General features: G+C 37.2%; 1 protein-coding gene across 1 annotated transcript; it reads right to left on the reverse strand.

The window, feature by feature from the left end:
• Window positions 1–1,558: 1,558 nt before the first annotated feature.
• On the reverse strand, window positions 1,559–36,027 carry LOC116738221 (potassium voltage-gated channel subfamily H member 7-like). Its single transcript, XM_032594111.1, has 5 exons — window positions 35,976–36,027; window positions 34,477–34,632; window positions 13,524–13,952; window positions 12,235–12,361; window positions 1,559–1,811 (listed from the first exon to the last, which is right to left on the reverse strand). Exons 1-5 carry the CDS (start codon window positions 36,025–36,027, stop codon window positions 1,559–1,561), a joined length of 1,017 nt encoding a protein of 338 aa, XP_032450002.1.
• Window positions 36,028–72,089: the final 36,062 nt, after the last annotated feature.

The raw sequence follows: 72,089 nt of genomic DNA on the forward strand, positions 1-72,089 counted from the left end.
GAGAACAACAGTATCAAGCTAGCCCATTTTTGCTTAGTCTTGTAAGAGATACAATCACAGTCTATAGTTTTATTTTAAATCTGTCACATTAGGGGCGCCTGGGTGGCGCAGTCGGTTAAGCGTCCGACTTCAGCCAGGTCACGATCTCGCGGTCCGTGAGTTCGAGCCCCGCGTCGGGCTCTGGGCTGATGGCTCGGAGCCTGGAGCCTGTTTCCGATTCTGTGTTTCCCTCTCTCTCTGCCCCTCCCCCGTTCATGCTCTGTCTCTCTCTGTCCCAAAAATAAATAAACGTTGAAAAAAAAAAATCTGTCACATTAGAGGGTTACCCAACATTTCAAGATATATTAGGGTGCAATAAATAGCTTACCTTTTTTGATAGTCGTTTACGGGAAAAATAATGTGCTTTATGGTGCAGAGAAGAACCTTAAACATGGTCAATATTGAGAATAAAATCATATCCCACCTGGGTGACTTTCTCTGTCACGTTGTGTGTTCGATCTTTAACCTTGGGTGCAATAATGGTTTTATCTGAAGAAGGAGGGGATGCATTCTTTTTTTCAGTTTTGACATCTGAAAAATTCAGAGTGAGCTGTGGAATCTTGTTAATGGTGCTGTATTTGTTGAGATTTGAATCTGACGTGGATCCCAGGAGGCTTGACTTGATATGATTAAAAGGCCCTAAAAAAATTGGAAAATATTTGTAAAAGCAGGATCAGGAGAAACAGAAGAAGAAAGAGACGGTTCTGAATGACCCGCTAATGATCCACAGCCAGTGTGACCCTGTTTCGGGAGGGACTAAATGCAGCCAGCTGGTACCTGACCACAGGTTTAGGATCACGGTCTGACACATGGAGCAGCCAGCACATGGGTATCGAGGGTAAGATGGGGTCCAAGGCGTGTACCCAGGGGGCAGATGACATCTTTGGCTGTTACTTAACTTCTTTCATTAAGGGCTGGAATAAAAGGAAAATAAAACAAAACAAAACACAAAACCCAAAAACCTCTACTCCCTATTATTGGCCAAACTGGTTTTTCAAGAATGTCTTTTTATAATCCAGGAATTATTCAAGGAAGAGACTTGCCTGTGGATAAAATCATGTCGGCCAGGAAATTTCTGAACAGGCTGTGTCCCCAGCTCCAATGTGTATTACTTTCTTCTCTGGGCCAATGACAAATGACAAGTGACGAACCAGCTGTCATGTGCTTCTACTACCTATGTGAGGTGTTTTACAGAGCTTCTAGGAATTTCAGGTAAGAGGGAGAAGGGCAAATGTCTGTGTGTACGTGCGTGCATTCTATTGAAAACTCCAGGATCCTGTGTGAAATTTTTAAAATCTTTCCTTCTTTTCCCCTTTCATTTACATTTAAGACTTTTTTTTTTTTTTTGAGAGAGAGAGAAAGAAAAGCCTCCATAAAAAAACCATACCAGAAGAATACTTTGGTAAACATAACTTAACATTGAAGTGACCATAGCTAGGTAATGGCTGGGGTTAGTGGTACCTGGTTATTTATTTATTTATTTATTTATCCATTCATTTATTTTCAAACATGCTATATGTTAGATCCCCAGAACTGATTCATCTTGCAGCTGGAAGTTAGTACCCATTTTCCGACCCTGGTCAATTCCCACATTTCTTTCCCGTGTAGACAATTTAGCAAGGTTCCAGGGCTCCTGGTTCCCTTGTCGAGGATAAATACACTGACTAGGTACACCTTGAGGTGAACTTACTGTGTGTTGCTTTTGAAGAGTCAGGAAATGCTCCAGAGTTTCTTGTATAATGGGTAATGCAACTTTTACTGATATAGAGCTCCTAAAAATTGGCATCAGGAAGAATTTTACAGAAAGCCTGAGCCCATGACTGTTACTCAGCCATTATTTTGCTGCCTCAGAGAGTGCTTCAAACACACAGACTGCATGACTGAGCTTGTTAGTCAGCACATTTTGCCTTATGCTACTTTTTTTCCTGTTCAGAATGAAACAAATACATTTTAGGGATCAAAAAGTACTTTATGCAGGGCTGAACACTTGAAAATTAAATTTATAGGTGGTGTATTTTGAACCACAATAACAAATCAACTCAGCTAAACTATAATGCTAGTAAAAATAATTGCCATCACCTGGCTGATAGTTAATTTGGAGAGAATTCACATATATTCCTTTATAAAATTTTATTTTTGGTTATTTAAAAATTTGAAATTGTTTTAAGATCATTTTCATCCATACTGCAGACACTGTGCTTCTTGAGGTGCAATTTTATTCACTCCCTGAGTTTTATCCATGATGATGATAAATCCATCTAGGTGAAAAATGTCATTGAGCAATTTGGGCATTTATTGCCCAGTATGCTCTCATTTGCATATAGACACTCACTCTCTTTTCTATTTATAAGATAACGAGAGAAATAGGAGCCAAAAGTGGCACCAAATTAATCTTGCCTTCAGACAGGTGTCTGATAGAAACCCCATTCTCTAGATCTCTCTATAAGTCTCCATCACAAACCATTGATTTAGTATTGCAACATATCCTAGATAGTGTTCTCTTTTTTGTATCATTGTATAATATTATGGCTATATTCCAGGCCTATATCTTAAAATTTGTAATTTGCGAAATATTCCAGGACTTCCAACATTTTAGATAATGTCTTTTTCTCAACTCTATTGTCATATTTTCACTCATTAGGTACTTTTACTGCACACAGGGGTACAGAGAAGAGATTAGAGAAAGTTGAGCTCTGATATATAGTTAAGTTGTGTTTTAAACCCTTAATGTCTATCTTTCAACTCTATTTCTGTCATCCTTCTATGTGGTGAATGTCTATAGCTGACTCTCTATGGAGTTGTTTAAAAAAAATCAGGCAAAAACATGGATGATCTATCACATTAGAGGAGACAAACACTGTTAAATATGCTTTGATTGTCCTTGTAACCAGTTTCTATAAACTCCACTGAACTGGCTACACCAATAAGCACGAGGTCTCAACCATGACAGTACTTCATCCTAGGGGCATTTGTTGGGGACATTTTTGTCTGTCACAATGATGAGAGGTGGCTCAATTGAAAAATTGTCCCATATGTCCAGTGGGCATTCCTGTAGGTGAAAGCCTGTTTATAACGATCTGAGCCTTGAACCTGTTTCACATATAAAGAGTACAATGTACTTTTAACATGATTTTAATATGTGTTGAACTTTGTAGAGCTACAACTACCATGTAAAGGAAAGAGTTTTACATTGTTTGGTTCAGAACTTTACCAAAAGTTTTTCACCATTTTGAAAAATTGTATCACTCGGAGTTACTCTACTTGTGGCATTTGAATTGCCAATACAAAATTTCAGACTTCACGCTATAAGGTTATAGTCTGTGTTTGCAGGTCACGAACAAATATGTAAACAAAGAGATTTGAGTATTTTTTTTGACAGTGTTGGAACTGGATATTAAATTTGCAGAGAATTACAGGAATCACACTGAAGATCATTAATAAAATTTCTTTCAAAAATATTTCATATGATTGTTCTCTATGTATGTAAAATGATACATGATGTAATGAAAAGAAACTATGTAGTAAGAACTAAACACTAACTGATTTGTCTTGAGATTGCCTGTTGGTTTCCAATCTCACGTTAGTAACTCTTTAGAGATCTGCCACAACTTCATCATAATGTCTCGATTGCCATTTCTTGTTCCAATCCATTTTTTAGTCCCATTGTTTAGGAAAGCATATGGTCTGCAAGGCCTTTTTACAATATTGGATAAAGAATATATGTTCTGACATTTGGTGGGATTTCTTTCTTAAACAGTGCAATTCATTAATATTGATGTTATCACATATGAAATCATGTTGACATTACACTGAGCTGTTAAGGGCCAGCTTACTGGTGAGAACATCATCCTTTTTCATTTTCTCCCCAGTTTATCTTGGGATATTTTTCATAATTCAATTTTGGTTATTTCCTGTTTCTAAAATTCATATATAAATAATTCTGGTCTGTTGTTGTTTATTCCAATACTGCTTTTTATTTTGTTATCCACTCATACTCCTGCTCTATCATTTTCTCTAGTACTTATCTGGATGATTTTCTCATGTCTTTAATGCTCTTAAAGCCATTTTCTAAAAATGTCTGCTCATTGCATTATGTCTTCTAGTGTAGTTAGTGATATTTGAGCATTAATACATTGAGAAATGTATCATTTTATTATAAACTGCTTTCCTTGTATTCCTCCTTTACATTACAGTTAAAGAATCATGTTGATCTTTTAGAAATAGGTTAACTTATTTCTAAATGTTGTTACAGGATAGTAAAATGAGTATAAAAAATATTGTTGCAAAACAAGGGGACATTGGGTCTGACAGGGCTGAGAAACCACTGGTCAATATATGTCATATGCAGATTTGCTCTCAGAATATTATAACTTCACTGAGTCCATATTTTAGCTTCTCGTATTTACTGGTGGATAACCCTTCAAACTGTTATTCTATTCTGCTTTTTTTTTTTTTTTGGTAACTTCTTAATAATAGAGATTTAATCTAGGCTTTCTTTTAAATCTATATATTTAAAGAATTCAGCAGAACCTAAAATGTTACTTAAAATACTTCATGCATGCTACTTAGATAAGACATTTACAATCTATTTCATCCCATAAACAAAGATCATTATGCTTTTTCCGCTGATTTTGAAGCAGATATTTATTTGCAGAAGTCTGAGTCTGCAAGCCAATGTGCATTAGCTTAGGTTCCTCTAAAACCTATCTAAATTCTAGTGAAAAAATTTCCCAAGATTTTAATTATGGTAAATATTCACAGTATTCTCGTTTTCACTAATCGTCAACCTAAGCAGATAGAATATGAGGCCAAAAGGGAATAAGCATCAAGGACTAGAAATCAGAACACAGGGTTTCCTACCTCCTAGGTCTATATTCAGAGAGGCCTTGGTTGAGGATTTAAAGGTGAAAGGCAGCCTCCCTGAGAGTGATCATGAACAGATGGGATTTAGGATTCTAATGAAAGAAAGGAGGATAACCTGAAAAACAAAGTAAATGAATTTAAATAAAATAAATGGGCAGAAATAAGGGGAAATAATAGCTTCAATAGAAAGGAATGTAAAACTCAAAGGTGTATAAGGAGGAATTGATGTTCTTTAGAGAAACATTTGCAAAATGGATGACCATTCATTTAAACGTTTCTGTATTCTAGAAGGAGACGAAAAACAGGTGACCAAGTAGACTAAACCAACATCTGGATAAAGCTCTAATATATTACAACTGTCTGATTAAATATAAAGTAGGCCATGTTCCAGCTACAAAGAAATATCCTGAATTTAGAGATCAAGCCAGAGGCTAAAGCAACAACTGGGAAGAATTTTAGATTAAAGATGTTTAAAATTTTTATGATAAGGTTATTTGAATTTATCATGAGTTACAAGATGCTAAAAGAGAATATATTCTCTTTTAGAAGTGCTGGAAATATAGCCAAGGACATCTGATAATTTTTTAAAAATGCTGTTTTCTTTTTTAAAGATCATTGCTCTTGAGGATAAAATGGGACACAAGAAAAGGAGAGAAAAAAAAAAAACTTAAGGTTATCACATCATCAGGTCTTTACACAATATTTCTTAGGGCACTGAGTTTATTTGGCTAAAGTTTAATAAAATGTAAATTGCTGAAGTGACTTAACGTTAGAAAAAAAGCAAATGCAGTGTTTAGTAATTGGATTTTGTAAAAGAACACTGGCAGCCAGTTTAAAACTTAGATAGACAAGAAGTAATCATATTATTTGTAGTCCATAATCATATTACTTCTTTGGGTGTGTAATATATAATTTTCAGAAGAAAACTATCACCACTGAAAATCAGTATGCAAATTCTTATAAGATCACAAAAACTTGGCCAGTGTAGCTTATAAGAAACAAGCTGTATCAGATCAGTTGATTTCCTTTGTGAGTCTGATAGGTTTTGTGGCTTGGGGAGGTGAAAGCTGTGATCAGTCTTGCAGATAGTTTTGTTTCTGACTCATATGCCAGATTCACACACAAGATGGAGACTGAACACACTATTGTCAGTGGGATGCAGAGTTCCTTGGAATAATAAGCAGGTGGAAGCAATAAAGGGGTAAAGCTATATTAAGGACCTATTTACTAAGTGGGGTAGGGGTGGGTTAATTTTTATGGATGACTTGGAGAGCAGTATAGGCAGAGAAACCACCACTAAATTTGAGGTGAAGATCAGTTGATGAGTGATTGAGACAGGATTAGGTTCACCTCTCACAACATTAAAGAGATTGTTAACAGCATTTAACGTACATGCACACATAGAAGCAGCAAATGCAATTTATTTGAATTAACTTTTCCAATCCTTGATAATGGGTTACACTTAGATCTCTGAAGTCTTATTTCAAAGATTCATAAATTTCGAGGAAATGTATTAAAGGGAAACAAATTTAATTCTAAGTAAGAAGGTTAAATGGAAATGATTCTGTTTTAGAAGAAAAGACTGAGTACCAATTGCTGTTCTTATAGTATGATATTATATCAAGATTAGATGTAACCAGCTGGAATCTCTGGCCACTCAGGATAGATAAAGGAGGGAAGAAAATTGCATTTCAGCAAGAAGGATTTAGGTTAGCTCTTGGCGTAACAGGCAGTAAAATAGATTTCCCAAAAAAGTTAGAGAATGGGATCCTCCCAAGATAAAGATTCCTCTACCATTTGTGTCAGAAATTTTGCCAACCACCTCGCCTGAGGGGAATAACCAGATGCTCTTGAGGTCCTTCCAAATGCCTGCCGAAATGATTTATTTTATTTGGTCAAGAAATTATTTTTGGGTGACTTTGATATTTAAGAACTGTAATTATGCATTTGTACACAAAGAAGTATAGAAATTTGTCTTTTATTTTTTTAAGTTTTATTTAAATGTGGTTTAGAAACAAAACCAAAAAATTTTAAAAGCGCACTTAATGTATTATTCTATATCTACTTAGCATGATAATTTTTCAGCGAAAATCTTAAAGAGCCAGATACTTAAGTATTTTTTGATAGTTTCAAAACCAGAGTCCGAACAAATAATGAAGACTTTGGAGGGTACATTTACATTAATTTTTAAATTAAATTTGCGCATTTTTAAATCTAATTTGGGAGTTTGACTTCATAAATATTAATGTGGGAAAACTTCCTACAATGGTTTAGAGTTTCCTAATCCCAAATTCTGACTTTGATGATTCATTTTTATTTAAAGACTACTGCTATTAAAAAATTGAGGGTCAAGGAAAAAGGGTTGGAGATTAAATGGATTTATGAGAGAAAAATAAAAAAAATGTGGTTTGAATGACAGCTGTGTGAACTACTAGTTTTAAGATAAGCAAGCTCAATTTTCTATTTATTGAGACAAATCAGATTCATTTTTCACTGCATTTAAAAGATCATTGGAAAATTAGTGTCTAATAATTAATTGCTAATTATTAAATGCTAAAGCCAATCATATTTCATACAAGCAAGTTAGCAAGGGGTGTCTGTATTCTGTTTCTTGACATTATATCCTGAATTATACTCAAATCACCATCACAACTGACACTAATTTGTTCCCTTTTAGAAACCACAGTAGACAGGCCGAGGATAGAATAATCATGTGGATGAAATACCATCCCGGTATTGGAGGTCACCTGCATAGACCCTTTTTGAAGTGCTCGCAAAATAAAATTGGGATGGGAGAAGCTGCCACAATTTCCCTTATTTTCAAATCACCGTGGATTGATGACCAGAAAACAGCTTTAGTGTCTAGTGCTATTAATTCATAAGCATCACCAGCTCTGACTTAATTAGGGAAGCAATTGAGAAATCAATATACAGAACTTCATAGTGATCAGAGTAGCAGTGACATACAGAAGAGGCCAAAACAGTGAATTTTAAATAATGATGGTTACCGGTGGAGACGTGTCCATGCAACATACATGCATCAAATGAGTCATTGTCACCATATGCACACTCACAGCGGCATGCATGGCCTATGTTAAAAGGCTAAGTCCAAATGTTTTCAATTTGATGAGAATAATATGATTACTATATTTTGTGATTCCTCGTACCTACTATGATATAGTAGAAAAAACAGAGGTGAATTTCAAATTTGTAGTCAAATCCAGACTTTTCCAGAGGTACTGCCCACTTAAACATTAACCTACAGTACCTATAGGTCATGCCAGTGATTTCAGACTAATATAGGACACAATTAAAAATGACTGAAATGTAATATAGAAAAATAGAAAATGACCATCATGCATGTACAGTTTACTACTACAGTAAGCTTAAAACCATACCCCCTGCCATCCAGGAACGTGAAACTAGTTTTAAGGAAACAAAAGAGGAACAAGTGAAGAGATACTGTCATGTAGCACTTTGATTACTTTATTTAATCTTGCACTCAAAACCTTTTTGGGGCTGAAACAGGCTGATGTGCCTCTTTCATACCGGAATGTATTTAGCTTAATATTTGTTTCTTTCCAAATGGTTTAAATATTTAGAAGCGTTCATTGTCAACCTAGGCTCATACTTGCAAGAAAAAGGAGTTCAGAATCACTTTGGTGCCACAGCTGAGAAAGTAACAATGTCTCCAACAAAATCAAGCCACGGTATCTCCACCAGGCACCTGGACCAGCTAAGGGCAGCATGATGTTGCATTGAACAGGGCATACAGCAGGCAAGTGAACATGCCAAGTAAAGGGGCTCTTTGAGCATCAGGTGATGAAATTTGAGTTCGTACATTACCTTTGACATTGCGACCATTGTCTGTTTTGAGCACATAAGGGTAAAAAAAAGAAAGAAATATAAAAAGAAGACTAAAATTATGTTATATACACTGAATTACAATCAGAGTAAACAGGATGTGATGATTGAAAATTGTATCTTTGAAATTAGCATTTTGTATTATTCAACCAAGTAAAATGCATATACCAAAAATAATATCTGCCATCATAAGCATGCACGTTCAAGTATGTGAATCATTTATCTCATTTATTTTAACTGGATTCCAAGATGGGTATCTTTTATAATTTACGACACTTTGGAGAAGGCATCTCCAGCTGTCTGCAGTTGTGATAAAAACTTTCAGTCTTGTCAGAAGCCAATTTTAGTGTCCCTTCAACCGTCATTTACAAGAAAGACTGCACAACATTTGGTATGTTAAGTAATTGTTTTTTTCATATGGTTTAACCTAGAAAATTAAGACAACAGCTTACCTTAATAAACCAACTTGTCACTAATCAGAATTCTATTAACTGCCACTCCCACAAATGTTCTTCGATGCATATTTTGAAAACACCAAATAGTGCTCAAAGAATCATTCTTAGGCAAAAATAATTGTAAGAAATCAGTGAAAGATTTGACTTTTAAAAGTAATGTGAGATTTTTAAGTCTATGTTGTCACAATGCACTCAGTATAATACCTAAAATATTTAAGAAATTCATTTATATTAAGATGGGCTGTTTTCAAATCTCAGAACAAAGTGTTTTCAGATTTATTTTGAGATTAGCAACCTGACCCTTTGATGCATATTTGCTAGTAACAAAATCTGCATTACTAGTTTTGAAACAAACAAGCTTAAAAGAAATGAAGTCATGTCAAAACCATACAAATATATCCAAGATTTGAAAAATCTGTTCAACATTTGTTGACATGTACAGTAATGCTGTGCATATTTAAAATCTTGGGATATATCATAATTGTTTCAAAGTCTACAAGTGAAGCAATTTCAATAATGTGGTATATTGAACTGCTAGTGTAGACACTGGCTCACATAGAAATATGCAAAACTGTGACCTTACATGACAACTCTGCCTTCTTTGAGGGACCATAAAAAAGCAAATATGGATAGTGAAGAGACCTTGATTGATTACATAGAATTAACTATCTCCATCAGAAGCGGGGCCCCCAAATCATTAGTAAAGTAACAACTACTTATAAGTAGTTAAAAATTATAACAAACCTCGAAATTATAAAGATTTGCAAATTCCCAAAAAACTGACTAGAAGTTATATTATATGGTTAATGCTGCTTTGACATTCTAAGACAGAGCACGCAGTCTGTGCATTGGTGCTAGCTGAGACCTTGTTATTTGTCCGTGACAATGTAACTGCAGGAATTAGAGTAAGCATCTAGAATCTTCTAGCAACTTGTCAGAGTAATTCTATGTCAGGTCAATCTAATAATAAAACAGTTAGGGCTTATATTTTCTATGTATTTTTTTTGGAAATTTCATTTTTCTAATAGTGCATTTTTCTTACATATACAAATGTATTGGTCTGTGATGGATTAGAAAAAATCCTGGTCCTTCACCATAAATGGTTTGAGAAGTAGAATTCTAAGGTACTTGGTAATATAGATTAAATAAAAGGATAATGTAAAACATTAAGCACTATTATATTTGCAAATTATTTAAAGTTCTATAAAGATAGCCTATAAAGAAGGAAATTTCTCTTCTTGAATGAAGAAGCAATAATCTGAATTCAGAATCTGGTGCATATGGGACTTAACCTGTTAACCAGTCACATGAATTCATAAAATTAATATCAGTTTAAAAGAATTTTCATCATCATGTAGCATTGTGCATCAATTATACCCAAAGAAAAAATAAAAACTTTTAAAGTTTTCCATCTTCTTTTGTCAGCAGCTCAGTTTCTGAAATATATCAAATTATGTAGCCATAGGAAGTGTGGTTTCTTCTAGGCTAATCAGTGATTTTGTGGCTAAAAAAACTGTTCTAAAGCTGAAGTATAAAATACCCTCTGAATTTATTCACCGATAACCAGACAACTGTAGCATCTGTAAGCAAGTGATACTTTTCTGGAAAATAACATAGCTTTGGTGTGGGAAGAAAGTCCAGGATGTCCCCACTACTGAGTGTCCATGTATAGAACCTGAATTGAGAAATCCAGAAATGTGAAATCATCCTTTCCCATAATTGTATCAGCAACAATGTACGAAATGAAGACTACATAAAATGGAAGCAAATAAGGTGAAATCATGAAATCTGATCTAACCTCCTCAGCACCACTGTCAAATCACAGGCGACGTCTATGCCACCCACTGATCATGTGCCATCTAATATGGAAGAATGGTATTAATACTGTAACTCAGGTTCTAGGCAATAAGGCCAATTTCTGAAAAGCCAGTATGATTTCTAAAGATGCTTACACTAACGGGACGAACTAAGCAAAATGTATGTCGGTCATTTGAATCACCCTATTGGATTTATTGCATTTCAGCTATATGATTCATTGCTCAAAGATCAAATTTCAGCAATTTCATTCAGTCAGGAGATATTGAGCATGCAATCACTCCATGGTATGGGGACCTTAGATGACTATTCAGTTTGGAAATTGTCCTTGATTTTATTTTCCTTTTGACCTTCTTTAGACCACAGATTAAAATGGATGTGCTACTGGCTTTTGTACCATATATAGTTTCTCAAACCTATCTGTGGAAAACCCTTCTGTTTTTGTGATACTGATTTATCTCTTTTTGAATTCTTCCTGGCAATTCTGCCTTCTGAATTCTCTTCTGCCTTCTCACTTTCACTGTGGCCTTTAAAGAAAGATCCCCACATGATTCAAGTATTATGGAATATAATCATTTTCTGTTGTGCGTGGTTTTGAAACACAGTTCGGGAGCATGGTCCTCTCAATGTGTCACCAACACTTATTGAATTCCTGCCATGAGACAGGCGATTGTGTTGGATACTAAGGCTGCTAAGCACACTATGCCCCAGCTCCTGCGATGGGGGAGCTCACAGAAGCATACTTACGGCTTTGTGTATCCCGCAGAAATGACAGACTTCTAATATGGAATAAAGGTAGAATGTAATAAATGCTATCATAATGTGCAAATGCTGCTTTGCATATTAGGGTGTAAAATCATTGAGTTCCTTTGGTTTGGGAAGGGGAAATGGGCCCTGAGGACTGTGAGTGGCAGGATGAGGAGGAACAAAGTAGAGAACAGATATTCCTGGCAGAACAAACTAATGAAGCAAAACAATGTGTGATGCATGTTTGGGAAAAAGCAATTACCTTTGTGCAGGTTTATACATAGTAGGGGAAGGAGTCCTGCAGAAGCTGGAAGGAAGGCTTGAAAAAGAACTGTGGCCAGCTGGCAAAGTGCCTAGTACCCTACACTAAGAGCCCAGTGATCAGATGCATGTTTTAAGAAGAAAACTCACAAAAGCAGCAGTGATGATGGGAACGCACAGACATGGATACCACAGAACAATGGGGCGCTCAGGAACCTGAACTGCGGGATTTAGAAAAGTGGGACTGATATATCCATTCAACAGGTACTCTGAATCTCCGAGCCTCGGGGAAAGCTCGTTGAGTCCGCAGACCCGTCCTACCACAGGAAAACACTGAGTGGTGGATTGTGGGCTCTGGACAAAGGTGGTCCTGGGTATGCAAGCCGGCTCTGGAACTCTTTAACCTTGGACGAGTCATATATTTAGCATATCTAAGCCTCAGTTACCTCATCTTTAAAATGGGGCTTAGCAATAATTCCTAACTCACAGAGTTGTTGTTAAGAATTAAATCACTTCATGTGTGTCAAACATTTTCAATGCCTCAACACATAGAAAATACTCAGTAAAAGTTGGCCATCATCATGTTAATGATGATTTTTTTTGTCGCTGTCTTTTAAAAAAAATATTTATTTATCTTTTTGGGGGGAGAAAGCACAAGTGGGGGAGGGGTAGAGAAAGGGGGGCAGAGGATCCGAAGCAGGCTCTAAGCTGACAGGCTGACAGCAGTGAGCCCGGTGTGGGGCTCAAACTCACAAACAGTGAGATCATGACCTGAGCGGAGGTCCTAAGCTCAACTGACTGAGCCACCCACGTGCCCCTGTCATGGTCTTTTGAGCATTGCTGCTTTCACTACCGGCTAATGTGAGAATGTGAACACAAAAGAGGCCAGGGAAAAAGAAACGAATTCTAACTTGTTCTGACTTTGGTTTTCAAGTTTGGTCTTCCAATACTTTCAGGGATTACTTTTTCTCTCTAAACCTTTCCCCTTCTTCCTTCCCACCCCATCCCTACCCAATCAGTTTATAGCTTTCTTGATTAGTCGCTACACCACATTTTACACACCTCTTTCTTTGGAAAGATTTGGTTAATAAAAGAGTCCTGTGAAGGCACATCACTCCTGCTCAGAGCTTGACTATTTACTAAATGCAGCAAAATTAATTATGCTTGAGATGATAGTGTCATCACCTAAGCACATCTTATATTAAGTATTAATTAACACTCCATAAAGTTGGCAGATAATGGTTATCATACCATTTCAGAAACACAGAAAAGAAGCCAGAAGAAACCAAATTATTCACTAAGGTTCAAAGAGGAAAATCAGTAACACTTCCGGATATAAAATTCATAATTTGTAATTGCTGTAATTTACTCACATTTCTTCCCCCAAGTCATAGGCATTAATGTCAAAATTAAAAACTATGGAAATTACCTTTCATTACCCATTAATATATGTTTCCATATTAAAAAAAAAAAACATACCTTCACTGGCATGTCGGTCTCTAAATATGTTCTTGGGGTGGACACTGAATCCTTCTATATCATGAACCGAAGAAGCCCTCCGTATACTACAAATGCTTTCCTTCGATCTGGAATGAGTCAGCTGGGAACTTGACTGCAGCATGTCAGGGTACAGTCGGTCCCATTGCCTTTTGGGAGAGGAATGGTCAAGAGGTCCCGATATATTCACCAAAGGGGAACATTTGCTGGGCTGTATCAAGGCTTTTGTATCATCTGCTTCAGAAGGGCTGCAGCTCTCTTTTGTAGGAGACTTGAAGTGCTTCATGGCTACTGAATCATCGCTGTGTTTAGATGAGTCAATTACTACCACATCCGGGTCTTCTTGTGGTAAGGACTGCTTTCTGTAAGTGAGAACTCTCAGACCAGGGAATTTGAACCCAAAAAGTTTCCCTACAAGTGGAGACAGGAAAAAAGAAACACATTGTAAGACAAATATATAGATATATACAATCCATATACACATCCATATATACATATATATACTATATATGTACAAGACATATCCCTTAAGAAAAACAAATGAACATCGTTGACTCATATTTAATACCATGTAATAAGATTTATTAATCAATACTGAATTAAGTCATTCACAGTTGGAATGAGAGATATTGTAGGAAATTTCTGAGACTAATTACCATAAAAGCAGTAAGAAAATAATAAAAGAACGTTGTCATGTTTCTGATGGTTAAACAGATATACTCCACTGACATGAAAGCATTACTTGGATGACATGACTTTTTTTGTTTCAATAAATTAAAGACATTATTACACATTATTGCATATAACATATTGTTAAAAACACTATACATCCATTTTTAAGGGATTTGGGGGAATTTTACGGGAATTTGAAGGGTGGAATACAGTTTGGAAAGGAAAAGAAGGGATGGGACACCATAGGCAAACGGGAGGGTACTGGAAATATTATAGTGCATATGTGTGGAGTGGAGGATAGGGGGTGATTGTACTGGAAGAAGGAGGGAATGAGGTGGGGATAAGAAGTTGGCCTGACAAGGTCACGATCTCGCGGTCCATGAGTTCGAGCCCCGCGTCAGGCTCTGGGCTGATGGCTCGGAGCCTGGAGCCTGTTTCCGATTCTGTGTCTCCCTCTCTCTCTGCCCCTCCCCCGTTCATGCTCTGTCTCTCTCTGTCCCAAAAATAAATAAAAACGTTGAAAAAAAAATTAAAAAAAAAATAAAAAAAAATAAAAAAAAAAAGAAGTTGGCCTGACATTATCTAGAAGGCTTGTATAAGACAATACTGTGACTCATGTGTGGATTAGAAAAACAGGGTCAGCTGTTTATGAAAACATTCCTCATTCCATTGGAAAATCTTTAAAGGCTTTACGTTTCAGATAGAGATGTAAAGATAAGAATTTCTCTTTCCTGATACATTTTTTTTTGTTTTTCCAAAATATGAGAATATGGCATGAAATGTTATCCTTATCTCAGTGGATGAGGCTTAGAAGGACAACCAAGTATAAACATTCAAAGGTGAGTTTTAAAATTAAAATATTAGCTAAAAAATGCATAAACTCACTGGCAGTAAGAATGCAAATCAAAACAAAAGCATGTCATTTTCCACTCTTTAATTTAGCAGTTAATTGGAAAAAACAAACAAACAGATAGCATGTAGTGAGGGCAAAAAATGCTGGTGAGTATTCTGGCACTTTGCTGGTGGGATTGCAAATTGCTACAAATTATTTCAAAAATCATTGTGCAATATCTATTAAAATGAAAACATACTTTTCATTTGACTCAGGAATCCCAATAATAGGATAGTACAAAGGCACAGAAATAAGACACAGCCTGGATATCCATTAGAAGGAGAATGATTGAATAAATTATGACCTTTTTATACTTTGGAATCTTATAATGCTCTTTAAAAAACATACATATATATATATTTGTTAGAATTAGAAGTTTATTAAAATAAAAGTGTTAAGTGAAAAAGAGTTTCAGTTTAATGTTTGTGATATTTCATTAAAAATAATAAAAGACTTTATTTGTCTGTAGAAGTTGTATAGCAATAGAGAAAGATGTGGAAGAACACACATCAGACCCGTAATGTTGACTGGCTAAGTGGGTTTGGGAGCAGAAGGTAATGTATTGAATTCTTCTGTATATATTTTTATTGTTTGTTACATCAAGCATGCATGCGTTCCTTATAAACTTTTAAAAAACTGATGAGGTAAAACTTTTACTTCTAAAGAATGAAGAGATAAGACATAGCCTCCAAACAATATTGTGTAATTCAAAGCTTGTCTAAGTATTGTCTATGAGAAAACACAGAATTTCTAATCTCCATTGCTAGTGCAGTGGTCTATGTTCAAATCGCCTGATGGCTTGACAATTACACATTGCTCTTCTAGTCAATCATTTGGAGTCTTTGGGCTACGATATTATCTACCTTATATTCTTTAAGTGTCATGGGCACCATTATTTTTAATACATTTATTATGAACTTTCCCTCAGTCATAGGATGGTTTTAAAACATGGAAGAACACTTCCAAAACTCATGGATTTTTCTGTACTTTATTTAAATAATTACTCTTAATTACTCTTCCAGTAAATGTCTTACCTATACACATAGTTTCCATTCCATATTGATTTAATCCAATGATTCATAACTACATCTCCAGGCCAGACCTTTTCTCTTAGTTCCAAACCTGCATATCGATTGGCCTCATTGACATCTTCACTTAGAAGTCTTAAAAAGACACCTCAAAATTCCATAGCAAATCCAATCTCATGATCCATCTGTCCAATTCTAGCCCTTCTTCTCTGATTAACATTTCTCTTTTCCAGTGGACTGTAGGCCTCATGAGGGCAGGGACCCTGTCTATTTTGCTTACCAAATCCTACCTCTGACAGAATGCCTGAGCATGGTAAATGAATTTCTATCATCTATAAACAGATCTAAACTGACAATGTGCTTCAATTCTGAATGTGGAAAACTAAGATACTTAATTACTCTGGCCAACTTAATTGGATAATCTTAGCCTTCTGGAATTGTATTGACCCATGTTTACCAAAAATGATTGATTGAGTAGAACTCAGTAGCTCATGGAAATGATGAACTCTATACCTTGCCCTTTATAACCGATAGCAACTCTATTTCTTAATTTTACCTTTTTCAGAGGTTACTAATTGCTACCATTCTGATTTTAGAACATAAGACAGAAGTGTTTTCAAATTCTTCATTTTATGTAAACAATTAATTACAGAAAATTTTAGAATTAAGTAGGCTACTTTATTATTTTTTTTAATGTTTATTTATTGTTGAGAGAGATAGAGCATTAGTTGGGGAGGGTCAGAGAGAGAGGAAGACACAGAATCCGAAGCAGGCTCCAGGCTCCGAGCTGTCAGCACAGAGCCCGACACAGGGTCGAACTCAAGAACTATGAGATCATGACCTGAGCCGAAGTCGGATGCTTAACCGACTGAGCCACCCAGGCGCCCCAAGTAGGCTACTTTATTATTGTAAGCTTTCATTTGTGGGCTAGCAGTTAATAGTGTTAAATACAACTGTAATATAATTTATCTTTCTGGTAAAAAAAAAACAAAAAACAAAAAAACATGACACAATGCACAGACAAAATCCAAATATGGTCCACTTTAAGTTCTGGATTAATAAATTGTAGGTGAGAGTAATCAATCTATGCAAATAAGATTAAATAACAGTGTACCAGAGTAACTGTTTTGCAAGCATTCCTACATAATTTTACCAACAACTCTTATATGCTCAAGTAAATTGCCAAGTTAAAAATCAGTGAACTGCATCAAAGTCGCTTGATTAGTTTTTAATGCCCATGGAATTGACTTATAAAGCAGTTTACAAATCAATTCTGCAAGCTTATTACAATGCACTGAAGGTCAATGCATACTTTTATTCATTTTTCATCAGTTACATTACCCTCCTCTTTTAAAAACCATTCACTGTGTTTCTTAAATTAATGGCCACACAAGGCATTTAGCTTGCTCCTACAGTTTAGTCATATCCAAGGTGGTACAGATGGTCTTTTCTGCATCACTAGGTTAATATGACCATGTTATATTGCATTACAGATTTAGTTGTCTAACCGCAGTTCATCCGGAAAGAATACACATTGAGAATTTTGCTCAGTGCTAGCACTTTTAGGCATGAAATATAAAGCATGGATGAGTATAATCCTGTCATGGTTCTTAACACTGAAAAATACCCTTATAAGTTAAGTCTCCATATTTTACCATATCTGCTTTCTAACTGGACAACTAAAATAGGTACTATGTGGCCTTTCATCTATTAAATGTTTTATAAATCTGAAATAAGAATGACAGATTAGGAGTTTTTACACATTTTTTACACATTCTCCCAATAATTGTAAGTTTTAATAAACTGCTTACACAAACCTGATTTCGTTTAAATATACCATTTTCATCTAAGAAGTATCTAACATGCATGAATGAATGACTGCTACAAGGTCTTTCTCAGAACATGTCACTTTTACGAAGCTGTTAAATGTAATTTTGGAAGCTTCATCTTCATGTATCTTGTGTCATATTTAACTGAAAGCTTTTAACTTCTCACCCAAGTAGGTACACAGTTAATCAATTATCTTTCTCTTTAAAAAAGCCTGGAATTATGACTCCAATCGATATACACAAAGATGTTAAACACTTGGCTCAAGGCCAAACAGGAAATCAGGGTAAAGTCAGAATAAAACAGCAACTTATTTAATTTCAGTTTTACCCAAGATTTGGTGGTTTCTTGGGCCATAAATATCCACCTGCGTATTTAATGAGAATCATAATTCTCCTCTAAATAAATGTAGATAAATGAATACACACAATTTTATTTATGACCTCTGAAAATGAATAACAAAGTTCCCTTTCCTCAACCAAAACCCTTCTTCTAACCTCCCCTAGGATTGCCTGGGATTAGTTGACTCTTAATATTCCTTTTCGTTCTGAGTTTTTTTGTTTATATATTTATGCTATTCATAGTTCCCACAAATTTATAATGATCACAGCTACATTTCTGCCCTATCTCCTGTGGTAATGGGTAATTGACTTTAGAAAATAGTTGTACTAAACTTTTCCGAATGAAGAAGACCTCGTTAACCTGAACTGCTCTTTCTCTTTCCTTCTCTCTTATCCTGGGAGTTGGTTCTTATCTACTAGCATTTGGAAGGAAACAGTTTTTCTAATTTAGGAATGAATCTGGGAATATTAGAAATAACATTTCTCGCAGAAAAGCAAATATTTCCAAAAAGTCCTCCACATACTGCTAATCATTGAATTTCCTCACAATTGCCAATTCCCAGTCATTTCCTGGGTTCAGCTTCTCTTCATTGCTGCAAACTCTTAGAACTTTGATTACCTAATAATTTTACCAGGGGTGCCTGGGGGGCTCAGTCAGTTGAGTTGGTGACTCTTGATTTCTGCTCCTGATCCCAGGGTCATGGGGTTGAGCCCCACCTTGGGCTCTGTGCTGAGCATGGAACCTGCTTCATGTTCCCTCTCCTCTTGAATATATATTAAATATGTATTCTCTCTATCTTAAATATGTATTAAATATATTTAATATACTTATTTTATCTGAACCAACTTACTCTGGCTTGGTTCTGCTTAGTTGAATTATGGACTAAAAAGTAGAGAGAAACTTTAGTTCAAGCAGCCATGGAAACTAGAGAATATAGTAGGGTAAGGAAGGGACATGCTTGGTGGGGGTGGGAAATGGGGGATGTCGTGAAGACGATGAACAGAGATGTTTTCCTCTCACAAAGGAGTATAGGTAGCGGGAGGTTGGATCCCTGAGACGCGTCTTGTACCAAAGGTCTTTATGAGGAGTGTTCTCAGGAGATATGCCTGAGAAAAGGGATTAAGACAGGATTGGGTTAAACTCTCATGCAAATGCAAAGGAAGCTTCAGCCAGCCCTCCAGGGGGCTCCGGATCTAGAACAGCCCTGCAGAGTGATGCCCCATTCAAGTCAGGGCATTGGTCTTTGTCTCCCAGCATCAGCCAGTCACCTGCTACAGCTACCCCACGAGAAGGTCCATAACCTGCGCAAGGCACTTCCCTGCCTTGGACCACAGTTGTCAGTGAGGAGCAGAGCTGTGCACACTCAGCAGCCAATATTCCCAGCTGCAAGGCTGTCCCAGGCCTGAGGAAGGTGTCTGGCTGAGTAGCACCGTGCCCACAGCGCAGAGCAAGAACGAAAGCCAGATTTGGGTCTGAAAAAAACTATAATCTGAATGAAGCCTACTATCAGCTATTATCACGCCATAAGGATTTGTGAAGTACTGTTGATGTACCTCTCTAAAATCACGGTAGTCACAACCTGACACTTAAATTGGAAGCCTTAAAATCACCGTGAGGTTTTCTCCAGCCAAATAGTTCCAGATGTGCAGAGAGACATGACTTTAATCTCTGAGTCAGAGAGAGCAACAGACTGAATCTGATGGGAGAAACAGGCAAGATAATTGACTTATCTGCCTTATCTTTTTAGGCAGAAATTTCCATCGAGGCACCCTGCAAGGAGATGAATCTTTGCTACTCCCAAGTGTGTAATGAATATATGATGTTGCCCATAGGCTGCTAGAACAACCCATAATATTGTCAAAGAAGGCAGTAGGTGGCAGTTAGACTGGGAAAAAGGATCACTCAGTATGAACTCAGCGCTGACCTGATTAGCGGGTGACAAATGGGGCAGTGCAGCCAATGAAGTCCTGATACTAGTGACAACAAAAGATCACCAGGGGGCCCATGGATCTAGTAAAGCTGAAGCTAAATGTAGGACCCTTTAAGGGAACAGAGATGGTCAGTAATGCCTTGAAAAACTAACTCCTAGGGTGAGAGATACCAAAAAAAAGCAGCAACGTACAATGAGGCAGTAAGTGTGAGACCAAATTGGAATCTTGAAGCAAGGCAAGTCCTGACCCAGTAGCGCATGGTGCACATGTGTGGAGGTGGGGGAAGTTAGTGCCACAGTAGCAGCGAGAGCCATTACGGGAGCTGCAGCAGCAGCAAGAACTTCTGGAACATGTTCACAAATGCTGATGATGTCTGAGACATACTGCTTCCAACCTGGCCAGGTCATCATGAAAGCCAAGAGGCAGAAAAGACAGGTTTGGGATACGGGATATAAGGCAGAAAACGGGACAAGGTGGTGGACTGCTTTTAGCCACCCAAGGTTAAAATATCTCAGTGAAGAGGGATTGGAAATGAAAGCAAACACATCGGTAGTATATGTACCTAGTAAGGTTTCTATGTGATAAATACTTAATAAATCAACATGTGTCTTATTAATACTGTTATTTTATTTCTCTCCAATAGATTTCTTCCTTTTCCAAATGCCATTAGAGAAGCCATTCAAACTGTGTGAATGTAATGACACTTAACCTAAATTGACCTGGGATCACCATATAGTCATCACATTGACAGGGACTCTCTTGATGGAGTATTCCAAACACAAATGGTACAGACACCAGCTACCCAAAGGCAGTATGACCAGAAACTGTCCCTGATTTGGATGTTGCTAGGTAACAAAATTTTCCAAATGATATGCACACAAGGAGTTTCTGGCATGGATATGTCGATTTAGACGGTCATTAGCATTCATTATTAATAAAGAGATAAAACATAATTTTTTTCAACTACCAGCAATTTTCCTGATGTCAGAAATATGTCTTTTGCCCAAATCCTAGAGGGGAAATGTAATATAAAGTTGATTGCAACCCATGACGGAAATTTTCCTGGACTTCTTTTAGCAACCATGTCATAGTTCCTTTTTTATATCAAATTTAATCTTTGAAAAGAGGAAACTTGCAAACCCATGATAATAGTAAATATTAGTTACGTTGTAAAACCTTTAATTAAATTCATCTGAATAACAGATTGTTTCCATAGTAATGCTCACTGAGGGGGAAACTCTATATTACTACTACAGCTCTTCATCTTTGAATTAAAGAATAACTTTCAGCTCCAATGGAGAATAGTAAAAACACTGCGAATACCCTTTTAGAAACCAGTATATAGAAAATTTCTTTGTTCTTTAACTTGAGGTCTGAAAACTGATATGCAAATTTGAGGGAGTAATGTAGCTATTCAGGCAAATATATATTTTATGTGTCAATTATTCAGAATATTGAGTCCAAAGCATACGACTACATTTTTAGTGGTTTAAATTAGTTAGATAATTGCTTAAATTACCAGCTGCATTTTGTGTGTATAGACTAAGCTGTTGTCAAAGTTTTTAGAATAATTCAAACTTTTCTTTTAATAAGCACAAAAGTAGAAATTCTCCTTTGGTTCAGACAGTATGATTTTAATCATTTCAAAGATAATGGAATCTCCTTTGTCATACCTTAATAAGATTAAATTAGATTAAAAAGTTCACTTTTGAAAAGAACTGTAAGAATAAGAGACTATAAAAACTTAACTTTATTATACTTTTACATTTAGTTTCACTTAAAATTTATCTTTATAGTTTTATGTAAACATTAATTAACATAGCCCAGTAGTTTTCAGATTTTAGCGGGTATCAGAATGACCTGAAGCGTTTGTTAAAACATAAACTGCCAAATTTCTGTGTCTCTGAATCAGTTGTTCTGATGTAAGGCCCAAGAATTTGCATTTCAAACATGTTGCAGGGTGATGCTGATGGACTTACCCTTGGGGAATCATTGACTAATGCCCATTCAGTAGGAAAATTAAAAAAAAAAAAAACAAAAAAACCTTAAATTACTCAATAAAAATAACTTATTCATTTTTTTTAATTTTACAAATATGTATTCGATACTTACTATTTGCAAGAGGTTAGGGATGCATGGAAAGGAAAATAACATCCCTGCTATGTACTAGAGGTGAAAGGTTCTTGGCCACTTTAAATAAGGAAGGTGTTTTCCAGTTTTCTACAGACCTTACCCTTCTCTCTATTTTTATTCATGGCCTTTTTCAGTCCTTTATGCTACTTGTCCAGTAGGCAAATGAATATGACCAATGTTGTAGTAAAGGCAGGCATGATGTCACAGAGGCAGGAACAGGTACATTTTTCTGGGTGAGTTCGGAACCCTGGACAGATGAAGAGTTCTTTGGAGCAAGCACCCTAGAGGGATGAAGGCATTCAAATAGAGGGGCTACCATGTTGTACAAACAAGGTGGTATAAAGCATGTTTCAAGGAACCACCACTGAAATATGGGATGTGATGGGGTGAAGGGATAGGACATAAAGCTAAAGAAGTAGCACAGATCAAACCATAGGTGTTTTGTATAATACACAGGACTTTGGAGTTTTATATTGTTAGTAACAAAGAACCATTTAAAGGATGGGTATTATAATTTGATGTAAAGTAGTGTGACATGTGATCCTGAAGAAAAGAGGCTGAAAGCAAGGATACCAGTTATGAGACCCTGCATCAGCCCAAGAAAGATGTGTTGTGGGCCTACTAGGCAATTACAGTGGGCTGTACAAGAGATAGCCACAAGGTGCACTTGACCAAATTTGATCACTTTCGTTGGGAGAAGAGATGATTAAAGATTAGCATAATCCCCATGTTTCCAGCTGTGGTGGCTTGGATGACACTGTTTGGGATGTATGAAGAGCAAGAGTTTTTGATGGAATGGATGGATGGTAACTGGAGATGGAAAGACAAGTCTTAACTTGAAATGCTAAATCTATAGAAATTTAAAAGTCTTCCAAAGGAGATGCCCAATGGACAGTTGGATACATGACGTTCTAAGTGGTAAGGAAAGTCCAGAGAAAGGTATGGGCTGGAGATACTGATTTGTGAGGGAGTCTTTACCCTGTAGGTCATGGATAAGTTTGCCCATCCAGGGTATATAGAGAAGATGACTAAGGAGAAGAATACTAAGAGTAGCTATTGGGAGATAAACAAACAGCATTTATGAGTAGAGTAAGATGAATAAGAAAATGGTATGAAATTGGCTGCCACAGAGATCAAAAGAAACAAAGGAGTATGGTGTCATGGAACATAAAACAACAGAGAGAAGAGAATCAGATTTAATAAGGTACATTCAACCTAGAGGGTAACATAGCACAACATAGAGAGTTCAATTACAGTGAGCAGAGAAATGAAGGAAATAAGAGAAGCAAATGAGGAAGTATGGGAAGTCTGAAAGCTTGGAAGAGACAACATAAATGAAGAAAGCCAGATAGAAACAAACAATAAAGACAGCTGAGGACTATCGCAAACTGGAGAATGCAGGCCCCATCAAAAGGTGTGGCCAGTATTCAGTTTCAGCCTATTGCAAACACGTAGTCAGATACTTGTGTTTTTCCAAAGTAAGCCAGAGATCTTCATTTTAGATGTCATATTCCAGTTTTTAAATGTTGGCAACAAACTTAACTAATTAAAAGTTTGAGAAAATATTATGAGATATAATCAATGTGTCTGTTGAAGTACAGGCTATTTTCAGCAGCATGAGTGCGAGCCAAAGGGAAAGAGCCAGTGAAAATATTGGGAGCGGCGGGTGGGATTGGTGAGGACAGGTTTTGAAGGAATGGAAGAGAGAATGGGTTGCAAGTGGAATCTAAGCCTCAGTTAACATTATTGGGACATTTTTGTTGAGAGTGGGCTTGTTAAAGGAGTTCCTGCCTGCACCATTCCCCTTGCTCTGAGGTGTGGGAAGTGAGTTTATTTGTGGGGACAAATGAGTGATTTAAGGTTAAGAGTGACTAGAAGCCAGATGAAAGTTTAAAATACTTGCCAAAGGAAAAAGTTCAAAGATCTGAAAAAAAAAATAAGATCTCATGTACAGTTTTGACTTGCAGTATAATCATTTTTAAATTAAAAATGACAAAGTTCATCATTTTTCTGCAAGTAAATGAAACAATGTGGGCCTGTTTTCTTTTTGGGAAATATTTAAAGTTTAGGGGCGCCTGGGTGGCGCAGTCGGTTAAGCGTCCGACTTCAGCCAGGTCACGATCTCGCGGTCCGTGAGTTCGAGCCCCGCGTCAGGCTCTGGGCTGATGGCTCAGAGCCTGGAGCCTGTTTCCGATTCTGTGTCTCCCTCTCTCTGTGGCCCTCCCCCGTTCATGCTCTGTCTCTCTCTGTCCCAAAAATAAATAAACGTTGGAAAAAAAAATTTAAAGTTTAGTAAAATGAGAACACTTCAGAGATTTGTGATAGTGATGGTAAGAGTAAATTAGATTTAAATTTAAACAGAAACTATTTTAAATTGATAAAAGGAGTGAAAATGTTATTAGTTAAAGTTTACTTGGGGATATGAGCTTAAGATCAATTTTCATAGTGGCTCAAAGTGAATCTTTGGTTTTAAAATAAGATAAAAACATAGAATGCATCTGTTCTCTGGATGTATAATGTTAATCAAGACTTTTTTGTTTAATTCAGGTTGCCCTAACTCCCTTGAAAATTTTTTAACAAATTAAAGTGTGTGTGTGTGTGTGTGTGTGTGTGTGTGTGTGTGTGCATTTGTGAGTCAGACTGGTGATCCTAGACTCCTGCTATAAAATAGAACTCAACATATAAAGCTCAAATATACTTGTAAGTAATTTAAAATGAAATGTTGATATATTTTAGTTAAAATAATAAAGTGAAAGTCTCTTAAATTTGATGACTATTAACTCTGAAATTAATAGTGTTACCAAAAACACATAACTTGGTTATCCTCTACATCATGTAAATATTTCACAGGAACAGATATTAGAACAGAAAAAAAGAACACCTTTGCCCCATTCCATTAGTTCCTTTAGATATGGCCCCCTTTTAGTTGGTAGGAAAAGTACAATCTTTTCTTCCATTTGGTATCATTTCCATTTTTCAGATTTTAGAGCTTTTCCAGAAACCATCAGTGAGAAAAGACTTAGTTGTATATTTTATTTGGAATTTATACTTTTTATGTGGCAACTAATTGACTCAATGATGCAGTGTTTATCAGTTTGGTAGACTTTTCAGTATAGTACTCTCTCCTGTACTTGCTCCATTCCAGGGTAAATAAGTCATTTATCTGTGGCTGGTTCTATACCTTTAACCTGTGAAAAATTAGTTTTTCCCATAGAAAGCTGCTCACTTTAGTTGGATAGGGTTCCTTACGCAGAAATTAGGCATTTGAATTGAGAAATGATTCTCAACTTCATCTGATGCAAAACAAGTCTCTAGGTTTCCAGAATTTTCTCAGTCTTGTTGATCATAGTCCCTTTTTATGATACATCTTTTCTATTGTGCATTTACCTTCTTTCCTATTGCTTCTCTATTTAAGACTTCATTCTTCTCACTTGCATTTCTTGTGTTGTCACTTCACAGGTTTTCCTTTATTTTGTCGTCACTTCAGGAGAGGCAATTAAATTTATAGAAACCCACATCTTCTTAAACAAACAGTAGCTTTTTCTGTATTACTCTCATTTAAATCCCAACACTCAGGGGCATACACTCCCACCCACACACTTAAGTGCTTCTTTTTTTATTTATTTAAATTTTAGTTGTTTGGGGCACCTGGGTGGCTCAGTCAGTTTAGCATCCAACTCTTTTTTTTTTTTTTTTTTTTTTTTAACGTTTATTTATTTTTGGGACAGAGAGAGACAGAGCATGAACGGGGGAGGGGCAGAGAGAGAGGGAGACACAGAATCGGAAGCAGGCTCCAGGCTCTGAGCCATCAGCCCAGAGCCCGACGCGGGGCTCGAACTCACGGACCGCGAGATCGTGACCTGGCTGAAGTCGGACGCTTAACCGACTGCGCCACCCAGGCGCCCCAGCATCCAACTCTTGATTTTGGCTTGGGTCATGATCTCACAGTCATGAGAGAGCCCTGTGTTGGGCTCCACGGTCCGTACGGAGCCTGCTTGGAATTCTCTCTCTCCCTCTCTCTCTGCCCCTCCCCTGCTCATTCTCTCTCCCTCTCTCTCTCTCCTCTCAAAATAAAAAACTAAATATTAAAAAAATAATTAAACATGAAAAATTAAATTTAGTTAGTTAACATATAGTGCATTATTGGTTTCAGGAGTAGAATTCAGTGATTCATCACTTACATACCATACCTAGTGCTCAACCCAACAAGTGCCCTCCTCAATATCTATCACCCATCTAGCCCATCTCCCACCCACATCCCTTCATCAACCTTCAGTTTGTTCTATATCATTAAGAGTCTCTTGTGGTTTGTTTGCCTCTCTTCTTTCTCCCTCTCCTTCCAATAGGTTCTTCTGTTTTGTTTCTTAAATTCCACATATGAGTGAAATCATATGGTATTTGCCTTTCTTTGATTGACTTATTTCATTTAGCATAATACATTCTAGCTCCACCCATGTCATTGCGAATAGCAAGATTTCATTTTCTTTGATGGCCGAGTAATATTCCATTATATATATATATAAGCTTATATATATAACCATATATATATATAATCATATATATATATAAGCTTATATATATAACCATATATATATATAATCATATATATATAATCTTATATATATATATATATATATATAATCTTATATATATATATATATATAAGATGTACCACATCATCTTTATCCATTCATCAGTCCATGTACATTTGGGCTCTCTTCATAGTTTGGCTACTGTTGATAATGTTGCTGTAAACATTGAGGTGCATGTACCCCTTTGAATCTATATTTTTGTATCCTTTGGGTAAATACCTAATAGTACAATTGCTAGATAGTAGGGTAGTTCTATTTTCAGTTTCTTTTTTTTTTTTTTTTTAATTTTTTTTTTCAACGTTTATTTATTTTTTTGGGACAGAGAGAGACAGAGCATGAACGGGGGAGGGGCAGAGAGAGAGGGAGACACAGAATCGGAAACAGGCTCCAGGCTCTGAGCCATCAGCCCAGAGCCCGACGCGGGGCTCGAACTCACGGACCGCGAGATCGTGACCTGGCTGAAGTCGGACGCTTAACCGACTGCGCCACCCAGGTGCCCCACTATTTTCAGTTTCTTGAGGAACCTCCATACTGGCTGGAGTGGCTGCACTCCAGTTTTCATTCCCACCAACAGTGCAAGAGGGTTCCCCTTTCTTTGCACCCTCACCAACACCTGTTGCTTCTTGTGTTGTTAATTTTAGCCACTCTGACAGGTGTGAGGTGGTATCTCCTTGCGGTTTTGATTTGTATTTCCCTGATGATGAATGATGTTGAGCATCTTTTTACGTGTCTATTAGCCTTCTGGATGTCTTCTTTGGAAAAGTGTCTATTCATGTCTTCTGTCAATTTCTTTACTGGGTTATTCATTTTGGGTATTGAGTCTTACAAGTTCTTTATAGATTTTGTATACCAACCCTTTATCAGATATGTAGCTTGCAAACATCTTCTCCCATTCTATAGGCTGTCTTTTAGTTTTGTTAATTGTTTCCTTTGCTGTGCTGAAGGTTTTTATCTTGAAGAAGTCCCAATAGTTCATGTTTGCTTTCGTTTCCCTTGCTTTCAGCCACTTGTCTAGTAAGAAGTTGGTCCAACTGAGGTCAAAGAGGTTGCTGCCTGTGTTCTCCTCTAGAATTATGATAATGTCTGTCTCACATTTATGTCTTCCATCCACTTTGAATTTATTTTTGTGTATGGCATAAGAACATCCAGTTCCATTCTCCTGCATGTTGCTGTCTAGTTTTCCCAGCATCATTTGTTGAAGATACTGTATTTTCTCTATTGGATATTCTTTCCTGGTGTTTGAAGACTAGTTGACCATATAGTTGTGGGTACATACTTCTTATTTAGGTAAGACATTAAGCATTTTGAAGGTTAATATGTTTCTTCAAAAAGAAGTGTATCAAAATTTGATTTTCTTTTCTTTCTTTTTTTGTTTGTTTTGGTGGTCACCACTGGAACAACAATGTTTGAAATAGCCAATATCAGTATTTTACATGGATAGGAAAATTATACTTTAAGAAAAAAAATTGGCAGGATTTTCCCCCAGATCAGAAATAATACAAAGTAGAAACTGGATAGTATCAGAAACTAGTTCAATTTGTCTCTCTTTAAATTTTCTGCTTGATTTATCAACTCTTCAAAAATTAACATCAAGTAAAGGAAATTCCTCAGCATAACATGACAGAAGAGTATAATCAAAGCCAATATACTGGTTGTAAGCAATGGGCCTTTGTAATGCTCTGGAAACAATTTTATCTGCATATTTATACTTTCTCCAATGACTCTGTATATGAGCTGCAGTGTAGGGAAACCACTCATATTCACAAACTAACAACCAACCTCTACTGAATTTGCTATGGCTTATACATGAGATGCTATTTTAATCACAGTGTAAACTTGCATAGATTATGTATTACATCCTGAGAGGCTACCGTATAGATTATCTTCCATTCAAGGAATCCAACTTTCAATTCTCCATTTGTATTTCAGTTTGAAATGAATACTTTATTTATTTTTTAAATTTTTTTAATGTTTATTTTTAAGAGACACAGAGACAGAATGCGAGTGGGTTAGGGGCAAAGAGAGAGGGAAACACAGAATCTGAAGCAGGCTCCAGGCTCCGAGCTGTCAGAACAGAGCCCAATGCGGGGCTCAAACCCACGAGCTGTGAGATCATGACCTGAGCTGAAGTCGGACGCTCAACTGACTGAGCCACCCAGGCGTCCCATGAATACTTTATTTTTAAAAAAATCCCCTTTTTTGCTATGCTGCTGATACACCACTCCCTTTTTCACTTCCATTCAAATTAATGGACCATGCAAGATAACTGTTCTATGGGAAAAATGAAGAATTTGTGATGACGATGAAGAAAAACATCAGGCATCCCCAAAACAACAGATTTTATTGACATTCATGACCAAAATACAGGCTGACATTACCTAAAGTATACTCTCAGGAATCATTCAGTAATGACTGAATTGATTAGTGGGAGATATAAAGAAATAAAAATGGTCATCAACTTAAAGGAACAAGACTTTAGTATTACAATATTTTTTTTTAAAGTACCTCAATTTTGTTTTTAAATATGTCACCAGGGAGACTGACACATAGGTGATTTTGATAAAAAGTTTCCCCCCCGAGTGTGATATTGTTCAGAGTAAGATATTTAGTATATTGGAATCATTTTACATTAATATATTTCTCCCATTATTTCTTTAATATAACACTGTACTAGCATCTGGACATACCTAAGGAAGTACCTGATACTATCAAAACTTCTCAGCTGGTATAGATTTGATTTAGTATTATACTTAGGTTTACAATATAGGCTTTTTAAACTGTGTTTTTTGTTTTAGTTATAGCTTGCTGTCTGAATTTATGTACAGAATAACAATTTCTTTTTTAAAATATTAAAGTTTTTTGACAAGGCCTAGCTCCCTACAGACAATAACAGATCCCTAAATTTCGATGTCCTCACGGATCTTCCTAAACACAGTAGAGACGAATAAATGAGACAAATAAAAGTATCCATAAACTATGCCTAAAGAGTAATTAGAGACAGAGACATTGCACACTTTAATTTACATATAAGCAGGCAAATAAATTCCTAAGAGCGGCAGAATTGGTTCCAGAAAGCACACTGCAATGGAGTTCAACAGAAGCTTAGTGAAGAAAAGGGGAGTACAAAGGTCTCCTTGGGGTGACGGAAAACACATATCAAATACGGTTAACCCACAGATAAGGAGGAGGACTCCGCACTGTGTAAGAAATACTGAGAGCAGGTCTGTGACCTGAATGGTCAAAAGACTTGTTACTAGATAGACGATAAAAAGTAACTTGAAAAGTGCACAAGACCTCAATTAGCAGCTTTGGAAAAACACTGCTTCTTGGTGGGGGCGGGGGGAGGAAGACTAGTGGTGAGCACTGAATATATTTCACTAGAAATTTAAAGCCAAAAAAAAAAAAAAAAGTGAGGGGGCAGCTGGGTGGCTCGGTCGGTTAAGCGTCCGACTTCGGCTCAGGTCATGATCTCATGGTCTGTGAGTTCGAGCCCCGCATGGGGCTCTGTGCTGACAGCTCGGAGCCTGGAGCCTGTTTCAGACTCTGTGTCTCTTTCTCTCTCTCTGCCTCTCCCCTGATCATGCTCTGCCTCTCTCTGTCTCAAAAATAAATAAACGTTAAAAAATTAAAAAAAATTAAAAAAAAAATGTGAGAAGTATGTAAACATTATGGCCTCTGACCAGCTAGAAATACTGCAACAAAACAAAATGAGAGGAGAAGAAAACGTAGAAAAAGTTCACTGAGTACCTTGTTGGTAAAAGTTGGGAATAAAATAATATAATTTAAATTGACAAACTGAATGGTAGAAGCCCATTCTTAGGAGTGCAAAGATAAGAATTAGAACAGATAATATTATTAACTAAAATTACATGGTGGAAAGGGAAGGAAAAGAGTTACAGGCTAATTTTATTCTTGCTCATAGTAAGGAATCAAAATACAGTGTCTGAGGGAAAGGAGGAGAGATTAAGGACATTACATAAAATTAAAAATACAAATATTCTCAAATATAAAAACAAAAGCAAAAACAAGATAAAACAAACCAAAAACACACATTGGAGTTTAAAAAAAACAAAACAAAGAAAACATAACATAATGAAATGTCTCAAGAGAGTATATTTAAGTGGTGCCTGGGTGGCTCAGTTGGTTAAGCTACTGACTCTTGATTTCGGCTCCGGTCATAGCTCACAGTTCAAGAGTTTGAGGCCCACAGTGGGCTCTGCGTTGACAGCAGGGAGTTGGCTTGGGATTCTCTCTCTCTCTCTGCCCCTCCCCCTCTCACATGCACTCTCGCTCTCTCTCTCTCTCTCTCAAAATAAATAAATAAATAAACATTTAAAAAGAGAGTATATTTTTTTAAATTTTTAAAAAAATTTTTTTTAACGTTTATTTATTTTTGAGACAGAGAGGCAGAGCATGAACAGGGGAGGGGCAGAGAGAGAGGGAGACACAGAATCGGAAGCAGGCTCCAGGCTCTGAGCTGTCAGCACAGAGCCTGACACGGGGCTCGAACTCACGGACCGCGAGATCATGACCCGGGCCGAAGTCGTCCACTTAACTGACTGAGCCACCCAGGCGCCCCAAAAAGAGAGTATATTTAACATAGACTATATTAGTACCAAGAAAAAAGTTATATCAGTAAATATAAGTACCTATTATAATTAAAAATTAAAAGACAAGTATTATTTTTTTCTTATAAGAAACAAAAGAAAACTTCACAACGTATAAAAAAAGCACAACTAAAACAAAGAAAGACTAGAAGATGGTTTAAATATATAAACAAGAAAATAAAACTGAAGAAATCTTTGAAAAGTAATAAAAGACAACTTTGCATAATTGTATTAAAATAAATTTTTTAAATCTACATAAAATTCTTGAGAAATAACATTCAATAAAACTGATACTAGTTGAGATGGATGATTGGAAAAATCCAATCTCTGGAGAAAAAAAAAAAAGGAAATTTGTCAAAAAGCTGCTCCATAAAGTAGTATCAGACCTAGAGGATTTCACAAGAAAATCATACTTAACTTTGAAAGTTCAGATAATCTCCAAATTATTTGACGGTTCTGTAGCACAGACCATAGAAAATAATCTCCAGATTATTTTCTGAAGGAATTATAGATTGATACCAATACCCGATGAAAGTGCACATAGACATACACACAAATTTCAGGTCAGTCTCCCTAAAGAATACTAATGTAAAGATCTTAAATTAATTTTAGATAAAGAGAGGCCAACTGCATAGTACAAAATAAATACATCATGGTCAACAGTGATTCCTTTCAGAGATGCACGAATAGTTCGATGTTAGTAACTCCATTAATAAAATTTACCGTAAAAATAAAGAAAAAGAATAGCACACTCATTTCAACAGAGGCTGAAAAGGAAATTTACAAATTTCAACACCCATTCTTAATAAATATAAGTTAATGAAAAACTCTGCAAGTATAAAACACATACAACTCAAACCAAATACTGTCATTTGAGTGAATAAAAACACTTTGCATTTACACAAAAATCAGGAACAAGGCATGATGTTTACCATCAATGACTTTTTCATAATATGTTGGAAGTAATAGCTAGCACAATTAAACAAGAGAAAACTATTAGATGTATAAGAATTGGAGAAGAAAATGTAAAACAGTCTCTATTTGATATGATAGACACTTGAAACATTCATAAGAGTCAATGTAAAAACCACTGCAAACTAAGAAAATTCACTAAGATAGTAGGATATAAAACTAACATTCTAAGAAAAAAAAATCATTAGCCTCAGAAATAATCAGAAGATATAATGAAAGAGAAGATCCTATTTATAATAACAGCAATAACAAAAAGTTAAATGCCAAGTAGCAAACTACAGTGTTAAGAAAAAATTTTAAACACTTCTGAAAGACACAAAAATTAGACTTAAAGATGAAGATACATATAATATTCTTGTATAAAATGACTCAACACCATAAAGATGTTAACATTCCTCAAATTAATTTATAAAAGTAATGAGAATCCAATTAAAAACCCAAAGAATTTTTTCCATATCTGAACAAGCTGCTTCTAAAGTTCATATTGAAAAAAAATTTTTTTTAAAAATGGGGCGCCTGGGTGGCTCAGTTGGCTGAGCGTCAGCCTTCGGCTCAAGTCATGATCTCACAGCTCTTGAGTTTGAGCCCCACGTGGGCTCTGTGCTGACAGCTCGGAGCCTGGAGCCCGCTTTGGATTTTGTGTCTCCCTCTCTCTGTCCCTAACCCTCTTGCGTTCTGTCTCTGTCTCTCTCAAAAATAAATAAACATTAAAAAAATTAAAGTTCATATAAAATTTTTCGCAAGAAATAACCCCAAACTCCTGAAAATTAAATTCAAGGGAAGCATGTCATATCAGAGATCAACTGTATATTTAAAACAATATGATTCTGAATGATAAATAAGCCAACAAAACTGAATGCAAAGTCCAGAAATATACTCAAGCAGATAAAGGAAGTTTACTGTGTGATAAAGGTGGCATCTCAAATCATTGCTGAAAAGATAGACTTTCTAATAACTGATGTTGAAACAACTGGAGAGCCATTGCTAAAATGATAAATTAAATTTATATCTTGCACTATAAACCACGAGAAACAAAATATATCAGAGATACTAAAAAAAAAAAAAAACAACGATACAAGTTCTAGAAAAAGGTTTTTTTTACAACCTTGGGATGGTGAAAACTTTTCTAAAAATGGCTCAAAAATTCAGAATCAGCAAAGGAAAAGGTTCATTCATTTAGCTACATTACAAACAAACAAACAAACAACAGCAACAAAACCATTGCATGACACAAATTAGGAAAAGTTAAAAAAATATTTGCTGGGGAAGAGATTTGCCGCTTATTTTACAATTTGAAAGAAAAAGACAAACAATGTATATAGGAAATGGACAGCTGGCAGAAAAAGAAATATCTATAGTGCTTAAATATATGAACCTCATTCGTAATAAGAGAATTGTAAACTAAAACTAATTGAGGTACTACTTCTCACCTATCGTAATGATAAATATCGAGAAGACTGACTCCCTCTGTTAGCATGGCTTTAGAGAAAAGATCTAATAAATTGCTGGTGGTAGTATAAAACGGTTCAAACCATAGGAAGGGGAGTTTAGTTGTATCTTAAAAAATTACATATGCATTTACCCTTTGACCTAGCAATCCCACTTATAGACTCTTACCCTGAAGATAATTTTCCAAAAATATACATGCGTGTTCACAATTCATTCTGTCATTATTTGTAATGATCAAAACGTAGAAACAACCATCACTAGGGGACTAGTTGAATTAACAATGGTATAACCAAGTCAAATGGCTTTGAAAGCTATTGATCAATTCTATAAGGCACCAAAGAGTAATAGCAGCTATGACTTTGTTTAATATAAATTTATTTTACCTAAAATGCAAACATATTTTGAGAACTGACTCAAAATGAAGAATGTATTAAAATTACTACAGTAGCAGAATATCAACAGCATTACGTGCATGTTGCCTTTTACTTACGGTTTACAGTTTTGACTGGTAATATTGGGTTTACCCTCTCTGGGGAGCCAGCGTTTTCCTCATCTGTCACATATTCAAAATTAATGATGAACATCATAGCCACGCCCTCTTGGTTTTTCACTGGAATTATGTGAGTGTTACAAATGAAAGTGGACCCTAAGGAGATGAAAAATGAATGTTAGGTCAAAAGTATGCCCTCATTTTGAAGTGTTAGTAATATTAAAATTCTAATAACCCCTTAGAATTTTCTATTGTAAATGATCACTGAAATTTAACGAAATAATTAGACTTTTATTTCATATTTCATTTCACATATATCTACATAAAAATCCACAAATTTTGCCATAGACTTTACAGGCAAATTCAGGTGCTACATTATGGAAAAATAGAATATTAAATCCCATTTGTTCTCACACATACCACTATAATAAGGAACAAAAAGTATATTCTTTAACTTTTTAGAAAAACTCTTAGCCTTCTCATATATTTTGATTAATTCTGAAGCTATATAAAACAGCTGTGTAAATAATGAACACAACTCCTATTATGACATCTTGATTTTAGTGTTAAGCAAATTATTCCTTTTTTCTCTTTTAATTGCCAGGATATAAAATAGTAAGTTATTGACTGTGTCTTAAATATGTTCCGATAATTCTTTTCTTTTTTTCTGCAAAATTCACAATGCCCAAATTATAATGGTTTGGCTTGTAATCTGTTAGAAAATGAGATCAAAATTTTGTATATTTTATTGTACTAATTTTATTCCTTCAACCAAAAATATGATATTCTTTTTAAAGCACTTATGGGGCTAATACACCTTTTATTAGAATCTTCTGAACATGAGATGAGCAAAGGGATGAATCAATTTACAATTAACCACTGCCACTCATCCTCAAACAGAAAATCCAAGATCCAAGATTTAGAGAACACTGTCAAGAAGTTGATTTCTTTTAAATTAGTTGACTTCTGACTGACTTCTTGAACCTGACTTCTAGAACCAAGTATTTTCTTCAAGCAGCTTGCTCACATCTTTACCCTCTGCATATTTCTTTTTTTAGTCATGGTGATGGAAACGTCAGGTTAGGGATTTGTTTGGGTTCAAAAGTATTGTATTTTTTAAATGCAAAACTTCAGGAAGAGTTCTCAATCAGGTAATAGAATGTTTTTTTGACTTGTTTGTTTGTTTGTTTGTTTTGTAACAACTGGCTGGGGCCATCTTGAATCTTGAGAATGATAATTTAGTGTAGAGGCAGAAGCAGGTTGGGAGCAAGAGGGACCTTGGCTTCAGAGGGAGATGTGAGAAAGTGAGACACCAAGAGTCTGAGGTCAGGGGCATTGGCAAGTAACAGGAGAATGTAGTTGGAATACCAACATCCATGAAGCCCAGTGGATGCTCGTATTCCAAAATGGTGTCCTATGCATGAGGAATCAAAAACAAAATAAGTATGATAAAACCCTTTCCTTTCTTCTCATCCTCATCCCTGCAACATGGCTCCTACCGCCAGAGCCGAGAACAAAGGCTATTGCTAATACTGCTATCGATTGAGACATCACAGGTGGAAGAGATTTTGAGGGTGGGCCTGGAGATCTAATTATTGTTTATGAAATTGTTTCTATTGGCAAACATGTTCTAATTTCCAAGGAACTGATTTTCAAAAACACTCTCAGAACACAGACTCTTTGTAAGTTGGGGATGCCTATGTGCTAGTTATGATTCAGATATTTATATGTCAGTAGTCTCCCAGATTTGAAATGTAGGAGAACTTATTTACAATTAATTTTATATTTTCTGTAAATATGGCCGTGGTTTTACAGATGTTGAAAAATGTGTTTTAAGAATGACGTGCTGCACCTTCACAGTCTTCAGCTGTGTCTTCAATTCATTTAATAAAATAGTTAGCTAGAGCACTTGTCATAGTTTCCATGGTAACAAACGGGATGACTTTAGTAAACAGAAAATAAGTAATTTAAGACTGTTGCACTAGAACTAAAAATAGAATTACTTCAGGCCAGGCATCAGAATACAAACTGGCTAAACAGACTGAGAAGATACTAGAAATAGCCATTGTGTATTCTGCTAATGAATCAAAACACATATTGATATTACCACTTAAAATGACATTTCCTAGATCATGTAGAGTATCACTGTGAATTCATAGATTTGTTACTTAGCAGTTTAAAATCTTTCAACAATTGAAGTATACTTATATTGCTGATTGTACAACAAAACACAAAGCACAGATTTTTAAGAAATCAATAAATAAAAGATGTGGGAACAGAGATTTAATAGGCTTGTAATAGAGCACAGTAATTTTGCTTTTGGTAATAGGGGCAAAATCACGTATTGCAATACTAATGCTTGTAAATTTACTGGCTAGTGCTAAAAATCATAAAATTATAGTGCTTTATAAAAAAGTTCAGTTATACGCATTGGCTCCAAAGCATATTGAAAATATGTAATTAATCTGGGATTTACTGCCCACTAGCATTGTTTCCTGCGTGTTTCTATTAAGCAATATATCTCCTCTAAAGTCAACTGAAAATTCACATTTACATTTTTTTTCTCTTTTAGTTTTTGGATTTAATGTCTCCATCAATCTTGCATAGCTTCCTGGAAAGCAGATTATTGAAAGGAGATACATGGACTTTAGAAGAGAAGGAGAACCAAATACATTTTGTAAAGCAAAAAGATTTTAGCTTGCATCATTCTGCAAACTCCAAGTTCTGTCAAGGTATTACTTTTGTAAAGTAACATTATTTTAATAAGGCATTACTGGGCACTCCTAAATATTTTTCTTGAATGCAACATTGGGAGCAAGAGAAATGGAAGTATCAGTCAGCAAAACTGATCTAGCAATTAATTTAAAAAAAACAGACACATTCAATAATATGTAAATAAGAGAACTAAACAAATCTAGAAATAAAAAGCTGAGACCTTGTTAAAATGAATCAGTATTCAAACGGAATTAATAATGTTTGTTAAGAAGCTTATTTACAATAAGATTATCCAATAATTTTACAATTATACATGCAATTATACAAATATTAGCTAAACCTAGATTCATTTCCACATTTTGTCTCCTGACTAAAAACATTCTCAAAACCGGGAGGGCCGCTTAAGAGGAATAACGCTCCTTAAAATAAAATGGCTCGAGTGTTAATTTTTAACGGTAGCCACAGAGCAAGCTGACTCAGAGTAATCTGAATAATTTTTCTTTTGTTAATAAAATTGTTGGCCTACTCCTTGCTTTCACATTTTAAAATAGTGACCAGAACTCCTTCCTTTGAACTGCTCTAAAGATGTTTTGTTCTACCGTTTGTATTCACAGGGCATCCTTGTGTCCCCTAAAATCAACAAATGTTTATTGAGCACTTAACATTGGGTCAAACGCTATTCTGAGTTCTCAGACCATGATGAAAAAGACGGCAATGATAAAAACAAAGGTTCTACTTCTACAGAATTTATATCAACACAATAAACAAATACAGAGATATCTAATATATCAAGTAAAAATAAGTACAATGAAGGAAGAGAAAGCAGAATAAGGTGATAGATCGGAAGGGAATGCATTTCCTTTGAAATGACATACAGGTGAAGTCATGAGATCAAAAGATATATAGGCTAAGTGATGGAGTTGGCTATGCGGCTCCATGTACAGAGCTCAGCTGGCAGAGAAAGCTGCAAGTGTAAAAGGCTTTAGGTAGAAGCAGGGTTGTAAGCTCAAGGAACAATGTGGATGCCAGTATGGCTAGGGCAGTATGTTGGTTGTAGGGTTGGAGTTAGAAAGCAGATAAAGTTGAAGAAGAAGTAGGGAGCCACACCATGTGTGGATGGATTTGGAATTTTCCTGAGTTAGACAAGAAGGCATTGGAAGGTTTTGTGCAGAGGTTGACATGACTTGATTTAAATGTACCCCTTCCAGGGTGCCTGAGTGGCTCAGCCGGTTAAGCGTCCTATTTCGGCTCAGGTCATGATCTCAGAGTTCTAGGGCTCAGGCCCCATGTCGGGCTCTGCAATGATAGAGCCTGCTTGGATCCTCTGTCGCCCTCTCTCTCTGCCCCTCCCTCACTCATGCACATGCATGCGGTCTCTCTCTCTCTCAAAAATAAATAAACATTAAAAAAAAGTACCCCCCTCCAAAAGACCTGAACAAGACATTTTTCCAAAGAAGACACCCAGAAGGCTAACAGACACATGAAAAGATGTTCAACATCACTCATCATCAGGGAAATACAAACCAAAACCACAATGAAATACCACCTCACACCTGTCAGAGTGGCTAAAATTAACAACTCAGGAAACAACAGATGTTAGCAAGGGTGTGTAGAAAGAGAGACACTTTTGCACTGTTGGTGGGAATGCAGACTGGTACAGCCCCTCTGGAGAAGAGTATGGAGGTTCCTCAAAAAATTAAAAATAGAGCAATTGCACTAATAGGTATTTATCCAAAGGATACAAAAATGCTGATCCGAAGGGGCACATGCACCCAATGTTAATAGCAGCACTATCAACAATAACATATTAGGGAAAGAGCCCAAATGTTCATTGACTGATGAATGGATAAAAGAGATGAGGGGTGTGTGTGTGTGTGTGTGTGTGTGTGTGTGTGTGTATAATGGAATATTACTCGGAGATCAGAAAGAATGAAATCTTGCCACTTGCAACAATGTGGATGGAACTAGAGAGTATTATGCTAAGCAAAGTAAGTCAGAGAAAGACAAATATCATATGACTTCACTCACATGTGGAATTTAAGAAACACAACAGATGAACATAAGGGCTGGGAAGGAAAAATAAGATAAAAAGAGAGAGGGAGGTAAACCATAAGAGACTCTTAAATACAGAGAACAAACTGAGAGCTGCTGAAGCTGTGATGAGTGGGGGGCTGGGCTAAATGGGTGATGGGCATTGAGGAGGGCACTTGTTGGGATGAGCACTGGGTGTTATATGTAACTGATGAATCACTAAATTCTACTCCTGAAACTATTATTACACTATATGTTAACTAACTTGGGTTTAAATAAAATTTTTTTAAAAAGTACTTCTCTGACTTCTATGTGAAAAATAGCTTGGGAGGCCAGGAGGAAAACATCACAATAGTACTGGCAAGCAATTAGAGTGGTTTGGACTAGGTGCACCTGGGTCGTTCAGTTGGTTAAGTGTCTGACTTCAGCTCAGGTCATGATCTCACAGTTCGTGGGTTCAAGTCCTGGGCCAGACAGCCCAGAGCTAACAGCTCAGAGCCTGGAGCCTGCCTTCGATTCTGTGTCTCCCTCTGTTTCTCTCTCTCTCTTTGTTCCTCCTCCACTCACAGTCTGTCTGTCTCTCTCCCAAAAATAAACAAACATTATTTTTTTTTTTAAAGAGCTAGGGTGGTATTGCTGAAGCTGTTAAGAAGGGGCCTGATTGAGATGTTTTCAAGGTAGGGCTTATGTGATTTGCTGGTGTGATGGCATGTGAGAGAATGAGAGGGGTCACAGACAAGTCCAATGCTGGAGGTTGAGAAACGGAAAGAATGGAAGTGCCAATTATTAAAATGGGGAAGACTGTGGGAGGAGGTGGTCCTGGGGGTTGTGTAAATCCATAGGATTTGGGTATGTTAACTTTATGGTTGCTTACTAGATATCTAAGTGCAGATGTCTAGAGGACAGTTGAAAACAGGATACTGCAGTTCAGTTCACGGAGTGGTCTAAGCCAGATATAAGAACTTGAGAGTCATTAGGGAATGGGTTATATTTAAAGACCGTATGAGGTCATGTAGGGAACAAGTAGGGAAGTTGGGGGTTGGAGCCAAACATGAGGGGACTGTGGCATCAAAGAAAGGAAGATGAAGAACCAGAGAACATTGTGGGTGAGTAGACAGTGAGGTAGGAAGAAAATCCAGAGTGTAGCTCACTGGGGGCTAAGAAAAGGAAGTATTGCAAGAGGAGGGCATGATCAATTACACAAAACTTGCTGGCAGGCTCAATGGGACCTAAGAAAAGATTGAGTCATGGGTAACCTCTTCAAGAGACATTTTGGTAGATTAGTGGCTATGAAGCTGTTTGGAATGCATGAATAAGAACAGAAGTGTACACAATTATCTAGGAAAGTCTTTTGAGGTGCTTTACTAAAGAGGTGATCAGAAACCTGGGGTAATAGCTGGAGATTTTGAAGTGATCAGATTTTGGATTTTTTAGGTGAGAGATATTATAGCATATTTATATACAAATTCAATTAAGTTTTTCAAAAATTATATTTCAAATTTTTGTTGCATCAAGTCTCACCATTTGGTGAGGTCAATAAAAGCCTAACATAGTTATTTAAAACACACGGTGATTTTCTCAATCTGTCCCTTTGTCAAGTGCAACTTCAGTGTTCATTAATTTTTCACGTATATACTACTTGTAGATAACAGTTTATAATCTACTGTTTGAGAGCACTACCTCTAATCAGACTGTCTAAATCTGAATTCGGGCTCTGTCCTTTACCTGCTGAGTAAACCTCGCGTGATTTCCTAAATGTCACAGCAACTCAGTCTCCTCAACTGTACAAGAAGATAATCCTTATTTCATAGAATTGTTCTGGGGACCAAATGAATTAATACCTGTGTACTACAGTATTAGAATAAGAATCCTTTTCTCAGTTTTCAGTCATGTGATATGCTAATATAATAGGTATCAGGACCTAAAATGAGAATGACCCCCTTCCTCCCACCCCACACATGCAGATCTCTAAAGGAAATAGTTACAGAACCTTAGACAGGGAGAGGAGAAGGGGAGTGGTGAGAAGGTTGGGGAAGAGATTTCTTTGGAGAGGACTGGTCCATTACTGTGAGTCTTTCTCTTTCCCACCCTCACGAGCTGCCACCTTCCAAGGCCAGGCCTAATGAGGGGATTTTAAGGGTCCATTAAAGACTTTTGAAACGTGTTCTCTGCAGTTGGGAGACAGGGAGAAAGCTATATGGATGAATGGTAGACCTACAATAGTGAGGCCACAACCCTGGGTGTGTAGAAGGCCAGGAAGGAACAAGCTCTCAGTTTCTGTGTCAGAGACAGTAGGCATCATTATTGGGACAGGCAGGTGCACCTAAATTTTGGCAGAAGCGCCTCACGGTCAAGTCTTCTGGACAAGGAGTAGGCATGGGGTCCTCCAGGAATGGGGACGAGGGGAATCCAGAGGAAGAGACAGACAGGAAACTACCAGATGCTGGAGACCAAGGAGGGAATAGGCAAGAAACCCCAGGGTAGAGGGTTAGCACCAGTGGTGGAAGGAAACTGAATGAAGACAGGGTCCCAGCAAGGGTTCTGGAGAGCCTACCCCGGAAAGACAGTGTCAGCTCTGCCCTTCGGCCAGATCCAGAGAAGGCAAATACAGCAGCCAAACAGGAACTGTCCTGCTCTGTAATCCTTTTGCCCTTTCATCTTCTACTTGGAGGGGAGCAAATAGCAACCAGAGTGTGGGGAGAGGGTAACAGTGAAAGGTTGAAGCTGGCTTCCCCTTGCATTCTGACCTGAAGGCAGTTGGGAGTTGTAATTTTAGAGCCAAATCACCATCCAAAGACAGGGGTCAATTACTCCAGTGAATAAAGCTTAATGGGATGATATAAAACAAAAGCTGCATTTTGTTCACAGTCCAAGCTTCACACTGTTCAGTAAAACTCATACACATGTAAAACTCTTAGAATAGTACCTGGCATGCAGCAAAATTCAACAAGGTGAGCAATTATTTTTGCCTCTTATTAGAGGATCTCCAGAGGGGCCACTTAACTCTCCAGGCTCTCTGTGTAATTTCCTCCAACCTTTTGCCATTCCTGTAACCACAAGCTACACTATTTGTTTTTAAGGGCACCAAGTGGAGATTATTCTTCTCTGAGCTGATTGGTTTAGTGAATGGCTGGAAGTTTTTAATTTCCTACTTTCTAGTAGCCCAGGGAACCCTTTGAAGATTTCAAAAATACCATTAGAGACCTGCCCTGGAAGAAAAACAAAAGACAGCAGCCTCAAGGTATGAAAGCCTCATCAAAGATGCAGCATTGCTCATCTTGAGTTGAAAAGCCTTTTAGAAAAGCAAAGGGGCTGTTGCACCTCCTAGAAGGAGAGAGTTACCCAGTCACAAATGACTTAAGGTGGAATGAAGGGGAGATGGAAATAGGAAATTAGTGAAATTTGTACTTGAATCTAATGTTTCCCTATCTTTCTTTCTTTCAGCACTTCTCAACATCTTCCTCTGCTCTCTCCAGGCCTCCAAAGGGAAGTATTATGAACTTCCTCTTATCGAGGAGCACCATGAAATATATTAATTTCTCATAAGACTGTTAATAACTATTCTTAGGAGAATTTTTTTTAAAGGGGAGTAGTGAAAAACAACAATTAACTCAAGATGGACTCTAATGTAGCCTCTGTGTAACAGAAATACTTTGGCTATATTGATAACGCCTTCCAGATATTTCTAAATTCACATCATATACTGGGGCGCCTGAGTGGCTCAGTGGGTTGAGCGTCCGACTTCGGCTCAGGTCATGATCTCACAGTTTGGGACTTCAAGCCCTGTGTTGGGCTCTGTGCTGACAGTTCGGAGACTGCAGCCTGCTTCAGATTCTGTGTCTCCCTCTCTCTCTGGCCCTCCCCTGCTCACATTCTGTCTCTCTCTCTCTCTCTCTCTCAAAAATAAGTAAAGATTAAAAAAAATTTTAAATTCACACCATATAAGTAACTGCTTGCTGATATCAACATCACTGCTGGAAAAGTTGTGGCTTAGAGAACAAAAGACCATGATGGAGTCCTGAAACAGAACTAGAAGAAAAAATTGCTATGATTGGAGAGTTTATGTAACATTGTTTAGCCTTTGATTATTTTTTAACCGATGTTATTCCACTCCTGATAGGAAAAGTAAACACACAAAGACTTAATTCGTACTCACAATCCGGTTCCAGAATTCATCCCAAGGTCTGCAGAATAATTGAGAAGTGAAAATATTCCATTTAGAGCATATTTATAACCAGACTACAAGCTCCCCAAAGACAGGGTATTAGCAATCTATGCACACAAGCCTCAAGACATAATGGGAACTCAATAAATATTTGCTGACTTATTTTTACTTCTTCCTGACAGTGAGAAGTTCATGAAAAGCTGTCCACAAAAGATGGCTCTTGAGCCAGGCCAGAGCAGCATTTGTGACTGTAAGTAGGTAATAGCTTACAGTCTTAAGAAGATGAATTTTGGGGCGCCTGGGTGGCTCAGTCGGTTGGGCGGCCTACTTTGGCTCAGGTCACGATCTCGCGGTCCGTGAGTTCGAGCCCCGCGTCGGGCTCTGGGCTGATGGGTCAGAGCCTGGAGCCTGCTTCCAATTCTGTGTCTCCCTCTCTCTCTGCCCCTCCCCCGTTCATGCTCTGTCTCTCTCTGTCTCAAAAATGAATAAAACGTTAAAAAAAATTAAAAAAAAAAAGAAGATGAATTTCAGGGGTGCCTCAGTGGCACCCTCAGAGTTAGTTAGGAGTTTGGCTCTTGTTTTCAGCTCAGGTCATGATCTCATGGTTGTGAGTTAGAGCCCTGTTGGAGGAGCCCCATAAAGAGAAGCCCAGTGCCGTGCTGACAGGGTGGAGCCTGCTTGGAATTTTCTCTCTCTTTCTTGTCTGCTCCTCTCCCACCCCCATGCACTCTCTCTCTTTCTCTCTCTCAAAATAAACAAGCAAAAAAACTTAAAAAAAAGAAGTTGGATTTCAGAGTTAGAAAAAGACCTGAGTTAGAAAAGATTCTAAACTTGATGAGCTATTTAGCTTCTCTCTGTCTTGGCTTTTTCTCTGTAAATTCAGATTCATAGTTCTCTTTTAAAGAATGAGCACTAAACGAGAGGATGCATTTGGAGTACGGTGCCTTGTGCACAGTAGATACTCACAAATGCTAAATAATGAGAGTGTAATCTTTTAAAAGGATATGGTAGTTGTGGAAACTGAATATGCCCGATGTGTTACTTTTGTAAGAGGCCAAAAAATGTAGGGCCTGAGTCTTTAAGGCTGAGTAGGAGTAAAGTTGGAGAAGAAGGAAGTTTCATGGAGAAGAGACATATGCACAATTGAAACCAATCTCACTTTAACAACTAATTATTCAGAAACAACCATGTGCCGGGCATTGTTCTAGGTGCTAGAGGTTCAGCAGGTAACAACACTGAACAAAATCCTGCCATCGTGTCATTTATAATGGAGTTGGAGACAAAAATAATGGAGAGAAAAATAAATAAGGAAATGCATAATAGATTAAATGGTAATAGTATAGACCACCATGGAGAAAATAAAAAAGGGGATAGTGAGCGCTAGGAATAGGGTAAAGTTCGTAACTTTTAGTAGAGTGGGAAAGGCCTCCCTGAATGGGTTACTTCTAAATAAAGACCTGAAGGAGATGAGAAGTGAATCATGAGCATATCTGGGAAAATAGATAACAACATATCTAAGGCCCTGCCTGGTATGGGGATAAACTGTATTGTCCCAAATTCATACATTGGAGCCCTAACCCCAGCATGACTGTATTTGGAGATAAGACCTTCAAGAAGGTAATTAAGGTTAAATGAGATCATAAAGGTGGGGCCGAAATCCAACAAATGTAATGTCCTTAGAAGAAGAGAAAGAGATACCAAGAGTCTGTGTACACAGAGGAAAATCCATGTGAGGACTCAGTGAGAAGATAGCCATCTGTAAACCAAGCAGGGATTTTTCACTAGAGGCTAACCCTGTCAGCACCTTGATCTTGGACTTTGAGCCTCCAGAACTATGAGAAAATACATTTCTGTAATTTAAGGCACCCAGTCTGTAGTAATTTGTTACTACAGCCTGAGCTGACCAGGATAGGCCCCCAAGCTGAAGCATGCCAGGGCAGACAATCCATGTGGTTAAAACAGATTAAGCTGAGGGGAAAGTGATAACAGATCCAGGGCAGAGAGGTAACCCAACAAAGGAGCAGGGAGAGTGTCAGAGGAACTAGTCCCTTGTGGGCACTGTAATGTCTTTGAGAAAAGAAAGCCATTGAATGGATTGAAAAAGGGAACTGATAGTCTCTACCTGCTGTAAAGACATGGTACATAAAACTTTGTTACCAACTTGCTCTTGACAGATTAAGAGTATACTAGAACATATAGTGTGAACTGGGAAGTGATGGATGAGGCTTGAGGGATAGGAGGTCACATCGTGAATGTCTTCTATGTACTTGGAATTCAGTCTTTTGAGGTTGAGGGTACAATGAATGGGTTTAATCATGAGACCATCTTCAAAACTAGTATTTTCTTTTAAAGTTTATTTATTTATTTTGAGAGAGGGAGAGCACAAGTGGGGGGAGGAACGGAGAGAGAGAGAGGGAAAGAGAGAGAATCCCGAGCAGGCTCCACACTGTGCAGAGCCCTACGCAGGGCTCAAACTTACCAACTGTGAGATTATGACCTGAGCTGGAATCAGGAGTTTTACCCTTAGCCAACTGAGCCACCCAGGAGCCAATAACAGTAGTATTTTAGTACACACTTAGGGCATGCACTGTTTTAGACACTAGTGATGTCTTAGGGAAGAGAGGTAAGTCCAAAAGAAATAGGAGTTATTTATTTGAAGAGACAAAAGGCGTATTTAGAAAAACTACTTATTAACCAGAATAATGGAATAGCCTACAGTCTATTTGACCTTGTGGACTGGGTCAAACTGGATTGCTTATGGGAGGCAGATATTCCAATACTTGCCCATTTCTCTTATGTTACCAGTTCCATGGTTAAATCTAAAGGAAGTTAGTGAAAACAAATTGGAGACCTTCATGTGAACTACAAAAAACATTTTACGGAGGAGTTATTAACAAAAAAACTGAGTTGGCAGATATTTAGCAGTGTACCTAACGATACCTAAAAATACATTAGGTCCAACAAAGGAACCTCAAAATAGTAATCACCAACATGTATAGATTTAGCATAACAATCACAGATATAATTAAAGCATAACAATGATGAACACATTTAGATAGTTGATGAAGTTGATAGAGTAACATGGTGCTAAAAATACCATTTCAGAATTTCCAGGAGAGATTATATAGATGCCTTTTCATTTGAAAAATGAAGAACCTAATTTACACAAAGCTGCTCATCACATTCATATTCTAGGTATTGGTATTAGCACTGTGTGAGATGTCCACAGCATGAATAATTTACTTTTAATGGCTTCTTATGTAAAACAATTTCAAGTATTCCGAAAATGGCGAGGCAGTGCCAGTGAGGAGTAAATTTCTTGGATATGTAGCTCTGTGTAGCCCTGGAACTGGACAGACCTAGCTCTGCTTTTATTCACTGAGTGGCCTTGGATAGGTTACTTAATCTCCCTGAGACTCAGATTCCTCATCTGTAAAGTGAGGAAAAGAAGAGAAAGAGCCTTACCTCCTAGTGTTGTTGGGAAGGTGAAATTAGATAATACTTGTAAATAGCATTGAGCCTGGTGTATAGAAATTGAGCAAGAAATGAGAGTTGTTGCCTTTACGGGGGGGGGGGGGGGGAAATTTGAAAATAAATTTCAACTTGAAATGGTGGTTAAACTTCCCTCAAAGGTTTGATGAAAAAATTGATTCATTCAACTCTTTATGGAGCTTCAGTGAAGAACTCATTAGCCTAATCCCCTTGTCTTCAGATGAGAAAGCACATCAAATGGCAGCTGGAATGGGGTAGGGGCTTAGTACAGGAAAGACTCTTTTGTTATCTAGTGTCTTAAAATATGTCTCCTTCACTTTGCAGTGACAAGGCCCTTGGTTTATTTCCAATAGTTCTTCTGTCCCTGTAGACTGTCTTATTGCCTTCAGAAAGAAAACCATAGACTTGGTAACTCTTATGATAGCAGAGCTCAGCCTCTTTGGGCAAGCCCCACAGTCAGTGGAATCTGGTACATAGTGGAAATGTGTGAAACAATCTTTAATTCTGGGTTTGCTCTAGGAGTACCATAATTAGTATTTGAAAGCACATTTTAGAAAGAAGGGTAATAATAACAGCTAACATTTATTGGATGCCAGCCACCACTCTAATGCCTTTATATGGATTAATATCACTTGCATCTTCACAAATGATAATGGCACCATTATATTCCTATTATGTAGACGAAAAGTAAGCCATGCACAGTTCTCTTTTTCCTTGATCTCGGGGCACTCCTTGCCCTTTCCATGACTGGGGGGGTATATGTGGGTTCCAATTCCTTCATTAGACAAAGACCCCGAATGCCATGATTTTGAAATCAGATATGTTCTAAGAAATCTTTATCTTTTGTGAATAATGGGCCTGAGAGCTAAAACTCTTCCCTCCTCCTTTCCCCTAGTCTTGCACATTTCTGCAGTATTCTCAGCTTAGGCAGAGTTCCTTTCTGCTGCCACCTGACAGGCAGAAAGGCGCCCTGTACTTGCTGGGACTGCTCCAGCCCCACATTTCATGTAATCTATTCAGTCCTATACTCCTTCATGACCTTTCTACCTCCTCTTCTTTTTATCAGCTCTGGGCTTTCTAGAAATAACAGTGCTCTACTCTGCTCCCTCAGTCTCTCTCTATTATCTTTATTACTGCTGTTAACAGCCACATAATTAAATCATGGCTACTATTTTCTGGAAGTTTTCTACGTGACACAAGATTCTCATGAGTAAACTTTATCTTAGAGAGGTTTCTCAAGTAGGCAGTAGAACCAGGTTTGAACTCTGAACTTTCCAGCTTTTACTCTTTCTCCTACATCGTGTGTCCCAAACAGAGAAATGTTAATAGGTGTAATTGGAAAGTGCTTTCTGTAATTAATCCAGTCTGGGAAAGTGTCCTTCTCTAGAAGATGCTCAGTGAATGTCATTGCATTCAAGTTTTGAGAAGTTCTGCAAAAACACGTATATTTACTTTGTTTAATGTAGCACATCCCAAATTTGACTGTGAGATATTATTTTAGAGAAATCTGCAACGTCATTGAAACGCGCTGAATTGTGCCATACTCCTTCTGTTTCAAAGATACCCTTCTAAGAGGGAGAAATGTATATACCGTAAGTTGCCTAGATGCTTATAAGAGAGGAAGAAACTGCAGAAAACACAGGACTGAGGCAGGAAAGGAAAGATAATTGCAAAGGCTAGTGTTGCCTACTCAATATATTCTGCTTGGTATTGGTCCTGATCTGAGCTCTCAGAAGTCCAAGTGAAATAGCATTATCATATTTGATCACATATCTTGTGGCGATGATTTCCCCATAAGCTAGCTGTAAGTTGAAAGACCATCACTGAACAAGATATGAGAGAGTGTTTCACATCCTAGGTCCTACTACTTAACAGAGATAGGTTTTAGCACATAAAAGCCCTAATTCAATAATTCCTTACTATTCTGCACCAGAAATTGCATGAGATAATTCTGATATCTGAAAGGAAATATTTTCACTGTGTTTCCTTAGGAATCATTCCTTTTCATGTGCAAAATATGGGCATATGTATCTTACAATTACTTGTTTACTTTCACTTCTTCCCATTGACATATTTTCTGTTAACATTTATGCTCAGGTGTTAGGCTCTTTTCATACTTTTTTCATACTTATATACTTGATTATTGGAAAAAAAAAACAAGTTCAACTGTTTCTCTATACTTGACGAACCACTAACAAATTATTTTGGGGATTGAAATTAGAAAGAAAAACTCTGACACCTTGCCTGGCTAGTAAACCAGATTGTCTCTTAAGATGTACTATTATGATTCCCCACTTCCCAGCCTTGGTCCCTGTTTAATTTTAGAGCTGTTTGGATTGAATTAGTGTATTGGAACTAATAAGTGTTAGAACAAGCTGAGGCTGATTTGCAGTGCTGTACTCAGTGTCCAGGCAAGCCAAGTCTATGTTTGCAACCAGGAATTTTGGGGCACATTTGTGACAATTTTTAATACTTTGTGGTTTTTACACTCAAGTAAATATTTGATTATTTGGTTCAGTTTTTTTTTTTCATAAGACATATCCCTGTTACCAAGATGCAAATGTAGCTACAGCAAGCCCACTCCACTAAACTGCCATTTGTTCAGTAAAATTGCATTAACACTTAACCAACTGCACTGACTCAGAGTATGAGCAAATCTGCACATCACCAGAGTATGTGACCTGTCAAGGTCAAACTCAATTAGAATCCTGAGGCCAGCACCACTGTGTTGATGTTAGCCACTGCTAACTAAGTCTGTATGTGTCCATATGTGTCTATGCTCTATTTGTGGTGTTCTTGTGATTGTGGAGGAGAATTCTACATTTTTTTCTCACGTTAAGTTTGTGACTTTGGAGCAAGTAGAAAACTTATAAACAATGCGAGTTTAGTTCATATCTTAGAATGAGTAGAAATATATTTTAAATTACTAAAGTTTTCAAAGACTGTGTGAGGGACCTACTATGTGCAAGGCACTGCACCAGAAATTGTAGGAGTTACAAAGACAAATAAAAAAGGGACCTTTCATCCAAAAAAGAATCCCCTCATGAGCATGTGCTATACCTGAGAAAAAAAGACCAGTCTTTCGTGGAAAAAATGCATCTTTTCAGCTGGGCCTTAAGTGATCGTGATGCGTAGAAATTGGGAGTGAAAGGAAAAGTGTTAGCAATGAAGAAACATGGTGAATCTCTGGCAAAGTGAGCAGTGTGTGGCCCCCTCCAGGGCAACCAGTGTAATTACCTCATGCCTAGCATTTCTGATTTTAATAACAAGAAACAGGTAACTTTTATTAAACAACTGCTATGTGCCAATTATTATGTTGAGTCCTGTGCGTGCTATATCTTACTTAATCCTCGTGAGAACCTTAATGAAGTACCTACACTAAATATCCCCATTTCATAGAAGAAGACCTTGAATCATGGAAAGAACAAGTGACCTCCCCCAAGTCACACAGCCAGTCGGCTGGAGAGTCAGGATAACAATCTAGACGGTCTATCACATGCTACTGTCTTCACACAACATAATCAGACTTTTTTTTTTTTTCTACTTCTTTATAGGTGACACAAATGACCTCAGTCACACACAGCCCTATATGCTTTCGGGGTTTGCTTCCAGCACACATCTTCAGGATTCTGAGAGACACCCTCTGCTTCATCCAACACAGAAAAAAGGCACATGTTAAAACACCAAAGAAATCGTGGTCCAGGCTCTTCTGAGAGTCCTCAACATTGAGTACAGGCCTCGATGGGGTTAAAAGTAGACTCTGTAGGCCTGTCTGGGACAAAAGCCATAGAAGCAGAGAAAGGTGAAATCAAAGTCATTTCTCCAGGAAACTTAGCCTTCCCCTCTCCTCACAAAAATTTCCATCTTATTCGACTATTACAACTTGGGGTTTTTATTTTTATTTTTTAAATGCCTAGATTATTTTTACAGAATAGCAGATGGAGCAGAAAGGATGTCCTGGTAACTAGTGACAACACGGTTTTTTGTTCCCATTGGCGGTACTGGGGGGGAACACCCTCTCCCAGGCTTTGACACCAGACTTTGGGGCATGTGACTACTACAGATGTTCCCCGCTCCCTAAGGCTGCCAGGAGCGTGGGCCTGCAGCAGACGCCTGATGGCAAGGATTGCTTGGCAATGGCTCATACAGCCCTGACTATATACTTCCAAGTACAGTTGCACAGCAAGAGAGGGAGGTTTGATTTCAAAAAATGATGAGTACATTTATTGTTGTTTTTGTGTTTACCCATATCAGGATTCATGACCTAGTCTGCGGTTTTCAAGGTAGCAGAGTAGCAATTGCTGTGGGCCGTCTGTACATTGAGGCTGAGAGAAAAATGTGGATGAGGAATAATCTGATTTGTGCACACAGCAGCATACATTTATCTGGGGGGCAGGATGTATTTCCCGTGTCCATGAGAGGCTGCGTAGGGTAGCGCATGAGCAGAAAGCTTTTGCATCAGATTGGCAGAGGTTAATTTGCCGATCTGCCACTTTCCATTTTTGATTTTGGAATAAGTTATTCAAATGCTTTGAGACTGGTTCCTCATCTGAAAAATAAGGATGATGCTACCCACTTCATGGTGTTATTTGTGAAGATGAAGTGAGCCTTAGTAATTATCTGCAAAAAGCTTAAAACATTGCCTTATACACTGAAGAAAAAATGTTAGCTCTTATTACCATAAAAGAATTATCAGAAATAATTTGGAATTCTATAGCCATCAAGTCATTGACTGAAAGACAGAGCCAAACTTTTTTTTTTTTTTTTAAGTTGAGGAGACAGAACACAATGTGCTTGGAGTGTCCCCATCTCCCTTGTGAGCATCTAACTGCCAGTACACATCCCATGTTTCAGGTTTTATTGGCCTCTAAGTATACATTTCTCTCCTCAGACCTTGCTTCGAGTTCTAAACTTCTCCTGGGTCTTATCTCTTAGGAAAATATACCAGTCCACGTATTTATCAAAGGCACTTGTTGACAGTGATACATGGGCTTAATTTTCAGATAATAGAATAAATCTCAGCTCTGGTGTCTGAAAATTTTAGGCAGATAAGCCTGATGTTCATTTGGTTTTACCCACGACTAGGAGTATGTTGGACATAAGAGCTGGGTTAATTCCATCAGCTGAAAGTTAAGCCTTTAGAGTCTCTAAACAGAAACGTATTTCTAAATACCAATGACTCCTTTTTGCCTGATGACTTTGAAGCTGATTAGTAACTATGCATTAACACGTTACTTCTCTTAATCTAAGTCCACTTGATAGCAACTTTCTGGAGATAAAGTCCTACATCAGAGAAGATTTTCTAAAGAAGGAAATTTCAGTCACTATGGTGAACCAGTGGGAGAAACATTTTGGGATGACAATGGAAATTTACCACCCTTCAAATGATAAAGAAGAACTGAAAAAAAAAATTAAATTGAACACACTGGTGATATTTCAGTAGACATTATAAAACCACCAGTAATGCTGATTTATCATGATTGCATTTGAAGAAAAAAGATTAAAACTTTTAAGATGAAAAATTAATTTAGTAGATTCTTTTCTCTTACTGTCACAGTAAATTTCTAGGGACAAAGAAAGCAGGCAATATTATATACCATTAATTCTAACAAGAACAAGAGAGGAGACAACATTTGGTCATCTACTAACATCACTAGAAAAAACACACTAGAAGGAATCTGGACAAAAATTTCAATTCACAACAAGTCAAGAAGAAGATGAATTGATTTATTTTATGTTTTAAATATTTTTTAAAAATTTTTAATCTTTATTTATTTTTATGAAAGAGAGAGACAGAGTGTGAGCAGGGGAGGAACAGAGAGAGAGGGAGACACAGAATTGGAAGCAGGCTCCAGGCTCTGAGCGTTAGCACAGAGCCCTTTGCTGGGCTTGAACTCACAACTGTGAGATCATGACCTGAGCTTAAGTCAGATGCTCAACTGGCTGAGCCACCTGCGCTCCCCGATTTATTTTATATATTAAAAAATGCTGCTCCTTCTAAGAACTGCACCTGAGAAGCAATTGGCATTTCAAAATGTCTACATGTGGATTTTATGGAAAACCTCCCAGGGAGGTGATATCAAGTTGCATCTTAATGGAGAGTGCATAAGTATTTCCAAACTATTTTCAGAAACCAAGGTGTGGAATGCTTGGCAAAATACACAAACAGTGAATGGTAATTCAGAGCCAGGCTGGAGGGAAAATAATTGAACAATGGCATACCCTGTACCTAAGCCATGCCCCCTTTAGGGAAGGCATTGACATTGGAGTGTCAGTAGTGTTAATATTTCTGCTCAATTCATTCAGTTTTCCCTTCCAGGCTCATTCTTTATCCTTCTCCTGTTCAGAGAAAGAAGATGCTAAAAGGATTGCCTCATCTTCTGGCTTCCAGTTGGGTTGTAGCCAGTTGGGATTTCCAGCAAGAGATTGGAGGGAAGGAAGAGAGAGGTGGAGTGTTTTTTCCTCAGATTCTAGCTCTAATAAGGGCTGCAACTAGGTTGCAGTCTGGGATGCATTCTTCATGAAACTTCATAGTTCCTGTCAGCCCTCAGCATAGAGGTCTGTCTCAGGGTTCCAATAATTACCATTCCCTCTGCTTGCCCCTTCTAATGACTTTCCGTGGTTACTAAGCCTGAGACCCTGCACTGTTTCATGTTGCTCCTCATATACTCTACCCTCATTTTGTAAATGGCTCTTTCATTAACTCTCCTCACATTACCCAATTTGAGTGTTCTAAAAATATTTGGATACTGATTCATACAGGGTAAAAATATTACCAGACAAGGAAAGTAAGTGAAGGCAGACATTTCATCCTTAAAGAATAAAGATGTAGGAAAATATGGAGATAATGAGAATCAGATATGTGAGACCAAAAGAACCTAAACAATTAGGTTAGATGATGATGATAATAATAATAATAATAATAATAATAATAAGGCACTACATTTGTCCCCATATCGATTGTCAGAAATCTTTTTTTTTTATTTTTTTAATGTTTATTTATTTTTGAGACAGAGAGAGACAGAGCATGAACGGGGAAGGGTCAGAGAGAGAGGGAGACACAGAATCCGAGCAGGCTCCAGGCTCTGAGCTGTCAGCCCAGAGCCTGACGCGGGGCTCGAACCCATGGACTGTGAGATCACAACCTGAGCAGAAGTTGTATGCTTAACCGACTGAGCCACCCAGGCGCCCCGTCAGAAATCTTAATTAGGACAAAATGTGAGTGTCAGGTATCTGGATAAGATAAATGACTTTCCAAGATGAAATTCCTTTAAAACTTCAACGGAGATGAAATATAATAGACTAAGTTCTGAGTAGTGGTCAGAAAATGGCAAATTAGTAAGGGGTAACAGCATAATCAAGTTCAACATTTTAATGTAAGTGAGAGGAACTAAAAATAATCATCAGGAGAGTACTTAATGATGGAAAACAAACAAACAGAAAAAACTGACAGAGGATTTAAAACACTTTTTTTTTTTTTAATAAAGTGCTCATTAATATCCCAGGGGACACTTTCAGTTCATTTAAATGCACCATAATGTAATTCCAACAAAATAACTTGACCACGAGCCATGCATGACTAAGTGGCAAACCTATACACTTGAATGAAGAAAAGAAACAAACAACCAAGACAGTTTTTACAAAATGAAGAAATTGTGAAAGAAAATTAAGGAATCTAGTAAAATTTGAAGGTGAAACGCAAAAAAATTAAGCCAAAAACAATTTGAGAGGCACTTGCAAAGAATTTCAAAGTGATTAATTAAGTTAAATAAGATATTAGAAGGTTAAAAAAAACCCAGGAGATAAACTGGGGAACAAATGTGATCATTGAAGGTACATTCAGTGTAGAAAAGGAAACTCAGCTAAAGATCCTTTTACAAGACACAGAAGAGTTCTAGAACCACATATAAGTTGAGTGTATTAAATGTATTGTACAAAAATAATATAAATAAGTCACCTTCCAACATCAATATTTAAAGTACTTAAGGTATGGTGCTGATGGCCAAAGTATGTAATTTATTACTTTAATGACCAATGTGCTGGTCAATGTGATTCCCATGATAAGCATTTAAGCGGGATCAACAGATTAAAGCAGTGCTTCTCTGCCAGGCAAGCTGTTGGCAATGGTTATAAATTGTAGGATACTAATGCCCTATTGAGAATAACATGCAGGTGGAAAGGTAACATTTTTCTGTAAGGCAAAATCTGGTCTGTTTCATCTGTTGTATATTTTTTAGCTTAAATAAATACCGAGCAGAACCAAAATGAAAAGAGAAATAAAGCAACGGAATAGAAGGCAATTGTTAGCTAGCCACTCTGGACCCAGCATTGTAGTAGGGAATCTAACACAGCCATTAAATACTGACAGTGTTCCAGGGGTAAGAATTATTGTCTCCTTTTTACAGAAGGAAACAGGCTCCACAACTACATCACTAACTGGCTACGGGTGAATTGCCATGAAAAAGTAGAATCCAGACTCCTGCCCAGGTCTGTCTGGTTCTAAGTATCCTGTTTATTTCAGTAAATTCATTTGGATTGTTTAAAAAAAATTAACAGATATTTATCAGGGATTTTAGGTTTTAAAAAACTGAATGAAAGTCTTCTTTAGACGGAGTTTTGCAAAGACAAAGAACTGATTCAAAAATAAGAAAAAAAGAAAAGGATAGGAACAATCAGGCATTTCTATGCCTAGGAATCATTAACAGTGTTTGCTGGGCAGAATTCTAAGATGGCTCCCAGGATTTCCTGCCTCTCGTGTGCACACCCTGAATAATTCTAGTGACAGTGAATAGTATGAATCTGACCGTCACAAGTAGTTAATGTCTCATGGTACGGTTGATCTTTTTTTTTTTTTTTTTTAATTTTTTTTTCAACGTTTTTTTATTTATTTTTGGGGCAGAGAGAGACAGAGCATGAACGGGGGAGGGGCAGAGAGAGAGGGAGACACAGAATCGGAAACAGGCTCCAGGCTCTGAGCTGTCAGCACAGAGCCCGACGCGGGGCTCGAACTCCCGGAGCGCGAGATCGTGACCTGGCTGAAGTCGGACGCTTAACCGACTGCGCCACCCAGGCGCCCCATGGTTGATCTTAAGAGAGGGAAATCTGCGCCTGGGTGGCTCAATCGATTAAGCGGCCAACTTCAGCTCAGGTATGATCTCCCGGGTTCCTGGATTCGAGCCCCCCATGTCGGACTCTGTGCTGACAGTCCAGAGCCTGGAGCCTGCTTCAGATTCTGTGTCTCCCTCGCTCTCTGCCCCTCCCCCACTCACACTCTATGTGTGTCTCTCTCTCTCAAAAATAAATAAACATTTAAAAAAATTTTAAAAAGGAAAAAGAAAAGAAAAAAAGAGAGATTACCCACGTGATCCTAACATAATCACTTGGAACCTCTAAAAGCAGAGATTTCTCTCTGGCTGGTCACAAGAGAGAGAATCTTCCTTGACTGCTGGCCTGGAAGGAAGCAAACACTTCTGTTTGAACTGCTGAGGGGGAGGCCTCTAACAGCTGAATGGGCCGCTGAATTGACAGCTAGTAGGAAATGGATTCTGCCATCAACCTTTGCACTTGAGAAACTCAACCCCGATGAGAACCACAGCCCTGGAATGATAGCATGATTTCAGCCTTGTGAGATCCTGAGAAAGAAACCAGTCACACTGTGCCCGGACTTCTGACCTAGCTAATAAATTGTTTAAAGCTGCTAATTTGTGGTATTTTATCATGCAGCTATAGGAAACTAATACACAACCAAAACTGCTTCTGGAATTTGTCTTATCTGACAGTTTTACAATAGTTCAGGTGACTGAACGGTAAAATTACAGGAAGGTTTTGCATATAGTAAAAGCTTGATCTGTGGGGAAAACACTGAATGGACATTGAGTTACGTGTGCTATGTGAAATGGCAAAAGTTTCGGTCTGGGCCTCAGGCAAGGCATTTCAGGAGGAATTAATCTAGATGGTATTTGCAAGATAATGGATGGGTCTCAACCAGTAATTAAGGTTCATTAAAGAGCTACAGAGAACATTTTCATTGCTCCCTGTAGATATGGGCTCAACATGCTACTGCTGTTGAGAGAAGACCAACAACATTTCAAGGCATCCTCAGGAAGAGGGTGTTGGAAACTAGAATCAAAAGATATGGTGTGTGGGGGGAAAATACGAGTTAATCCTTTCCTCGGATAACGTTAAGAGTCACCCTTCTTTTTTTTTTTTTTTTTTTTTTTTATGAAATTTATTGACAAATTGGTTTCCATACAACACCCAGTGCTCATCCCAAAAGGTGCCCTCCTCAATACCCATCACCCACCCTCCCCTCCCTCCCACCCCCCATCAACCCTCAGTTTGTTCTCAGTTTTTAACAGTCTCTTATGCTTTGGCTCTCTCCCACTCTAACCTCTTTTTTTTTTTTTTTTCCTTCCCCTCCCCCATGGGTTCCTGTTAAGTTTCTCAGGATCCACATAAGAGTGAAACCATATGGTATCTGTCTTTCTCTGTATGGCTTATTTCACTTAGCATTACACTCTCCAGTTCCATCCACGTTGCTACAAAGGGCCATATTTCATTTTTTCTCATTGCCACATAGTACTCCATTGTGTATATATACCACAATTTCTTTATCCATTCATCAGTTGATGGACATTTAGGCTCTTTCCATAATTTGGCTATTGTTGAGAGTGCTGCTATGAACATTGGGGTACAAGTGCCCCTATGCATCAGTACTCCTGTATCCCTTGGATAAATTCCTAGCAGTGCTATTGCTGGGTCATAGGGTAGGTCTATTTTTAATTTTCTGAGGAACCTCCACACTGCTTTCCAGAGCGGCTGCACCAATTTGCATTCCCACCAACAGTGCAAGAGGGTTCCCGTTTCTCCACATCCTCTCCAGCATCTATAGTCTCCTGATTTGTTCATTTTGGCCACTCTGACTGGCGTGAGGTGATACCTGAGTGTGGTTTTGATTTGTATTTCCCTGATAAGGAGCGACGCTGAACATCTTTTCATGTGCCTGTTGGCCATCTGGATGTCTTCTTTAGAGAAGTGTCTATTCATGTTTTCTGCCCATTTCTTCACTGGGTTATTTGTTTTTCGGGTGTGGAGTTTGGTGAGCTCTTTATAGATTTTAGATACTAGCCCTTTGTCCGATATGTCATTTGCAAATATCTTTTCCCATTCCGTTGGTTGCCTTTTAGTTTTGTTGGTTGTTTCCTTTGCCGTGCAGAAGCTTTTTATCTTCATAAGGTCCCAGTAATTCACTTTTGCTTTTAATTCCCTTGCCTTTGGGGATGTGTCGAGTAAGAGATTGCTACGGCTGAGGTCAGAGAGATCTTTTCCTGCTTTCTCCTCTAAGGTTTTGATGGTTTCCTGTCTCACATTTAGGTCCTTTATCCATTTTGAGTTTATTTTTGTAAATGGTGTGAGAAAGTGGTCTAGTTTCAACCTTCTGCATGTTGCTGTCCAGTTCTCCCAGCACCATTTGTTAAAGAGGCTGTCTTTTTTCCATTGGATGTTCTTTCCTGCTTTGTCAAAGATGAGTTGGCCATACGCTTGTGGGTCTAGTTCTGGGGTTTCTATTCTATTCCATTGGTCTGTGTGTCTGTTTTTGTGCCAATACCATGCTGTCTTGATGATTACAGCTTTGTAGTAGAGGCTAAAGTCTGGGATTGTGATGCCTCCTGCTTTGGTCTTCTTCTTCAAAATTACTTTGGCTATTCGGGGCCTTTTGTGGTTCCATATGAATTTTAGGATTGCTTGTTCTAATTTCGAGAAGAATGCTGGTGCAATTTTGATTGGGATTGCATTGAATGTGTAGATAGCTTTGGGTAGTATTGACATTTTGACAATATTTATTTTTCCAATCCATGAGCAGGGAATGTCTTTCCATTTCTTTAAGTCTTCTTCAATTGCCTTCATAAGCTTTCTATAGTTTTCAGCATACAGATCCTTTACATCTTTGGTTAGATTTATTCCTAGGTATTTTATGCTTCTTGGTGCAATTGTGAATGGGATCATTTTCTTTATTTGTCTTTCTGTTGCTTCATTGTTAGTGTATAAGAATGCAACTGATTTCTGGACATTGATTTTGTATCCTGCAACTTTGCTGAATTCATGTATCAGTTCTAGCAGACTTTTGGTGGAGTCTATCGGATTTTCCATGTATAATATCATGTCATCTGCAAAAAGCGAAAGCTTGACTTCATCTTTGCCAATCTTGATGCCTTTGATTTCCTTTTGTTGTCTGATTGCTGATGCTAGAACTTCCAGCACTATGTTAAACAACAGCGGTGAGAGTGGGCATCCCTGTCGTGTTCCTGATCTCAGGGAAAAAGCTCTCAGTTTTTCCCCGTTGAGGATGATGTTAGCTGTGGGCTTTTCATAAATGGCTTTTATGATCTTTAAGTATGTTCCTTCTATCCCGACTTTCTCAAGGGTTTTTATTAAGAAAGGGTGCTGGATTTTGTCAAAGGCCTTTTCTGCATCGATTGACAGGATCATATGGTTCTTCTCTTTTTTTTTGTTAATGTGATGTATCACGTTGATTGATTTGCGAATGTTGAACCAGCCCTGCATCCCAGGAATGAATCCCACTTGATCATGGTGAATAATTCTTTTTATATGCTGTTGAATTCGATTTGCTAGTATCTTATTGAGAATTTTTGCATCCATATTCATCAGGGATATTGGCCTGTAGTTCTCTTTTTTTACTGGGTCTCTGTCTGGTTTAGGAATCAAAGTAATACTGGCTTCATAGAATGAGTCTGGAAGTTTTCCTTCCCTTTCTATTTCTTGGAATAGCTTGAGAAGGATAGGTATTATCTCTGCTTTAAATGTCTGGTAGAACTCCCCTGGGAAGCCATCTGGTCCTGGACTCTTATTTGTTGGGAGATTTTTGATAACCGATTCAATTTCTTCGCTGGTTATGGGTCTGTTCAAGCTTTCTATTTCCTCCTGATTGAGTTTGGGAAGAGTGTGGGTGTTCAGGAATGTGTCCATTTCTTCCAGGTTGTCCAATTTGTTGGCATATAATTTTTCATAGTATTCCCTGATAATTGTTTGTATCTCTGAGGGATTGGTTGTAATAATTCCATTTTCATTCATGATTTTATCTATTTGGGTCATCTCCCTTTTCTTTTTGAGAAGCCTGGCTAGAGGTTTGTCAATTTTGTTTATTTTTTCAAAAAACCAACTCTTGGTTTCGTTGATCTGCTCTACAGTTTTTTTAGATTCTATATTGTTTATTTCTGCTCTGATCTTTATTATTTCTCTTCTTCTGCTGGGTTTAGGCTGCCTTTGCTGTTCTGCTTCTATTTCCTTTAGGTGTGCTGTTAGATTTTGTATTTGGCATTTTTCTTGTTTCTTGAGATAGGCCTGGATTGCAATGTATTTTCCTCTCAGGACTGCCTTCGCTGCGTCCCAAAGCGTTTGGATTGTTGTATTTTCATTTTCGTTTGTTTCCATATATTTTTTGATTTCTTCTCTAATTGCCTGGTTGACCCACTCATTCGTTAGTAGGGTGTTCTTTAACCTCCACGCTTTTGGAGGTTTTCCAGACTTTTTCCTGTGGTTGATTTCAAGCTTCATAGCATTGTGGTCTGAAAGTATGCATGGTATAATTTCAATTCTTGTAAACTTATGAAGGGCTGTTTTGTGACCCAGTATATGATCTATCTTGGAGAATGTTCTATGTGCACTCGAGAAGAAAGTATATTCTGTTGCTTTGGGATGCAGAGTTCTAAATATATCTGTCAAGTCCATCTGATCCAATGTCTCATTCAGGGCCCTTGTTTCTTTATTGACTGTGTGTCTAGATGATCTATCCATTTCTGTAAGTGGGGTGTTAAAGTCCCCTGCAATTACCACATTCTTATCAATAAGGTTGCTTCTGTTTATGAGTAATTGTTTTATATATTTGGGGGCTCCGGTATTCGGCGCATAGACATTTATAATTGTTAGCTCTTCCTGATGGATAGACCCTGTAACTATTATATAATGTCCTTCTTCATCTCTTGTTACAGCCTTTAATTTAAAGTCTAGTTTGTCTGATATAAGTATGGCTACTCCAGCTTTCTTTTGGCTTCCAGTAGCATGATAAATAGTTCTCCATCCCCTCACTCTGAATCTAAAGGTGTCCTCAGGTCTAAAATGAGTCTCTTGTAGACAGCAAATAGATGGGTCTTGTTTTTTTATCCATTCTGATACCCTATGTCTTTTGGTTGGCGCATTTAATCCGTTTACATTCAGTGTTATTTCACCCTTCTTAAACATCAGGAAATGCTTAAGTGACAGACCAGGTCCCCAAATGAGAAACTAAAACGAGCGGCAAGCAAAACTTTCTTTAGAAGTACATTTTACAATTATACTCTTGATCTGGAGAGTTAAAGACCGAAGACGTATTCTCAAAGTTAATTTAAAAAATAATAAGAGACTTTATAGAAGGAGTGTTGGTGACAATCTGAAAGTCCAATTAGTGGGAGAGGATGTTTCTTTCCCTTTCAGGGTATTTCTTTCATGTCCTGGAAATTAAACTAGTATAACACTCCTGACTTCTCTCCACCCTTTTGGTCACCTTTGGGAAAGTAGAGAAATTTGTCTGGTTGGTAAAATTGATACGATATATTAGGCAGGCTTGACTTAGCTGCTCTTTTTATCTCTTAAGAATAAGCCTGACCAAAGAAAGCACATTTTCTCCTTTGGATGTTTCTAGCTGAGTGGGCAAAGCTACTGGGCCTCAGTATTCTGGGGCTTAGTATGAGGAAGTTCAAACCTCCCCCAAATAGAAGACATAAACTCTACCCTGGCCTTTTTTTGGAGTCGTAAAGGTGAAGTTTTACTCCAGAAATCATATATTTTGTCTTACTTTTCCACTGGCTTAGTTTGCTGTGTGGTAGGGAAAGACCCTGATGATGAGCACAAGGTAGCTCCTCCGAATGTTACAAAGACAAAGACGAATTCTAAAATTTGAAACTTAAAGCACAGCTTTTTTCATAATTGAAAGTATATTTAAGAAATTTGTTACTTCAAGAAGTGCACAGGGTGAAATTACAAAAGACTTCAGGAAGTGTTTAATAAATCTAATTATTATAAATTTAAAAAGAATTAAGGCTAAATACATCCCCACATGTCTGAGGTGATAAAACTGGGTTGTTCTATCATTTTGTATAGTATCCCCAGTATGCTTTAATTCATTTGCTCATTATTCATGCAGTAGTCTGAACCGCTGTGGTCTTTTTAATATTTGAAGATCTTTCTAGCATTGAAAACATTTCTAATGTCAATATATAAAGCAAGAAACATCACCTGTAAGTCTCAACAGGAAAGATTTGTAATCCTAGTTCTCTTGTGTATTGTTTTTATTCACTACTAACTTTATAACATTGAGTTTTTAATTACTAAATTCTTGATACAGAATGTGAATTTTACTTTTAATGATTCTTCTAGGAGTTGTTAGGAGCACTTTAACCAGTGGAAATTTATGACAAACATTAATTAAACTTTTAAACATAAATATCCCTAACAAGACAGTGACAAAAGATCTAAAATGGAGACCTTGATGACTTTTCCATGTTAGACATCTCATCCTCATGGTTCCCTGGACCCAGGAATGAGAAAAAATAATGTTGACTTCATCTAGAAAACACAATTTAAAAACTGTCACTTTCTTCTTTGCAGAAATTTAAAGGGTCAAAGGCAATGTATTGGACAATTCCAAAGGACTCTATTACCATTTTATCTGGGATCTCTTCTGCACTTTTGAAAGAATTCTGCACTTTATTATACCATTTACATTGATGGTCTATTTTGTGGGATCCTATTGTATTATTTGTATATAGGTTAAATTTTCGGTTTGAGTATAAGATGAAGTTATGCCATTTCTTTTGTTTATGTTTATTAAAACATAACTCCTTTGTGCACACAGGCTTTGTTCAAATTTAATGAATAAATAAACTTCCCAGAGTAGGTCCCACCAGAAACTACAAGGCTATGATTCCAACTGGGGTCAGACCTGAAGCATCTGTGGTGGTTACATTTGCCTACACACCCTTGGGATATACTTCTTTATGATGTTTAGGGAATACTGGGTTATTAGTGACTTTAGGGATCTTAGCTTCAAGAAACAAGTCACTTTATCCTTGGCACAGCTATAGTAATAACATAAAATCATTATTACAAAAAGCCATGAAAGGAAGGTGTAGTTTACCCTGTACCCTTTGCATGGTTTTAGAAGGATACAACTGGATAAAAGCTTGTGCAAGAAAACTGAGGGAAACATGTGAGGTTGAGGATTGCAAAGACAGGTAGAAATACAATCACATCTGTGCTCTAATCAGAACATAACACTATGAATATATAATGACTGTTTCTAGCTAGTCATATTCTTCTTATCAAAGCTACATTACTATGAAGAGATGAGCTATGTCATTCTTAGTGTTTATTTATTTTTGACAGAGAGACAGAGCATGAATGGGGGGAGGGGCAGAGGGAGGGAGACACAGAATCTGAAGCAGGCTCTAGGCTCCTAGCTGTCAGCACAGAGCCCGACGCGGGACTCGAACTCACACACCACGAGATCATGACCTGAGCCAAAGTGCGACGCTCAACCAACTGAGCCACCCAAGCGCCCCAAGCCATGCCATTCTTTTTAACAATGTACTTCATTGGTAGCATATTAGTTTCCTGTTGCTGCTATAGAACACCACCACAATTGAGTAGGTTAAGACAACAGAAATTTATTATTTTACAGTTTTGAATGTCAGAAATCCAAAATGGGTTGGCAAGAAGTGACCACTTGGAAGGTGAAGTCCAGGAAACTTACACTGGAGCTGTCTTGTCTTAGCAAGTTTGATATTTTTACATGGATTTTATGTTTATATGGTGGCAGATTGAAGAGAGGAACTAATCAAACTTTTGGACTCAAATTCTTCTCTTCTTTTCCCCCCTCAACTCAAACCGCCTGGGCCCTGCCATTGCTAGTGTTAGAAAATTCTGCTTAAAGGAACAGAAAAGACAAGGCAGGTGGGTGGTCCCCTTGTGTGGAACTTACTTGCAGATAACACTGATTAAACAAGTCCTGCTCTCTTTGACATTTTATTTTATCCATTAGGTCAATTCAATGTCAGCATGCCAGTGTACCTCAGTTTCACTCAGTTTCACAGGATCTATGATTTCATACACTTTACTCAAATTCTTTCTTCAGATACTCGTGTATATTTGGAATTTACTTAGTCTTTGATTAGAATTTTACATAGCATAGGGGCGCGTGGGTGGCTCAGTTGGTTGGGCATCTGAGTTCAGCTCAGGTCATGATCTTGGGGTTCTTGAGTTCAAGCCCCACATCTGGGCTCACTGCTGTCAGTGCAGAGCCTGATTCAGATCTTCTTTCCCCCTCTCTCTGTCCCTCCCTTGCTTGTGCTCTCTCAAAAATAAATAAAACACTTAAAAATTGTTAAAAATGAATTTCACATGGCATAATAAAGTAAGTGTTCTCTTTGTGACATACTACACTTAATGTAGGAACCCAGCATTTTGAACTAAACTTGATTATTTAGGAGATCTAACCCTGATAATATTGCAGAAATTTTTGGTTTTAGGTTTCTCTAGTTCTTGTCGTCTGCATATATTGGTTTCATCAGTATTTATTTCCTGTGTGTAGATTAGCAGCCTCATGGTGTCTGTAAGTATTTGGAGTTAATAAAGCACTTGAAATGTAATCATAAAATGGTCTAATCCATTTGAGTAAAAATTTCCATGTGTTTTAGGGTAATTATTTTTCCAGTTTCTTTATCTATAGGATCCTATGTATAAGAGAACTTAAAAAATAAAGATGTTTGTTGCAGTGTTTTATATGCTGGTTCAAATTGTTAATAAAACAACAACAACAACAACAACAACAACAACAAAACCATTCAAATATAACCCTGGGAAAATTTCACCTATGTTGTGGATAAATTAGAATAAAAAGTGATTGTAAAAAGGAACTGGGAATATTTCTGTGTATTGGTATAAAACTGTATTCACACCATGTGAAGAATTAAAAAATCAGCTTGAAAACTGAGCATTTATGAGTCCATAAATTTTGCTAAAATGTGTACATGTAATTATGCATTCTTAGAATAGAATCTGGAAGGAAATACACTTATACATCAAACTGTTACTAATTAAAAATAACATTGAATGCTTATTATATGTCAGGCTCTGTTCTAAATGTTTTGTATGTATCGTTTTATATACTTCCAGAGGAAGTCCATGACATATTATTATCTTGAATTTATAGAAGAAACCAAATCACAGAAAGATGAAATAAGTTGGCAAAGACATTTGGTAATCTAATACTATTTTGAGATGTGAATTTTCAGAGGACTCTTACCTCTACTTTGTCCATAGTCTATGCTGGAATTCTCATAATGAATTGCAAGTATTATCTTTGTAATTACGAAAAAGTAGGAAGGTATTTTTCATTTGGAAAAAAAACACTCTATAAAGGAGGAAATCAGTTATGAACATCTGGCTGCAATTTATCTGACACGATATATTATTGAAAATGTAAGAAAACTGATACTTGAAAACCTATCTTACTGAGTTTTTAAAATCCATTACTTTTGAAAATGAATTTATATTAGATTTCAAAATTTCTACAAAAATAATTGAACAAAAAGTCAATGATTTGTTTTTAGTGTTTGCATGCAAATTCCATCTTTTCCTAAAAATTAATTTCACACTAAGCTGCAAAACATGTGAAATAGTATCTTCATTTTAAAATTAGTCTAGGGGCACCTGGCTGGCTTAGTCAGTAGAGCGCGTGACTCTTGATCTCAGGGTCATGAGTTCAAGCCCCATATTAGGTGTAGTGCAAACTTACTTAAAAAAATAATAATAAAGTAAAATAAAATTAGTCCACAAAATTTTAAAGGTACATAACATCAATATGATGCAACCACTAAGGGATTTTGTTTAAAAATCACCTTGGTTTTAGTCAAATTGTATTAATGCATTCACAGAAAGAAACAGTTGGTGTTCTGGTTATCTATTACAAACCACCCCAAAAATTGGTAGTTACAAATGACAATGTAGCATTATTTTGCATGGTTCTTTAGTTTAAGTTCTGAGCTGGGTTATTTAAACTTAGTTTCCTTCATGTAACTGGGGTTAGATTTTGGTTGTGGCTGCAGTCATCTGAAGGCCAGATTGGACTAGACAGGACAGGACTGGCTATCCAAGATGTCACATTTTACGTGGAAGGCAGATGAAGGTGGCTAATGGTTGGAAGTTTAAGCAGAGCTGTAAACTAGAATGCTTACATATGCCTTCCCCAAGTGGCTTCGGTTTCTCATAAAAAGGTACCTTGGTTTCCAGAGGAAACATCCCAAGAATGAGTGGTGTTGTGAGCTTTACAAGAGGCAGAAAGTGGAGACGGCCAGGACAACTAATGCTAAGCCCAGAACCAGTACAGCATCATGTTTTTCATATTGTATTGAGCAAATTGCCACAGGGCCCACCTATACTCAACAGAGTAGAGAAACAGACTCCCCCTCTTGATGCAACAGTGGTAAAAAATGGGAGAATGACGAAATGCTGGTGCAGTTATCTTTGGAAAAGGCAACCTGCTGGAGTTGACTGAAAAGTAAACTAGTCTTTGCAAAATATATTTGCTTTATATTTGATGTCAAAAAAATGTCACTGACAAGAAATGGTTAAATTCCTGGATGAGCCTGATAGTGATTATACTGATAGTGATTATTATAAATGATGCTGTATATGTCACTTTACAGTTGATAGTCTATTTTTCTGTATAAGTTGCCTATTTGTTTTTCTTTTAATTGTGGGTGACTGGGAAATGGAGATGTGTAGAGTGGGAATAAAGGTTGGCAGTAAAGGGTAACTCCACAGAAAGAAACCATAAAACCATCACATATATTTAAAGATAATTGTTGTTAATCTGCAAATTTAATTTTTAAAAGACAGAAGATCATTCTTTATGTATAAATATAGTAATATATATCACTGTACCTTGCAATTTATAAAGGCTTTTCATATATATATATTTCCTGTTTTAAGTCTGCATTAAATTTTTTTTGGATCAGGAACCTGAGGGACAAGTAAGTTAAGTGATGTCCTTAAAGTCACATAAGCTAATAATGGGGATTGAAGCACAGGTTTTCTGTTCCAGGACCTTACACTTCCACCTAATCTATTCCTTTTTGAGAGACAGAGCACAAGTGGGAGAGGGCAGAGAGAAAGGGAGACATAGAACCTGAAGCAGGCTCTGAACCGTCAGCACAGAGCCCAACGCGGGGCTTGAACCCACAAACTGTGAGATCATGACCTGAGCTGAAGTCAGATGCTTAACCACCTGATCCACCCAGGTGCCCCCACCCTTTTAAAAATTTTTTTCAGGACCCTACACTTTGAATCAAAGTACTTTTTTTGGGCTTTTCTTTTTTTTAAAAGTACATGAGAAAACAAAAATGAACAAAGATAGTCATGTAATTTTGGGCAAGCTACATGACCTTTTTAATCTGGAAAAGAAATGAAATGGACACAATAATAACAGTGTCTACCTTGTATAACTGTTGGAAAGATTAAGAGGGAAAGTGTGATAAAGTCAGAGAGAAGGTCTGGTGGATGTTAACTCATACTCCTGTTATGGCAATTATTATTAACATTATATTAAAAAGACAATATGGTACAACAGAGCAAGTATGGAGTCAGATCTAGTTTTATTGGTAAAAAATTGCTACAATTTTTAAAAGCAAACAAAACCAACCAACCAAACAAACAAACAAAACACACTTGCTGAGAATACCTTTCTGATATTATAATAGCCTGGGAAACCTGTTGAACTTATCCATATACTAGTCACATTTGGAAGACTGCACTATGGAAAAAGCAACTTCCCAAATCTCAGTAGTCTACTCCAAAAATGGCTTATCTCTTGCTTCTGTTAAACATGGACTTAGCTGCGGGTTATCTGTGGCTCTATTGCTAAATCCTTCTTTATTACAGAACCCAGGCTCACATTGTTTTTATGGCAGAGAGAAAACACAAAGACTGAGCTGTATAATGGCTCTTAAAACATTTTTTCAAATGTGATATATTTCACTTACACTCACATTTCATTGGCCCAAGACCTATTGTATGGGTAAGCTCAACATCAACTTGGCAAGGATGCTTAATTCTCTTACAGGAAGATGATTAATTAATTAGAAGCAATAAAATCATCTATTGTAATCCAAGATAAGAATCATGTGACTAAAAGTTCCTGGAGGCAAAAATCATCTGCAATTTAAAAAAAGCCTTTTTTAATGTTTATGTTTAAGAGTGAGAGAGACGGAACGCGAGTAGGGGAGGGGCAGAGAGAGAGGGAGACACAATCTGAAGCAGGCTCCAGGCTCTGAGCTGGAAGCACAGAGCCCGACGTGGGGCTCGAACCCATGAACCATGAGATCATGACCTGAGCCAAAGTCAGACACTCAACCAAATGAGATACCAAGGTGCTCCAAAATATTTTTAAATATTTGTTTCTCGTTACCTAGCACACAACTTCATACGCGGCAGGTGCTCATGAAATATGAATTGGTGAATCATGACACGGGCAAAGATTAACATGCAGCACACCTTTGCACTGTGACCCTTTTCTTCCCTTGCTCTAAGATGAGGAAGGAATGATTAATATTTAAACTTCTGTTGTTAACCTAGATGTGTATTCAAACATACTCAGAAAATGAATAGAGTGTTCTTCAAATAATTGCAATAATAATGAATGAGAGCAAACAACTATAGGCAATTAAGTCAAGTTAAAGTAGTTAATTAATTCATTCAACAAATAAGCTATTAGAGGTTTCTATGTGTCAGGCACTGAACAAAATATTTAAAGATGAATAAGACTGAGGTATAGCCCTTACCCTTAGTAAGGTATAGGGACACCTAATCAGGCCCTTAGTTTTATAGTGAAAAGTTTTGTAGATTAATCTGTTGTTTTAATTTTAAGCTCCCAAACTAGAGTGGGGAGGCATGTCTGTGTGAGGGTATATAATTATTTTAATATAACTACTTTCTTTGAATAGTCCACCTAATCCAAAGACAATGGTAATTTTTTTTCTAATATCCTTAAAAATAGAAGATAGCATTGCACACAGAAATATGCTGAAAAGGTCTCCTAAATCATGAGCAATCTTTATATATTATGGGAAGTGCATTTGTATATGGGAGTTAGAGTTCAACCTTCAAACTCTACATCATCTTGTGAAAAGAATTTTAAATGCTAAATTACTTTGATAAGACATATGTATGTGCAGAAAAAGTAACATGTAGAGCTTTAATTAGCACCTTCTTCTGCAAAGAGACCATATTCAAGAACTTTCCATTTCCTTTCTTTTTCTTAATATGATAAGATATAAATCAGCTACCTACCCAAAAGATATCTAGAAACTAATGGGTGTGTAGAGTGAGTACTAGTGGAAACAACAGACACATTTCTAAACTTAAGCATTAAGCAAATATTGAATAGTAGTCAATAAATAAAATTGGAGTTTCCAAAATCTCTTCTAATTAACAATTTGTTACGTAAGCAAGTGTCATTTTTGATATTCATCATTTTTACTAAGTTATTTAAAATCACAAAAGACATATTAAGTCCCTGGCAAGACACTTAAAACATCCTTAAAAATGGCTTATTGTTTTAACTATGGGAACTGTTTCTGGGGCGAATTGACATACTTGATTTTTACTGATAGGAAATGACAGGGGTGCCCGGGTGGCTCAGTTGGTGGAGCATCTGACTCTTGGTTTCCCCTCAGGTCATGATCTCACAGTTCATGAGTTTGAGCTCAGCGTCGAGCTCTGTGCTGACAGCGCAGAGCCTGCATGGGATTCTGTGTCTCCCTCTCTCTCTGCCCGTCTCCACTCACGCTCTCTATTCCTTTCTCAAAATAAATAAATAAACTTAAAAAAAGAAAGTGATATACACAATGATTTTTTAAATTATCATAACTTGAGGTTATTTACTTACATTGATGTAGATATCATTTGGAGAAGTTTATCAAAGTGCCTTTTAAAATAAATGTTTTCCCCTCTTCATGTACTATGAATAATTTTGGAAATAAATATAAAGAAGATCAAAATTAAGTTATTCATCCTCTGGCACGCCCACAACCAAGTGAGGCTTGTGCTGGGGGCAGTAGCCACAGGGAGGCTCTTAATGTGCCTGCCACCCAGGGGCTCTCCACCCCACAGGAGCCCAGCAGGGGTTGTTTTATCCCCCAAGTGCTTGAGCTGGGTTTTCCCCTTTCCAGTTGGTTTTTCTCTCTATCAATATGGCAGCGTTCTTAATATGAGTCATCTGACTCTTTTGCGGCAGTTTTGAAAGGACTTTAACTCTCTCCTTCCTTATACCTCTGTCCATCTCCTCTAGAACTGTAGTGAAACCCAATTTAGGTGACAATCAAGAATCCTACTTTCCCTCTTAAGGTGCAGTTACACACTGCGTCATAAAGCACTGGGTAATACACATGTGGTGGGCTACAGTATTAATGTATGTTTTGAGTCCAAAACCAAAAATCTTAAAGAACGCCATATCAACAGTATTATTTAGAGCATAAACTGATCACAATGCGCAAGGCGCAAGATATGATTAAAAATAAATAAAAACATACTATTCAAATTTGAATAAAATTTTATGTGCCCCACTTTTACTATGTCATACACAAATTGGTGATTTTTCAAAAATAAAATTTGCCTTGAAAAAGGGAAAGATACCATATGTTTTCACTCTTATGTGGATCCTGAGAAACTTAACAGAAGACCATGGGGGAGGAGAAGGGGGGAAAAATTAAAGAGGAAGGGAGGCAAACCATAACAGATTCTTAAAAACTGAGAACAAACTGAGGGTTGATGGGGGGTGGGAGGGAGGGGAAAGTGGGTGATGGGCATTGAGGAGGGCACCTGCTGGGATGAGCACTGGGTGTTGTATGGAAACCAATTTGACAATAAATTTCATATTAAAAAAAAAAAGCTCTATTAAAGGAACCATTTTATAGATGATATGAGGTATGGTGAGTTATTACAGACAAATTGTATTTTATTTTATTTTACTTTATTTTACTTATTTTATTTATTTTATTTTATTTTATTTTATTTTATTTTATTATTTTTTAAAGTTTGTTTATTTAGTTTTGAGAGAAAGAGCATGAGTGAGAGAGAGGGAGAGAGAGAGAATCCCCAGCAGGCTCCACACTGTCAGTGCATATCTCCACACGGGGTCCGAACTCACGAACCGTGAGGTCATGACTTGAGTCAACATCAAGAGTCAGGCACTTAACTGACCGAGCCACCAAGGCACCCCATTTTAGACAAATTTTAGTCTGTAAATAACCTAAAATAAATAAGTGAAAGAAGTGAATAGTGTTATGGCAGAAATTTACAAATGAGGATAAAAAGTCACATTAATGTGCATTTTTGGGGAATTCACAGCCAACTCAGAACTTTTTGTTTCTTCTTTGATCCACTAAAGGAAGATGCAAGGGAATCTGAATAAAGTGTATGAAGTTATGATACAAAATAGAGTCTTTTCTTAAAAGTGTTTTACTTGTTTAAAAGAATAAATGGGTGGTTTACAAGTGGCAAACGTGTGAAGGTCTTTTGACATCAAATGGTTTAGAAGTCATAGAACCACAGCATTTTAGAAGACATCAAATTTAGGCTCCTCAATTAACAGATGAGGAAACTTAACCAGAGAATTTAAGGAACCAGACTCCAAAGTAAAAGATAATTTCTAAAGAACTTAATTACAAGACCATGATTAAAGAGCTCCAGATCAAAAAAATCCCAATCAATTAGAGAAAAATCAATGTGAGAGCCAGCTGTAGTCAATAGCAGTAAATTTAATAATAAAGGTGCTGACTTATACCAGAAACTGCATAAAATTCTCTCAATATTTGCTATTAATCCTGGTACCAATATTATTATTGGCAAATCTATTTTATTTTAGAATATTTAAAAGCAAGGACATAAAAAAACAAAAGCTAATGTCTCTGTTAGTTTACCATTCCTATGACATCACACTATGTAGCCAGAAACCCATCACCATTTTATAATATTATTTCTGAGTTACCCAATTGGTTCTTTTTGGCCACTGTCATTATAGTCTTTACTGCAACCAGTTTAAAATGAAAGCTTTATGTATGAACACAGAATGCAACAGGAAAACAAGCTGGACCAAAGA

Source organism: Lynx canadensis, chromosome C1 (assembly GCF_007474595.2).
Source record: "Lynx canadensis isolate LIC74 chromosome C1, mLynCan4.pri.v2, whole genome shotgun sequence".
NCBI classification, from domain to species: Eukaryota; Metazoa; Chordata; class Mammalia; order Carnivora; family Felidae; genus Lynx; species Lynx canadensis.

Bases quoted from the DNA above. Each gene is read 5' to 3' on its own strand.
- LOC116738221 (XM_032594111.1), bottom strand. From the start codon at position 36,027: ATGTCTCAATCGATAGCAGTATTAGCAATAGCCTTTGTTCTCGGCTCT. The intron at 13,953-34,476 runs GTAAGTAAAAGG...CTCCACTTGTAG, and splicing joins ACCAGTCAAAACTGTAAACC to GGAAACTTTTTGGGTTCAAA. The intron at 12,362-13,523 runs GTATGTTTTTTT...TTCCTGTGGTAG, and splicing joins AGACCGACATGCCAGTGAAG to GACGGGTCTGCGGACTCAAC.